At 35.5% G+C, this 72089-nt stretch overlaps 2 protein-coding genes across 7 annotated transcripts; one reads left to right on the top strand and one right to left on the bottom strand.

The window, feature by feature from the left end:
* The first annotated feature begins 44129 nt into the window (after positions 1 to 44129).
* Positions 44130 to 48026, top strand: LOC136201951 (adenine phosphoribosyltransferase 5). Its single transcript, XM_065992347.1, has 7 exons — positions 44130 to 44467; positions 44556 to 44666; positions 46330 to 46422; positions 46510 to 46659; positions 46756 to 46814; positions 47602 to 47673; positions 47748 to 48026. The coding sequence occupies exons 1-6, from the start codon at positions 44377 to 44379 to the stop codon at positions 47665 to 47667; spliced, it is 570 nt and encodes a 189-aa protein (XP_065848419.1). The 5' UTR covers positions 44130 to 44376; the 3' UTR covers positions 47668 to 47673; positions 47748 to 48026.
* Positions 48027 to 51639: 3613 nt separating this feature from the next.
* Positions 51640 to 59408, bottom strand: LOC136201949 (PX domain-containing protein EREL1). Of its 6 annotated transcripts, none has more exons than XM_065992340.1 (10): positions 58872 to 59408; positions 57879 to 57986; positions 57100 to 57198; positions 56913 to 56999; positions 56494 to 56602; positions 55562 to 56337; positions 53953 to 54117; positions 53559 to 53798; positions 52599 to 52814; positions 51640 to 52136 (listed from the first exon to the last, which is right to left on the bottom strand). In XM_065992340.1, the coding sequence occupies exons 1-10, from the start codon at positions 58962 to 58964 to the stop codon at positions 51921 to 51923; spliced, it is 2109 nt and encodes a 702-aa protein (XP_065848412.1). In that variant the 5' UTR covers positions 58965 to 59408; the 3' UTR covers positions 51640 to 51920. The 6 variants fall into 6 exon arrangements, with proteins under 6 accessions (XP_065848412.1, XP_065848413.1, XP_065848416.1 ...); XM_065992341.1 differs by having other exon boundaries at positions 57836 to 57986; positions 58872 to 58912; XM_065992344.1 differs by lacking the exon at positions 58872 to 59408 and having other exon boundaries at positions 56494 to 56597; positions 57826 to 57953.
* Between the last annotated feature and the right edge of the window lie 12681 nt (positions 59409 to 72089).

Raw genomic sequence — 72089 nt, 5'->3', positions numbered from 1 at the left:
TCACTATGTTTGACACTTTATTATGTACAAGCGTTCGCATTCTAAGATTATTACCAAGCACCCTTTTCGTCTTGTAAACACCAGCAACGTCATCCTCTAGTACAAATTCAACAATATAGCCATTACCATCATGAAGCTGCACTTGAAAATACTGAAAATACTTTTTAGTATACAAATGAGCCATTTGGTTCTCCATTGGCATCCCAAACTGCAAAACAGGTGTCTCATTCAAATCTTTATGATCTTTAACTAATTCTTCATGCCTTTGATGAGCAAGTGCCCTATTAAAACGTGTGACAAAATCCATTAAGCTGTTTTCTTTACTACAATAACGCTTAAAGAATGCATGTTCAGTTTCAACCCTCTGGCTACTTGACATTCCTGCTGAAAAATACTTATTGACATATGCAGGAATCCACTTTCCACGCAACTGGTACATTTTAATCAACCATTCATTATCTTTTTTATCACTTCTGTCCAATTCCACGTACCATCTCCTATCAAATTCTTCTTCACACTCTGAATCCCATATGCAAGACTTAAAGGACTCGTAGTTGTTTTTCATAAAAGAAACATTAGTTTTCTCAAGAATTTTTTTTAGAATATGCCATATACAATACCTGTGAAATGTGCGTGGCAAAACTTTAGCAATTGCCTTTGTCATTGCTTGATCTTGGTCGGTGATAATGACATGCGGAGGACCATTAGGCATTGCTGCAAGCCAAGTGTTCAACAACCATACAAATGAATCAAAAGTCTCATCACTCAAAAATGCACATCCAAAACTCGTTGTTTGCCCATGATGGTTCACGCCTACAAAAGGAGAAAAAATCATCTTGTAACGATTAGTGTTGTATGTCGTATCAAATACAACCACATCGCCGAAGTTTGAATATGATCTTTTTGCAATTGAATCAACCCAAAAACATCTGACAAGCCTTTGTTCTTCATCAGTGTCAAATTCAAAAAAGAAATCAGGATCCTTTTCTTTTTCAGCTTTGAAGTGCTCATACAAAATGTCTACATCATGACCCTTAACTTTTTCTCTCTCATCTCGGGCCGCATTTCTTAAATCCCTTTCAATGCAACCGACAATTTCATGCCCACCAGCTTGTGTTTCAAATAATCCGAATTGCTGGTACAATGGAATGTCCACCTTCTTGAGCTCTTGTATAAGATTCTTTTTTGCTATTGACATTTTACGATGTGATGATAATATGTGAACTCTACTTGGTGTCGTAGGCGGATGATTGTGTTCCTCTATGAAAGTCTTGACAACATAACAACTTCCATCATGGCTTACGGTCAATTTTGCATTGCAACCTGTTCGAATATTCCTGCGGTCTCTCTCTTCAACTTCATTTTTATTTCTCCATGTCTCATCAGTCTCGCCTTGTTTGAAACATACATATCTTTTCCAAGTTACAATTTCATTCTTCTTGTTTTCCTTACTTTTTCTGACGCTAAATCCAGCCTTACGTGCATAGTCATTATAGAACCTATACACTGCATCTAATGAGTCGAATTTTTGATCAACTTTTGGTTTCATATTATCTTCAACATCAGGGATGTATATCTTTATAGTCTCTTTTTGGTGAAACATCAATTTTTCCGATATGATTTCCATTGAATAAAATAGTTATTAAAAAAGGCGATAGTTTCCCTGCAATAGTTTCTATTGAATAAAAGGAGTATTAGGAAAATAATGAAAATTTAGAAATAAACACTATGCTCAAACGGAAAATGAAAAATAAGTCAAAGCAATTATGAATGGTAAGATGTATATAGAACAATTTTTGTTTTTTCTGTGCTGTTCATAATTATGGAAGGATTATACAAGAACACTTTATATCAAACCAGATTTTCTAATTCTAATAAATCCATTAATTTGCACCACCATTGAAAAGAAAGACTCTAAATTAGGAAAAAAGAGTTACTAATCATAGAGGCACCCTCAAAATTAGCATTTTAAGATTTTAAATTAAAATTAAGACTTTAATTCTATTGTTGGGAATTCCCTTCACATAAAGTTATTATCACAAGGAGTAGGAGACTATTTTCCTTTTTTAATTATTTTTTTTTTTTGGTAAAGATTGAAAGCTACATTGTGACCTTTTTTAATTATTTTTTTTTTTGGTAAAGATTGAAAGCTACATTGCAATTCACAAAGAAAGTAGAGTAAGTGAATTAATCTAGTAATAGAGTTGCAGCCTTATTAATTATATATATAGATAAAGGTCAGAGCTGGGTAATTATGTTTTTTATGCAATTGAACTTCTTTCTTCAAGAGACAAAAATAATTCAAACAGATTGTACCTTGAATTTGGAAGCTGCTGCAGTTTCACCAATTTATGTCTGTGTCCTACCGACCAAGCAGAACTTATTTGTTCATAGATCAATAGGCGTTTAATTACGAAAGAAGAAAAACGTTAATTTCCCAGCAAAGTCGAAGAAGAAGATTCCTCTATATCCTACTGATCAAGCGGTAGTTTGTTTTTATAGGTTAACAGGCTTTTAATTATAAAAGAAGAAAAACATGAATGTTGAGGCGAAGTCGAAGAAGAAGAAACTTCCATATCCTACTGATTAAAGGAATCCAATTCAACAAAGAAGAAAGAATTGAAGATCATCCATATCCTACTTCTTCTTACAAAAGCATAAAGTCTTCCACATCCTACTGATTAAAGGAATCGATTTCAACAAAGAAGGAATTGAAGACTTGTGCAGCAGGAATCGAAGACTTCTCTCGTTCCTTCTCCAACGTTCACTTTTTTTTTTCTTTTGTCAGTCTCCTATCAAAAACAGGTCGCTTACTTTTAGGGGTTATACATTAAAAAAATAATAAAATATATGTTATCTAATATTAAATTAAGTAATGTTATGGCCATAGGATTATAGTAGGATGAAATCAAACGGTGAAGGTCCAAACATGAGTAGGTCATCAAGGGTGCAATTGAACGGGACTGATAATAAATCACCTAGAAATAGATTTGTATCCTTTGTTCATTATTTTCTTATAACCAACAACCCCAAAATATAAAGAATGAGATGATTTTTTTTTTTATTGTCTGCAAAGATAAACTTTATTATTAATGTTATAAATTGTATAGTTAAGAGCTTAGTATTTTGCAGTTAAAAAAAAAGCTTAATATTTTTTTTTAATGGAAATGCTCAAATTTCATTAAGTAATAAGATTGCTAGTACATGATGACAACAGTAAGAAGTAAAACCTCACATACATATAGACTAAATCTAATACATGATCCACATGGGCAAGAAAAATACTATGAAAAGTAAGAAAGACCATTAAAGGTACATCTAAAGTAGAAAATAGTTGAAACATGTATTTATTGTAACCCCAGATACGCAGCAGAGCAACTGTAGTCCAACTTTCATCCTTTGAACCATTCTGAAATTTCGGATCTAAGTCTCTTCTTTTGCAACCACGTAGATCCAGTGATATACGGATAAGATCTATCTTTTCTGCACTTTCTTTAACAGAAAAAGTTACAAAAACAAAGATCTTAACTAACAGCTGCATTTCAAACAGATCCAGAGATAGGATCAAATATGGATCCAGCCAAAAACTGATGTGTGTAATACCATGCATAAGTTCACTTTGTTAGTTCATAGTCAGTTTAATACCAAGGTTAAAATTGTCAGAAGTGACAATGACACTGAATTCACTAACCATGCATAACCTTTCCACCATAAGGTTACACAAATCCTTCTTCAAAGCAAGTTCGTAAGTTGGTTAGATTCTTATATGCATTGAAACAAGCTAGTAAACACTGAGATACATACTCTTCTTTTTGTTCCTCTTTTATTAACGATAACTCCAACAGTCGTAATTTATAACAGTTTGTTTGAATCTTGTATTCTTTATTCCTATATTCTTTTCTATAATTTCTAATAAATTTGCGGCTTCTATGTTTAGGCGTTACCTCCGAATACCAACCTGATTAGGATGTCCAGCAGCGTACTTTCTTAGTTGTCAACTTTCAATTTTAAAAAAATAGTTAGGCATGTTTCATTATACATCAAAATAGACATTATGTAAGATATATATTTGCACTTTTTAAATGTATTAAGATAAATTTAGATTTTATCTCTCGTAAATAAATTAAAGGCATTACACTCATTTGGCTCTCAAATTAAAGTTTTAAAATCAATTAGGATCCTAAACTAATAAAATCATCAATTACGACTTTAAACTAACAAAATCATCAATTAGGTCTCTGAACTAAGCAAAAATCATCAAATTGAGTCATCATCTTATCCTAAAATCAGAAATTGTGACTATTTGATATAGACTGTAATAATCTGTGTATTGGTTCAAAATGGGTTTGAGGAAGACGGTCTGAAATTGTTCAACCGAATGATTTTCAATGAACCCTCAATTGATGATTTTTGCTTAGTTTAGAGACCTGATTGATGATTTTAATAGTTTAAGATCCTAATTGACTTTAAAACTTAGTTTGGGGAGCGAAATTAGTATTATGCCTAAATTAAAATATGAAAAAATAAATAAATACTCATTTTCCATGCAAAAGAAAAGAAGAGAGGATCATAGGAAGCCAACACGTAGGTGGAGATAGATAGAGAGGATTGACTTTAGGTGTAAAACAGAGAAAAAGAAAGGAACGGTTGAGATGGAAAGGGGAGAGTAAAAAAGCAATCAGGACCGTTGATTAAAATCGTACAGACATAATGAGATAGGAGAGAAGATTGGGTTAATTATAAAATGATCACGTTATTATGTTTTTTTTTGTAATAGTACACCCGCGTGCATGTGAATAGTGCTCCTTCCTAGCATATATTTTTGTGGGTCCTTGGCAAAATCTCACTTTTTTTGGCTTAATATATTAGTATCTCTTTTGTATTTTCTAATAATTCCATTAATTCACTAAATTTTATAGATATATTTTTGGGTAAATAAATATAAAAAATTTATATTTTTATCATAATTAGTTCTTTGATTTTATCATTTATTTTTTGGATTTAAAGCACTATTTAATCCTAATTTATTCATAATTTATTATTTAGTTACATTTATCGTCCAATTTATTCTAGTTAGTAAAATTACATCTAATTTTGATGGAGAGATTTAGAATCTATATTCTTCTGACACGTGGTGATATTTTAATATATAAATTTGACACGTCATATATTTTAAAGTATCTTATATGAAAATAATTAATTAAATTAAACAAAAGAAAAAAGAAATCCTAAAACTCAAAATATTGAAATGACGATTCTCTTAAATGTTCATTTAAATTGGTTGAAATTTAACAATATGTCCCTACGACCAAATGACAACAAATAGTGATTTGAACTTTAATTTTTTTATATAAAAGTATAAAAATATCCTGGTTAGAAAAGATAAATCATAAAATAAAATTAAAAAAATAGATGTTTTATTTTAGGAAAAATTACAAAACTGGGTCAAATTGTAGGCTTATTTACATATTTATCCCATTTACTCAACCTACTACATATCTAGACTGTTTTTGTGTGACTTTTTCATAATGCCCCTAACTTTTCCTCTTCCCCCTTACGCGAACGGTCACGCCCCCCTTCTCCTTGGTTACGCGAAACGGTTGGCAACACCTCCATTAATGATTCTGAGACTTTTGATCTTTCTATCTTCCTTTAAATTGTACGAAATCTGCACCATTTCTCCAAATCACAATGTATTTCTCTTCTTCCTCTCTTCATCTTTTGATTCTTCATCTTCCTAATCCTAGAAAACGAAATCATGGTTCTTCATCTTCCTGTTCCTGCTCGTTACTTGATTTCTTTTTTCTTGTTACCATCAAAGAAATGGTTATTCTACGTTATTTCCATCGTTTTTTCCAATTTATCATATTGTTATTGTCGATTTTAAGGGTGAAATGTGCGAAAAATGTAAGTATCTACTGTTTTCTCTGTGTTTTTTCCATGAAATCACTTCGCGTAGTCGATGATTTCGCGAAGATCTGCGATGAGAAAGAGCCTGAAACGTGACGATCTACGTCGCGAATCGATTATTTCGTGAAGTCTGCAAGTAGAAAAGTTCATAATTTCACTCGCAGACTTCGCAAAAGCATCGATATGCGACGTAGATCGTCACGTTTCAGACCTCACAGACTTCGTGAAAACATCGATTCACTAAGTAAAATCATCCTCTTCCCTGCACATTTACATTCGCATGCTTCGCTAATCCTCATTTCGCGAAGCCAAATCGTCATTTTTCCTGCCTAACACGATTAATTTTTCTTGAAGGTGGTTGAATACATAGCATCCCTTTCTGGAAGGCGGCGTATTAGGGTGCAGAGGAGATGATTTTCCTTCCTGTATAGGGATTAACTTCCCTCAAGATTGGCACATTCACTTTAAAGTGATTCGTTAGGAGAGATTGTGCCAATCTTGGTGTGCACCATAGGACACGTCCATCCCAAAAAGTCTGGACTTCCTGTAGAGGGAGAAATTTCTGTCCATATTAGTCAGGTTCACTTTGAAGTGATTTATTAAGAATTTATTGTGGCAATCTTGTTGTAAATTTTGATAATATTATGATTTTAATGTTGTTATTGTGGCAATCTTGTTGTAAATTTTGATAATGTTATGATTTTAATGTTAGAATCCGTTGTTGTTTGACATTTTTTGTTATATACCACTTAGCGAATTTTGTTAAAAACACATCCAGACTTCGCATATGTTAATTAAAATCATCAACTAAACCAAACATTAGCTTCGCGGGCTTCGCATATGCTGGAATCTGTGAAGTCAGACGAAAGGGAGATAGTCGCGCCGTAAATATTAAGGGTATTATGGGAAAGTCATACAAAAACAGTTTAGATATGTAGTAGGTTGAGTAAATGGGTTAAATATATAAATGGAACTCCTATTTGATCCAGTTTTGTTAATTTCCCTTTATTTTAAAAGATAAAGAAAAATAATTTTGATATTTTAATTTTTATTTAGTTTAATTGAACTAGTCATTCAAATATAAAGATTAAAAATACAGTAAAACCTCTATAAATTAATACTCGATAAATTAATAAACTCTTTAAAATAATAATTTCTTCTGGTCCCGACTTGGGCCAGTTCAAAAAATGATCAATTTTAATAAATTAATAAGATAATAATTTTCTGGAACAACCCTTTATAAATACATTGTATTATTACCTCTATAAATTAATAATTTCTCAAATATATATGCGAAATATATATAGATATACATAGTTGGGATAATTTAGCAAAATATGAATCTATAGTATTTTGTTTTTTCTTGAAATTTAAATCTAGTTGAATTTCATCTCTAACTATTCTCAATGCATTTAAAAGAGTGGATGATGCTATAATTGCTTCATTTCTTATGACTGGTTTCAAAGATACCGAATCATCCTCAGCTTCATCCTCAATTGAATTTTGCACAACACTCAACACAATTTTTTCTAAACTTTGGACTTGTGAGCGTTCATTGTTTTCACTTGGATAATCCAATATTTGATTGACATTCATTTGATTGTGGTAACTGATGAACCACAACAGAAAATGAGCAATACAAAGAAAGAAGAAGAAGGCACATCAACAGCTCATCAATCTGTGCATAAATAGAAATGTCACTTTACCTCTTTACCCATTTCATATAACTAATTTCACTTTAGATTTACAGCTGTATAGTTTGTTATATTACCCCTGACTTTGTATATATAAGGAGGGTTATGCACAGTGATGTATTAAGGAATTATGATATGAAAAAGTATTTTACATCACACAATTTGTGATGGTATCAGAGAAAATTTCAAGTTCCGCATCAGATCTGAAAGATCTTCCTCTTTTCTATTTTTCTTTTTCTGCATAATCTCCTTCACCAAAATTCTCAGAAATCCTTCATTCTTCGAATGGCTAATCTTCCAATCGCACCTTCCAGCCCCTACTTCCTCCCTGCAAATGAAAACCCAGCCTTAGTCCTTGTAACCACTGTGTTAACAGGAGCAAATTATTATCAATGGGCTAGATCCATGAGGATCGCATTGATTTCCAAAAACAAATATGGTTTTGTAGATGGCTCGATTGTTGTACCAAATCGAACCAATCCTACTCAATTTCAAACTTGGGATAGGTGTAATACCATGGTTCTGTCCTGGATTATACACTCAATCTCCACTCAGATCGGCCAGAGCATAATGTGGATTGATACTGCAAGTGCGGTTTGGGAGGATCTCAAAGATCGATTTGCTCAAGGGGATAACATCCGCATAGCAGAACTTCAAAGAGAGATTCAATTCTTTCAGCAAGGTAATCTTCCAATTTCTGATTATTATACACAGATGAAAATTCTATGGGATGAACTTCTAAACTACAGACCGTTGCCTAAGTGTACTTGTGATCTTGTATGTTCATGTGGAGCCATAGCAAAGTTTAGAAGCTATCAGGACTCAGATCAGGTTATCACCTTTCTGAGAGGCCTGAATAGCAATTTTACAACCTTGTGTTCTCAGATTTTGCTTATGGAACCTATACCAACCATGAATCGTGTATTTAACCTAGCCACTCAACATGAGAGGCAAACCAATTCAGCAAACCAACCAAACACCAACTCAAACTCTAATTCAATCGAGCCTACTGCGTTTGTTGCTTTCAACCACCAAAAGAACAATTCCAATCCTCCAAACAGGAAATATAACCATAATCCTCCAAATCACAGCAACTCTCAAAATTATAAAAAATCAGGATACAAAAAAGGAGTTATGTGCACTTATTGTGACAAAGAAGGCCACACAGAGGATATATGCTACAGGAAACATGGTTTCCCGCCTGGATACGGGAGTAGAAACACACAGCAAAGGTATCCTAGAGCAAATCAAGTTATGACTCAACAATCAACACATGAAGCAGATCTGGAAACTTTCTCAAATGAAGATGATACGTCTCCATTCACCCTTACTCGAGCTCATTACAATCAGATCCTGAGCCTGATTCCACAGAAGAATGAAGGGGAGACTTCCAAAGGAAAGCATGTGGCTACAGCAAATAGTCATCAGAAGGATATGAAGAAATCCCTGAGGATTGGATCTGCTAAGATGATAGGGGGACTATATCATCTAGAACCACATCTTACTCAACATGTTAACAACACAGCATCCGTCAGCAGTAGCATCACTGTATGGCATATGCGCCTTGGACATCCATCCAGTTTGAGGAGCAATGTTCTACACAATATCCATTCAAAAATTCCAAGTAGCAATAGGCATGCAGCTTGTGATATATGTCATTTTTCTAAACAGAAAAAGAAGAGTTATACACTCAGTCAAAATAGGGCAGATAGATGTTTTGATATAGTTCACATGGATATCTGGGGACCTATTTTGAATTCCTTTAATGGAAAGCATTATTTCTTGACCATTGTTGATGATCATAGTCGGTTTGTTTGGATTTATTTAATGAAATGCAAATCTGAAACAAGGGATGCAGTACAAGCATTTTGTGCATATGTATCTAATCAATTCCAGGTACACATCAAAGTAATTCGAACAGACAATGGGGCAGAATTCAACATGCCACAGTTCTATGCCAAGGAGGGAATCATTCATCAAACAAGTTGTGTAGAGACTCCTCAACAAAATGGTGTCGTAGAGAGAAAACACCAAGACATTCTCAACATCACTAGAGCATTGATATATCAAAGTAAGATTCTAAAATCTTTCTGGCCAGAAGTAGTGTCGCATGCTGTTTACCTCATCAATAGACTACCAACTAATGCCACAAACAATTCCATTCCCTACTCCATACTCCATAAACACAACCCTAACTGGGACGACCTTAAGGTTTTTGGGTGTCTATGCTATTCATCCACTTTGGACAGAGATAAAACCAAGCTAACCCCTAGAGCAAGTAAGTGTGTTTTTCTGGGCTACAAACCAGGGGTGAAGGGCTATAAAGTGATGGACCTCAAAACAAATAAGATAAACATCTCCAGAAATGTGTATTTCTATGAAGCTGTTTTTCCTTACCAAGAGAACAACAGCTCACCCAATCCAAACACAAACAATCACATACCAAATCAAATGCCAAACTGTCCTAACCAGCCCATAGAGGATGAAACCATCATTACAGAACATCATGATGACCAGGAACTGGAAAATACAGCCCATGACAGTGAAGAAGAAGAATTACCCATACAAGAACCAGAACAGGGCCAGTAGAGGAGATCAACCAGGATCAGGCATATACCTAGTTATCTTCAAGACTATCATCATCAGCTTGCAGGATCAACTGTGACCATTGAAAAGCCTAAAGGTTCATCACCTCATCTCCTTTCCAAGCAATTGAGTTATGACAACCTTTCTTCAACCAAAAGAGCCTTCTCCATAAACCTATCCACACACAGAGAACCCAACACCTATGAAGAAGCAATTAAATTTGCTCCTTCTAGAGAAGCAATACAGGCTGAATTGAAAGCATTGCATACAAATGAAACATGGAAGATAATGACTCTACCTCAGGGTAAGAGAGAAATAGGCTGCAAATGGATCTTCAAGGTAAAATTAAGATCAGACGGCACCGTGGAACGATATAAGGCAAGGTTGGTGGCCCAAGGATTCACACAACGGGCCGGTATCGATTTCACAGAGACGTTTGCACCTGTAGCAAAAATAACGACAATTAGATTGTTCATTGCTTTAGCTAGCATGAGTGGGTGGATACTTGACCAACTTGATATCAACAATGCTTACCTACATGGTGAGATCAATGAAGAAGTGTACATGGCTATACCGAAGGGTTGCAACATCCCCACAATACCGGGCAAAGCAGTATGCAGACTCAAGAAATCCTTATATGGCCTCAAGCAAGCAGGAAGACAATGGAACTTGAGACTCACTGCTGCACTAAAAGACTTTGGTCTCAACCAGACATCCTCCGATCCCTCTCTTTTTATCAAAATTGAAGGTAACATTTTCCTTGCTGTCTTGGTTTATGTTGATGACATGCTGGTCACCAGCAATTGTAGAGAAGCAGTTACAACCATAAAGTCTTACCTCCACAACATATTCAAAATCAAAGATCTGGGCAGGCTTCAATTTTTTCTAGGATTTGAAGTGGCAAGAAGCCCAAAAGGGATCCACCTCTGCCAGCGGAAGTATTGTCTTGAGCTTTTACAAGACCAGGGATTCCTTGAAGCCAAACCAGCCAAAACACCAATCACACCAAATTTTCAGCCATCTAAAACTCCAACCTTTTTATCCAACATCCCTGCCTATAGACAACTAATAGGAAAATTGTTGTACCTAACTCACACTCGCCCAGAAATCTGCTACATAGTACAACAATTATCACAACACCTCAACACTCCTACCACTGACGATCTTACTAGAGCGCATCGTGTCTTGAGATACCTAAAGGGATCTCCAGGCCAAGGTCTTTTCTTTCCATCAGACAACACCATTGAGATTAAAGGCTTCACCGATGCAGATTGGGCCTCCTGTACCGAAACCAGAAGATCACTTACAGGCTTTTGCATTTTCCTCGGCAAGTCCCTAATCTCGTGGAAATCCAAGAAGCAATCCACCGTTTCCCGTAGCTCTTCTGAAGCAGAATACAGAGCCATGGCGGCTACTGTTTGTGAGATCCAATGGCTCCTTTACCTGTTGCGAGATTTTCATCTCAAACCTCAAAACACCGCTGTCTTATTCTGTGACAACCAAGCAGCGCTACACATTGCCCATAACCCTGTCTTCCATGAACGAACAAAGCACATCGACATTGACTGTCACCTTGTCCGAGAAAAAGTTCAGGCAAAATTGGTTCATCTTCTTCCCATTCGATCCGTAAATCACCTCGCTGATCTCTTCACTAAAGCCCAGAATCGACCCACTTTTGAGATTTTCAAGTCCAAACTTGGTCTGCTAGATCTCTACACCCCAAGTTTGAGGGGGGATGATGAACCACAACAGAAAATGAGCAATACAAAGAAAGAAGAAGAAGGCACATCAACAGCTCATCAATCTGTGCATAAATAGAAATGTCACTTTACCTCTTTACCCATTTCATATAACTAATTTCACTTTAGATTTACAGCTGTATAGTTTGTTATATTACCCCTGACTTTGTATATATAAGGAGGGCTATGCACAGTGATGTATTAAGGAATTATGATATGAAAAAGTATTTTACATCACACAATTTGTGAGTAACTAAGCTGACCAATCATTCCATCAAGTTCATGAATGTCCTCTTCAGTGATTGCTTCCTCTAAATATGTTGTGACAGATTCATCCCTTGTACGAATTTTTCAATGTTTGAAACAGTTAGTAATTTAAAATTTATTTAAAAAAAATTAAAATCACTCTATAAATTAATAATTATTAATTTATCGATTAATTAATATCTCTATAAATTAATAAAATTTCATGGTTCCAACATTATTAATTTATAGAGGTTTTACTGTATAAAGACTTCATAATTATTTATTCTATATTTTATTATTTATTCCAATTTGTTTAAAATGAGACGATTTATTATTTTTAATAGGCTTAATACATCATTTGCTTTCTGAACTTGTTTACAAAGTTTGATTGGGCGTCTGAACTTTCAAAGTGTCTCGATAGTCCTTTCAACTTGCATCAAACGTTTCGTTAGCCACATGTACTTGAGTAAAATATAATCAATTAATCACTCTATTATAAAAAAAAAAGTAAGATGCACACGATTTAAAATGTTATTACATAATTCACATAATAGATTAAAAATTAAATTTTTACTTGCGCAACTATAAAACACGTTTTCTCTAATATTAAAACTGTGATGAGGGCATCCGTCCTTCGGAGGTGAACCCGGAACCTAAAGACGAGACCCGGAGAGAATTAACCGAGGAAGACGAAATCAAGCACGAGAAGCCGAGTACGCGGGGTGCACGTAAGGGGGCGCGGAGCGTGAAGAATCCACTATCGGGGAAACAGCCCAGCAGATCGTATACACAGGGCATACCCTCTGAGGCGCGGAGCGTGGAACAGGATTTCGAGGAGAGTTCCGTCCAGGAGGTAAACAACGCGGGGCGTACTGCCAGGGACGCCACGCGTATGAATGCCCAATGAGAGCCACTAAGCCCAGAGACTCAACCACGCGGGACGTAAACAGGCTCACGCGGGGCATACCTGGGTTGAGGAATACTTCCTCCCCAAGTTCTTCTTGTTAGGAACAATATCTGCCACCTTCTATTTACTGTTTTTCCACTCAACTATTTACCACTTTGCCATTTAACTTAATTACCCTATTATATATCTTTATGTAATTCCTACCTTACCCCTATGGTTCCTTAGTTGTTGGTAACACTAGGGGGGTCCTTTTAGTCTTTGTCTTTTATTTGGAAGAAGTATATATTCTCCTTATTTTGTAATGTTTCCCAATTTTGATGAATATTGAATTTGAAGCCTCCATTGGAGCAAGGATATCATCCTTTTGGGTTTATTCAACCTTCTAGTTTAGCTAGAGAAGTTTGTAATCTTTGTTGGTTTACGATTAAAACCTTCACCCGATTTCAATCTATATCAGTTGGTATCAGAGCCGAGTCGTTTTCCTTCCTGGAGACTTCTTCTCGGAAATGGTTCAACCATGTATCACAAACGAAGCCACCGGATCCATGGACCAACGAGTAGATGCGCTAGATGTCAAGGTGGAGCATCTAACGGAATCTCTAAGGGCGTTGGATGAGAAATATGCCACGAGTACCCGAGATATCCTTCTCGCCATTGAAGGGCTAAAGCTTGAGGGTCAAAACAATCAAGCTCTCCTCACCGCAGAACCTCACCGGCGACATGAGGAGCAAATCCGCCACCAACAAGAACGACCACCAACACCACCCCCTAGAAAAAATCATGCACCACACCCAATGGGCCCTCAGGTTTAAGAGGTAAGACGAACTAACCCCGTGAACATTCGGAATGTTGATAGTGATAGCGATGGAGATCTATTTGATGATTTTGACATGCCTAGGATTGCTAGAAATATGGGGATTAGAATGGATAATGATGTTTTGAATGATAGGCATGGGAATGATATGCATGTGAGTGATGTTGTTGGTCCAGTGCATGTGCGTGCCGGGAATATGGATGGTGTGCATAATCATGTTGTATGTGGTTATGAGAGGGAGCATTTCGGTTTGAATGATCCGTATGGGGGTCGGGGTAATGAAAGAGGCGGGTATAGAGGTGAGCTGAATGTAAGAATAACGAATGGAGGAAACTTTGAGAGGGACGATGCCTTCAAGTTGAAAGTGGACTTACCTTCGTTTGGAGGAGAACTCGACATTGAGGGGTTCCTTGATTGGTTGCTTGAGGTTGAGAGGTTCTTCGACTATGCGGGCATACCGGAAGATAGGAGAGTTCGGTTAGTGGCCTATAGGATGAAAGGGTGAGCCTCAGTATGGTGGGACAATGTGAAGGAAAAGAGGAGAAAGGGAGGAAGGGAACCGATTAGGTCTTGGCGGAGGATGAAATCGATGATGAGAGAACAGTTTTTACCACCCGAGTACGAGCAGTATATCTACAGCTCCTACCGGAATTGCTCACAAGGGGCTAGGAGCGTGCACGAGTATACTTCGGAGTTCCTAAGGCTTTCGGCAAGGGCTAACTTGTCAGAAACTGAAAGCCAAAAGACTTCAAGGTATCTAGAGGGGCTACGGTATAACATTCAAGACAGAATTGGGACATAAATGGTAATCCGGATTCAAGACGCAAGGAATCTAGCTTTGAAGGCCGAGTCTCAATTGAATGTTAGAGCACGTGACGGGTACCGGAGGCCGAGGATTGAGGAAGCATGTGAGGAGGGAGAAGAGTCCAAAGGGGTGGACAAGGAAAAAGGTGGCGCTAGTTCAAGTGGCACTAAAGTCTTGAGTGGGGGAAAATCACCTAGCGGAGATGTGAGACCCTTTAGAACAACCGCCCCTCCTAAGGGCAACAGCCCGTACACCAAACCAGCTCCGTTTAAATGCTTCCGATGCAACGAATCGGGCCACCGCTCGAATGAATGTCCAAAGAGGAGGAGCGCTAATATGGTTGAGAGGTACGAGGATGATGAGTATGGAGGAAACGATGCGGTGTATTGTGAGCCCGTGGATAGCGGATCATCCGGAGATGACCGGGGAGTCCATGTAGTGAAGAGAGTTCTTATGACGGTAGAACAAGAACATGACCCGAGGCACCAATTGTTTAGGACTAGAGGTCTAATCCACGGATTGAAATGTGAGTTGATAGTTGATGGCGGAATTCAAGAGAACATCCTTAGCAAAGCCGCTTTGAGCAAATTCGGCTTAGTGCCACTCGAGTGGGTTGGATTAAAGAGGGGAGAAGCTTAATGTCACTCACCGGTGCAAGGTTACAATCTCTATTGGGGCCTACCACGATGAGGTTATGTGTGATGTGGTTGAGATGGATGTGTATCATTTGCTCCTTGGGAGACCTTGGCAATTCGATCGTGATGCCTCACATGCGGGAAGGGACAACACGTACACCATATTCAAAGATGGGGCTAAGTACATTCTCACACCGTTGACGGGTCCTATCAAGGGAGAAAAGAGAGCCGCCTTAATTGTGTGCCCTAGCGGAGAACCAACTCCGCTAGAAGATGCAAGCGTTGGGCAGCCTGTCGGATTGCTAGTAACGGGTAACCCGAGACAAGGGAAGAGTATTGCTAATGGGGTGAGCGAAACATCAACCTTGGGAATGAGTCATCCTTGTTATATCATTGAGTTGGGGTCCAACTCTTTTAAAGAATGAGAGTATGATGAGGGCATCCGTCCTCCGGAGGTGAACCCGGAACCTAAAGACGAGACCCGGAGAGAATTAACCGAGGAAGACGAAATCAAGCACGAGAAGCCGAGTACGCGGGGCGCACGTAAAGGGGCGCGGAGCGTGAAGAATCCACTATCGGGGAAACGGCCCAGCAGATCGTATACGCGGGGCGTACCCTCTAAAGCGCGGAGCGTGGAACAGGATTTCGAGGAGAGTTCCGTCCAGGAGGTAAAGAACGCGGGGCGTATTGCCGGAGACGCCACGCGTATGAATGCCCAACGAGAGCCACTAAGCCCATAGACTCAACCACGCGGGGCGTAAACAGGGTCACGCGAGGCGTATCTGGGTTGAGGAATACTTCCTCCTCAAGTTCTTCTTGTTAGGAACAATATCTGCTATTTACTGTTTTGCCACTCAACTATTTACCACTTTGTCATTTAACTTAATTACCCTATTATCTATCTTTATGTAATTCCTACCTTACCCCTATGGTTCCTTAGTTGTTGGTAACCCTAGGGGGGACCTTTTAGTCTTTGTCTTTTATTTGGAAGGAGTATATATTCTCCTTATGTTTCTCAATTTTGATGAATATTGAATTTGAAGCCTCCATTGGAGCAAGGATATCATCCTTTTGGGTTTATTCAACCTTCTAGTTTAGCTAGAGAAGTTTGTAATCTTTGTTGGTTTACGATTAAAACCTTCACCCGATTTCAATCTATATCAAACTGTATACATCGATCTTCCTCATTTTACTCCTTTTAAGATATATGTAACACATTTTCCGCATTTAATTTTTTTTTTACAACTGAGCGATTAATTGATTAAATTCTATCTAAATTCAGAAAGGTTAACTGTACCATTTATGCAAGTTGAAATAATTATCATAACACTTTAAAAATTTAAGAATCAATCAAAGTTTTTTTTTAACAAATTTAGGCTACAATTTGTCATATGAAACTTGTTAATAAATTCATGAAAAGAAATTAATGAGATATCTCTGAAATTTGAGGAATGGATCTCATTATTTAATCAAATGAATAGAGAACATGATGTTATAAGCCGTTTTTTTTTTTGTTTTAATTTACTTTAATTATATTTCGATTTAATCTGAAAATTCCAAGTCTAGTGGATGATGTGATGTGGATAATCAGAAAATGACATATTAGCATGTGTATTAAAGTGTCAAGTTTTGATTGGTGACACAGTAAAATTTCTCAATTTTAATCATACTATCAATCATGTTATTCTCAATTATATGTACATGTTTACTTCAATTATTATTATTCACTATTTTTGTTTATGTTTCTTCTTACTCAAATTAGTTTCTCACTTGTTTTTTCCATACTAATTAAACACCTTTATATATATATATAACAACATATATTATATTAAGACAATGATTGATTTCTAATAAATTTTTAGAAAGTATATTAAAACTATTTATTTTTTAAAATGAATTCTCAATTTTCCGTTAATATACAGTAGAAACAAACTGTGGTTTTTAGAAACAAACTGTGGTTTCATCTTACTAATCTAGATGAAGGCTACACTGGAAGAGCAATCACAGTAAGTTCATGAACTAAGAACACACCCTGAAACCAATGAGGGGGACCGAGGGCTTGTGAGAGAGAGAGGTGTGGAACTTCCTTTTGTAGTCTTAGTAGTATTTGTTGCGTTCTTTGTGTGTTAGGTTTAGCTTTCCCGAGCTATCTATTTATAATTAGGTTAAACTCTACTCCTTAACCCATAAGGTTACAGGCTGGATTAATGGATTGGTATTGGGTCAAGGCATGTTTAGTCCATTAATTCCTACAGATGTTTGAACACCTTTACAGTAAACCCAAAATCAACTAACTTAGTGGATAGCTCCATGTGTCATTGCCTTCTAGCTTGATTTAAGTCATATAAGAACTTCACTTAGCTTTGCTTCTCATATCATGGTGGCAAAAAATACAGGTGCTCATCCCCAGTGTCATGTAAATAGACACTATTCACATCAATTTGGTGAACATTCCAGCAATAGATAATACCAATTGACATAAAAAAAAGACTGACTTTGACAGTCTCATTAATTAGACTAAATAACTCGTGAAAGTTCATGTCTTAAATTTGATTAAAACCCTTTTGCTAATAACCTTGCTTGAAATCTGTCTATTTGACCATATGGTTTATATTTGATTCGAAAAGACTCACTTGGATGCAATTGGTTTTTTCCCTTTTGGTAAAGTAGTAAGCATCCAAGTATTGTTCTTCTCTAATGCCTTCAATTCACATTATTGTGCTTTCACTCATGTTGGCTCAACCGCAGCTTCCTAATAATTTTTTGGCTCTTTTTATTGCAAGAGATTAGCAACAAATGCCTTATGTTTCGATGAAAAATATGTAACTTGGAATGTACTATCATTTACATTAGTAATATTAGTTACAGTACAATTACTAATAAAATCTTTCATCTAAGATGGAGGATTACTCATCCTACTCGACTCGGATAAAGAAAAAAGTGTTAGTTGGGGAAACGTCTATTGAGGTATCTTCTAAATAAGAGAATTGTACATCAACAAAAGTTAACAAGCTGGAAACTGGATTTTGTTGATCATTCTAGAAAATACTTGTATTAGTTGGATATGTTGTTATGTTAGAATAATTATAAGGCATTTTGTCTTACAAAAAACTATACATCTCGTGAAGTAACAACTTTTTTATTTATTTATCTAAATCACAGACTTCGTACCCCTCCATAAGAGGTGTGAACCCCAGAAAGATCCTTTTTTTAGCTCTTAACAATTTTATATATTTTATCTATAAATTAATAAAGTGTTTTATTAGTCCATTGAACTTACTTAAAGTGATCAGGAATGTTTGTAAGTACAAAAGAGGGAATCGAAATAACTTATCGGAATTAAAAGCTGTGTCGTGGGCAGAACCACTGCGTTGAAAACGATTACGGCAGACTCTGGTGCAATCTGGAAGTCCGATCGTTAACCAAGGTTTACACAGCGAGTGTCGCACTAGTGCACTCTAGGGCGAAGCTTTGGAACAGCAAAATAATAATTGCCCAGAGAAGAAATCGTAATTGAGATGAAAATTGTAATCGGAAAGTTTTCTGTGTATGAACTCTGTAGAGTTCGTCTTTTATTTTCTGTAAAACGAACGTTGTAGTGGACAACGTTTTAGGAGAGAAAAACGTAATGGTTGAGTAAAATCAGGGATAGTGGAGATATGATTTTAACTTGTTGAGAAATAGTCAAAAAGGTTTAAAATATTTAAGGGCCAAATAAAAATCGGGCCCAGTCCAGTCGGGCGTCGCGCGAACGAACGAGCGAGCGAGCGCGTGTGGTTTATTTTGTAAAACCTACTAAACACAATTTAATAACTCTTTTGGCCCAACCCAATATAAACTCTTCAACTATCTCAAAAGTTTCCCATGTGAGATACTTAAAGTCACAAAAGACAAACAAAGGCTAAAGAGCCATTTTACCAAAATCTCCAACAATCCCCCACAAATGGCTTTATAGCAAAACAGTTTTAAGAAAAATCTTTTCTGGGCAATAAGTTACAGATTTTAAAAACTTAAGCATCAATATCTTTCGATTGAATTGATACATAGTGATGTGAGCCAACATGTTATAGTTTTAGAAGTGAATTGCTCTTGAACTTCTACAACTCTAACTGAGACCCTCACAACACGTAAAGAAAACCTTTAAACGAAATTTTGCTATTCCGCGATAATAACAATAGCGCTTTTAATGGCCATGCGCACACCTTGGATCTCATGAGTGCTCTAGAAAGACAGCCCAATGTCTTTCATAGAAGGCGGCCCACCTTCACACACATGTAGGTGATCTCTATAAGAGACCATTAAGAGTTTCTCATAACTCAACCTCAAAAGGAGCATCCATCAAGTTCATATAAATGAACCACCACACCACGAGCTATGGATTATACACACACTATCACTAGTCATAGGAATGGGTAAAATATAGTGTATAAAAAGATAGTATGGTTTCGTTTGACCACGTATGGTATCCACCATATTTTCTTTAATCAGTGGGCTTTAGGCCCATTCCCCTCGACGTTTCTAGAACCATTCTTCTAGGTAACTCTTTGGTGAACGGATCAGCTAGATTCTTCTCTGATCTCACAAAATCTAAGGCAATTACTCCATGTTTCAAGAGTTGTCTTAATGCACTATGTCTAATGCGAATGTGTCTTTTCTTTCCGTTGTAGACACTATTTTTTGCAGTATCCATGGCTGCTTGTGAATCACAATGAAGTGAGATAGGTGCATTAGATCTCCCCCACAATGGGACATCTGCCAATAAACTTCTCAACCAATCTGCTTCTTGACTAGCTAGTTCTAGTGCTATAAATTCTGATTCCATGGTTGAGCGTGCAATACAGGTTTGTTTACATGATCTCCAAGAGACGGCACCACCACCCAAAACGAAGACATAACCATTAGTGGAACACACCAAATCATTTTTGGATGACCAGTTTGCATCACTATATCCTTCTAAAACAGCAGGAAATTTATTAAAATGCAAATTAAAGTCCATGGTACCTCTCAAGTATTTAAGTAAACGACGAAGTGCATTCCAATGTTCATCATTTGGATTGTGAGTATATCTACTCAATCTATTTACAGCATATGCAATGTCAGGTCTAGTATGAGTCATTAAGAACATAACACTCCCAATAATCTTAGCATATTCTTCTTGTGAGACACTATGTCCTTTATTTTTAGTAAGACATATGCTAGGATCATAGGGTGTTCTAGCTAGCACTACATCAAAGCTATCAAACTTTTTCAATAACTTCTCAACATAATGTGATTGTCCTAAAGAAAAGCCATTTTCATTTTTTGTAATTTTGACACCAAGAATTACATCAGTTTTTCCCATGTCTTTCATGTTAAATTGTGATGATAAGAAGGCTTTGGTGTTATTTACTGCTTCTAAATTAGTGCCTAAGATAAGCATATCATCCACATAAAGACATACAATCACATAATTTGATCCAAATGATTTAGAATAAACGCATGTATCTAATCCATTAACTACGTACCCATCAGAAAGTAAAGTGGAGTTAAACTTTTCATACCATTGTTTGGGTGCCTGTTTCAGGCTGTACAATGACTTCCTCAGTTTGCATACCTTATCTTCCTGACCGGGTACAACATTTCCCTCAGGCTGTTGCACATAGATTTCTTCTTCTAAATCCCCATTTAGAAAAGCTGTTTTTACATCCATCTGATGTACCACCAAATTATGTATTGCTGCAATTGCAATTAAGATTCTAATAGTAGAAATTTTAGTAACAGGAGAGTAAGTATCAAAATAATCAATTCCTTTCTTTTGACTATAGCCCACATCAACTAATCTAGCTTTGAACTTTTCAATGGATCCATCAGGTCTTCTTTTCCTTTTGAAGATCCATTTAAGTTTTTATAGTTTTTGACCCTTTAGGCAAGGAGACTAGATCCCAAGTGTGATTGACCATAATAGAGTCTAATTCATTTTTTATAGCCTCTTTCCAAAAATTAGCATCTACAGAGGTCATGGCCTCGTTATATGTCTTAGGATCTTCTTCTATTAGATAGGCAGACATAAAAGCATCATCTATTCTATCTGAATTTTCTAGCAGAAAAGAGGAAACAAAGTCGGGTCCAAAACTATTAGCTATTTTCCTTCTTTTACTTCTTCTAGGTTCATGTTCACATTCATCATGTTTTTCCAAGGAACTAGAAGCAAGAGAATCACTAACAGATATAGTATTAGAGGGACCAACATCATCACTCACAATATTTTTCTTTAAAGGAAAAATATTTTCGAAGAATTCTACATCTCTAGATTCACATATGCTATAGTCATTTAGTGCCATCAATCTAAAGGCAGCACTATTAGAAGCATATCCAATAAAAACGCAATCAAAGGTTTTTGACCCTATGTTGGGTTTTCTAAAAGATGGAAAAGCAACTTTGGCAAGACAACCCCAAACCCTCAAGAAATTTAAATTAGGCGAATACCCCTTCCAAAGCTCATAGGGAGTTTTGTCTAATTTTTTTATGAGGAACTCTATTTAAAATGTAGCATGCAGACAAAACAGCTTCCCCCCACATATTATCAGGCATACCAGAACTAATCAACATGGCATTCATCATTTGTTTAAGCGTTCTATTTTTCCTTTCCGCTATACCGTTTTGTTGTGGTGTATATGGCGCACTAGTTTCATGTATAATGCCATTTTCCTCACAAAACGTTTTAAGAAAATTAGTTCCGTATTCTCCACCTCTATCAGATCTAAGCCTTTTTATTTTTCTATCTAGTTGATTTTCTACTTCCATTTTATATTTTAGAAACATACTTTCAGCCTCATCTTTTGATCTTAAAAGATATACTTTGGTGTATCTCGAAAAGTCATCAACAAAGGTCATATACCATATTTTACCACCCCTACTAATGGAATTCTTAAAGTCAGCTAGATCAGAATGAATTAATTCAAGCAATTCAGTACTTCTCTTATTAACATATGGAAAAGGCTTTTTAGCAAATTTAGCTTCTACACAAATAGAACATTTTCTTTCATGCTCAGAATTGACAATATCAATAACATGCATATTTTTCAACCTTTTAATAGAAGCATAGTTCACGTCCTAATCTACCATGCCAAACATCCAAAGACTCACATAAATAAGCAGAACCAGAAGAACTTGCATTAATTCCAACAGAGTTAACATCAACAGTGTTCATAATAAAAAGCCCATCACCTAGATACCCTTTCCCTACAAAGGTCCCATTCTTAGTAAGAATCACCTTATCAGCCTCAAAAGTAATTTTTAAACCAGCCTTATTTAATAAACTACCAGAAATAAGATTCCTACGAAGTGAAGGCACATACAGAACATTATTCAATGATAAACTTTTTCCAGAAGTTAATTTGAGTAAGACTGTTCCTTTACCAACAACACTAGCAGTTGCGGTGTTACCCATGTAGACGCACTCTCCATCAGCAGCATCCTCAAAATGATGAAACAGCTCCCTGTTTGAACATAAGTGTCTGGTAGCTCCAGTATCCAGCACCCAATCAGTTTTGTTTTCCACCAAGTTCGACTCTACCACCACAGCAGCAATGATTTCATCGTTCTCCACCAAATTGGATTGTCCGGTAGGCTTTGTGTGAGCATTTTGATTTGAATTCTGTTGGTTCTTCCTTTGGAAACATTGAAATGCTCTGTGCCCGGGTTTTCCACACATAAAGCATTCAACCTTTCGCTTTTGAACCTTTCCATGCTTGAAAGACTTATTCTGTTTGAAACCTTTTTGGGACTTGTTTGCATGCCCTTTTGATCTGTCTTTTGGAATCACAGCAGATTCAACCACATTAGCATTAATAGAAACAGAAATAGAGGAAAGTTGCTTATCTTTCATTCTGTTTGCTTCTTCAGTTCGCATATGACTAACAAGCTCCTGCAGGCTGAAATCTTTCTTTTTGTGCTTCAGGTGGTTTCTGAAGTCACTCCAGGAAGGAGGGAACTTCTCCAGCAGAACATTAGCTTGAAGCATATCGCACATATTCATCCCTTCACTGAGAACTTCAGCAACAAGGTTCTCATATTCGTGAATTTGATCAATAATTGGTTTCTGATCAACCATCTGATAATGTAACCACCTACCAACAACATATTTTCTTTTTCCAGCATCATCAGACCCATATTTATCTTTTAGAGAAACCCAGATTTCTTTCGCAGACTTTTTGTTGACAAATATATCGAACAGTGGGTTCGACATATGATTAAGGAGATGTCCTCTGACAGTTTTGTTATCTTTTTCATATTTAGCAGACTGATTATCGTATTGTTGAACGATAAGCGACATAGCAGGACCGTTTGGGTCGACAGGGGGATCAGACAGGACGATATAATCAAGGTCCAATTGTTCAAAAAATATAAGCATTTTCTGAGACCATCTTTTGTAGTTCAGATCGTCTAAGGGCTCTAATTTGGAGAGATCGTGAATGTTTTTTGAGATTAGAGCAGACATGATGACGGACAGAAATAATCGTTTTCAAATTGTAAGTACAAAAGAGGGAATCGAAATAACTTATCGGAATTAAAAGTTGTGTCGTGGGCAGAACCACTACGTTGAAAACGATTACGGCAGACTCTTGTGCAATCTGGAAGTCCGATCGTTAACCAAGGTTTACACAGCGAGCGTCGCACTAGTGCACTCTAGGGCGAAGCTTTGGAACAGCAAAATAATAATTGCCCAGAGAAGAAATCGTAATTGAGATGAAAATTGTAATCGGAAAGTTTTCTGTGTATATGAACTCTGTAGAGTTCGTCTTTTATTTTCTGTAAAACGAACGTTGTAGTGGACAACGTTTTAGGAGAGAAAAACGTAATGGTTGAGTAAAACCAGGGATAGTGGAGATAGGATTTTAACTTGTTGAGAAATAGTAAAAAAGGTTTAAAATATTTAAGGGCCAAATAAAAATCGGGCCCAGTCCAGTCGGGACGGGCGTGCGTCGCGCGAACGAACGAGCGCGCGCGTGTGGTTTATTTTGTAAAACCTACTAAACACAATTTAATAACTCTTTTGGCCCAACCCAATATAAACTCTTCAACTATCTCAAAAGTTTCCCACGTGGGATACTTAAAGTCACAAAAGACATACAAAGGCTAAAGAGCCATTTTACCAAAATCTCCAACAATGTTCACATGCACCTTAATGAGCAAGTGAATTTGCTTATTCACCGTTACATATAAGCTTATTAAATCCAAGTTTCAGGATTCTTTGAATCTCCACCTTAGGATTCTAATAAATCTAGATCTAATAATGAATGAGCAAATTCTACATGCTTATTAAGGTGCATGTGATCAAAACTCTAAAGTGATATATCATATATCGGCAACTTAAATTTGAAATTGGTCTATTGATTATATGAATTCGCTTTCGCTGATATATTGACCCTTATAGTTTATATTACTATTTATCTAAACCTTTTTAATTATATTACGTGAATTTAGAGGATTAATTATACCAATTTAACTATGGGAGTTAAAAAAAATTTGTAATGTAACCCTAAATTTTATGTTTATGCAAAAAAAAGTTAGCTCATTTTTATATTTCAATGATAGAAAATATATTTCAAACCTTGGAAATTAGTAAAATTAAGCTAAAAATTCTATATTTGAGAATAAAATTAAAAAAAAATCGTATATGATTTGAAGAAAGAGAGAAATTGACCCTTATCCAACAATAAAAAAAATTATTATTTAATTGCTCTCTGAAAAAGAATTTTCCAAATAAAAATAAATAAAAAAGGAAAAGGGGATATGCATGTGGAACTTACGCTCATCGTTGAAAGTGAAATATCCTTTGTCATCTTTCACACGCTGACATCATTCAAAAAGGGACCACAAAGTTTTAAATAATTTTAAAATTTGGTCAATGGTCGATCTTACGTGGCACTTTCTTCCATGTAAGATGAATTAAAATGTTGGATAAGCTCAAATTTAGGAGGAAAATTCAGATTTAATTCTAACATTTTGGGGATTAGTTTTATTTATATTTAATAAAAAATTTGTAAAGATTGATTTGATAATTATTTGATGGTTATATGGGGTGTTCTAAATAAGTTTATCGATAAATTAAAATAATTTTATATATTTTTAATTATATTAGTAATGTAATAAATAGATTTTGACAAACAAACTGTGATTAATTTATACGTGTCAGATTTATTTGTTAGCATTTTAATACAATTTTTTAACTATATATATTTTTTCATAACTATTGTAACTATATTAGTAACACGCTAAATATCTTAAGTATAACTAATGTTTGAAAAATCTGATGGGACATTTAAATAATAAGCAAACCAACATTTTCACATTTTCACTAATGTAGCAGTAGAATTGACCTTGTTTAGAAATATTAGCGTTTAATTTGTATAATTTTGAATGTTAAGGTCAAATCTACATTTCTCCAAAATGTTAGGATTAAATTTAGCTTTATCCCTAAAATTTTAGAGATATATTAACCTCTCAACCACTTAATACAGATGTCACTTAGGGCATGTTTGGTTCAGCTGTTAGCTAATAGCTGTTGTGGTTGGTGTTAGCTGTTTGCAGTTGCAGTTGCAGTAAGCTGTTAGCTGTTTGTTATTAGCTGTTTAATTACTAGTATTTGGTAAAATTATATTGAGCTGTTGCTGTTCGAATTTAAAATGTCTAAAATGGACAAGTTTTAAATTAATCAACGATGAAATTATAAAAGGAAAAATGTGAAAAAATGCAAATAACGTTTACAACTAGAAATAATTTTACTTTTAATGTTTAAAATGGTGCAATTTTACTCATAACGCTGGCAGTTACAAGTAATTTTACCTCTAACATTGGCAAGTTGGGTCGATTTCAGATATTATTAGAAAACATAGATATTTTATTTCTTATTATACACCAATTGCACATTCCAGTAGTTCTAAAAAAGATATTTCATTCTTTTTTGTGATTTAATAATAAAATTGAAAATTAATATTTATAAATTCGATGAAATATCGGAATTTTTTTGTCCAACTTGTACAAAAGACAATATTGGGGTATTTTTGCACCTTATCCTATTATAAAATAAAAAATGTGTTACACAAATTAAAACAAATAATCTATATAAAAAATAAAAAAATTTATTGAATGCAACAAAATCTTATTTTCCGGTAATTATGTTGTAGAAATATAAATAATCTTAAAGAATAAACATATTTTGTGGAAATAAGAAGGATAATTCTGTCAATAACAACTAACTGCAAACAGCTGTTTATGAAAAGCTCCAAATAGGAGCTTTTCGTGAAATGCTCCAAAACGTTGTAGTTTCTAGAAAAAATGCTAAACGCTGCGGTTATAAAAACCTAACCAAACGCTATATTTCCTGCGGTTTGGAGTGAAACGCTAAACGCTCTTCCGAAAAGCTGAAACAAACACCCTCTTAATGTGTACATCGACATTGTTGGACCCACTCAATAAACTTTATTTCATTAAACTATCCCATTGAATGCATACTCAATAGCATTAGACCCAATGTTAATTTAATAATATACAGTAAAACCTCTATATAGGAATACTCTATATAAGAATAACCTCTATTTTGTTATAAAAAAACTCGGTCCCAACTTGGTAACAACCTCTATTGAACTCTATTTAGTAATAACCTCCCAATTGTTATACAAATAGTCCGGTCCCAAATGTATTCCTATATAGAAATAATAAAAATAATAAAATAATAAAAGGCTAAAATGTGCTTGCAATACCATAAAAGTTATCGCTTATGGCTTTTTGACTCTCAACCAGCGAGTTAATGTTCAATCAGTTGGTGATGAGCTTTTTCCATTAACCTCTCACAACGGAGAGGTTAATGGATGAAGTTAACGAGTTTTTCATTAGTCCTCCATTAGAGATGTTATGTGAATGGCCACATTTTGAATAGATTATTACAACGGAAAATTATTTCAAGCACTCGATCCTTATAAAAAACCATCGTAAGGGAAATGATACGTGTCGTTTTCTTTATAGGAAGTCATACAAGAATCGTGTGCTTATAATAAAATCCTATTCCAGGATTGGCACGTAATAGGATAGGAAAAATAAGAAAAAAAAATCCAAGGATCAAGGTAAGAACTACAAATGCTTCAATAATAAAGGTAAATAACAGGAAACTGGACATTTCATGACGAAATGATTCGAATTCCAATTAAATGAAATTACGCAACAAATTGCAAATATACTACCTAGGTACATTCAATAAACTGAAAAGTGTGTAATATGTATGTATCAATACTATTCTTCTAACAAAATCCAATCATATGTGGATTGTTGATTTAAGTGTCATGGACCATGTGACCGAAGATTAATATTCATTCGTTGAACTCGGCGAATCCTAGGTGGAACAATATGGATATATGTGGAAAACAATTTAAGAGTTAAAGGATAAGGGATCATAATCTGTAGATCAATTCTACGTGGTGATCGAACTCTCTTTTTTTGCATGATGTTTTATATGCTCTCGAGATTCGAAGGAATCTGGTTTATGTTACAACAATGTTAAATTTAGGATTCAATTTTTATTTTAAGGATAACCATTTAAGGTTGTGTTTTCGAAGATACATTATATGGTTCTTATATATTATATTTTGAACAGATTAAGTGTTTTAGACATTGGCTTAAGCAATTTCAGTAACAGTTTTTTTGCTACACATTTTTCTTCTCATATGTGTGATAAAGAAAACGATGTTTTGTTATGGCATGCTATATTATACACCAAGATCGAATGATTCAGTTAGCCAAAAGAGGATGTTTTCTAAAACTAATAAGGTTCATCACTAACGAGAATCCTCAATTATTGATATATAAAATTAATTCAACTTTCTAATATTAGGTTTTTAATTAACACGTTTATGAAATTAAAGGTAAAGTTGGTTTAGGTGAGAAGTCTGTTTGGTTCGACTGTTCATATACGTGATTTGTTATTGTTTATTATTTGTTGTTGTTGTTGTTTATCTAGTAGAAATTAGCTATTTTCCTTCCGAAATAGCTAAAAGCAATTGTTTCTCCATTCTAATAATAATTTTCTATTATTTGGATTGAAAAAGCAAACAAACAAAATTACGAAAAATATAGTGAAATACATTTTTATATTGGGATAATGGTCAAATTTTATCCTAACATTTTTGTTAGAAGAAATATAAGTATTTCATTCATAGAAGAAATAGTAAATCGTGACATAAGTAATCAAAAAAATTACAATTCAGAAATATATAAAAAAGTTTGAATATGCATATTCAATATCATAAATCGTCATAAAATAATATTAGACAATACTTGAAATTGTTTTTGACACAACAATGAGAAACACACTCCATCCAGAATTGACTTAATAGTCTTTTTTTTCTCCATAAATGATTTCATGATCTTTCAATGAGTTAGATTTACGTGATTATAAACAAAACTCTTCTATTTTTCTAAGAAGGAAAACATAATAACACACGTACAAAATGGTACAAATTTAATAATAACGTTTCTAAGAAAAATCAATTTTACTCATATCTATTGGAGAATTTGAACGAAATGGTTTGTCAGTTATTTCATTGTGTTTGCACCATAAATAATTTTTGGCTTTTAATTATTTTTAATATATTAATTGGCCTAACTTACGTTTAAATAGATTTTCCAATAAGGAACACCGGGGGAAAACTATTTTCTAGGATGAATCTCAAGGGGAACCTAAGGTAAATCAAAGGAACATCAGAAGGCCAATTAATATTTTAACGTGTGTTTTTGTGAGCCAATTAGAATGCAGGAAAGTTAGAAAGCGTCAATTTCATCGTGGAAGTCAAAGTGGAGCGGTTACTCAATGTGGTGGAGAACGTGGATTAGTGGAAAGAAGCAGGAAGTTACCTCCAACATCTATAAAAGGAAGGAATCACGATAAACAAAGCAACCAATCAACCAACTCAACACATACAACCCAAAACTCTAGCCAATTATCTCTAGACTTCAGCAGTTTTACAATTCCTAGTTGTTCCCTTAGATTTAATTTTCAGATCTAAAGTCCATTCAAGCTTCCAGTACAATCTTTATTTTATTTGTTGTTCAATCATTTTCTGTAAGGTCGGTATCGTTTTGATAATCGAATCTTTTAGGAATTTTTCGGTCTCTTTATTCCATACAATCGTTTTGATAATTAGAAGTTAGAAAGCGCACTCAATCACACTCCACAGTTTGATAATACTATAATTATCTGGCACGCCCGCATTTTTCCCACGAAAGAGCCAAACACATTGTAATATCGAACCTTTCAAATAAGTTTATCGATAAACTAAAATAATTTTGTATATTTTTTGTTGGTTATTTGTAATTATATTAATAATACTTTAAACATTTTAGACACATTGAGAAAAAATTTGTAATTAAATTGTATGTGACAGATTTAACATTAGCATTTTAATGGATTTTTTTTTATATATAATTATGTTAGCATTACATTAAATATCTTAGAAATAATTGATATTTGGAAGATGCAAGTGATAGTTAAGTAACCGTCAAACGAGGATTTTCAATTTTTTTAACACATTAGTAAAATTTGATCTTACTCGAAAATGTCAAAGTTAAATTTATATCAATGGATATTTAAAATCAAATCTATACATCTAAAAGGAACTCGAGTATAGTCTTTATCCCATTTATATTTTGTCCTTGATTTTTTTTTTTACCAAAATAGCCTTGAAAAAATCCTGAAGTGCCAATTTAGTCTAACGTATAAAATAATACTATTTTATTCTAAATGTTTATAAAAATAGTGCAATTACAGACATGGGTAATAAAACTTGAGACCGAAATGCACACTTTCTGTTAAACCAAATTTTATTACTTAATTTTAGTTCATTTCAGTAGCAATCGGTTCAGTTAAGTTCATCATTCAGTTTTAGAATTCAGTAATTTATCATTATTTATTATAATTATGTTTGTGATTTGTTACTGATAAAATAACGCACGTGTAAAATGTAAATGATAAGATTCGACCTAGAAAACAGTTTGATGAATTATTTTTTAAATGTTGAGATTAAATTAATACTCCCAAAAACTTGAAGGTTTTTTTGCTAACTTATCCCAAGAACGATAACATACGCTGCAACAAACCAACATTGGGACCTCCTCCAAATCTGAAAAATCTAGAAGTAAGTTGATTCTCTGCCCAAACCATAGCCGTCAATCTTTTTACAATGACCAAAATATCCTTATCTCGTTCTCCTACAAAAGGATTTTAGTAGGTCTATTTTGTATTTTATTGTTTTCTACGATTATTACTATTTTGGTGAACAGACATAGTTTTTCTTTTTAATAAAACATTTCTTAATTATTAGAATCGGAAAATATAACAACGTTGAGATAAGATGGTTGATATGCCCACATACCATGAACAAACTGAGAATTGACCACCTTATCTAAGAGATGAGCGGCCGAATTCGCTAAACATTTTATATAAGAGACTGAGCTATTGCCTAACTTTTTTAAGATACTAACACAAAATAAAATGACCTCAAAACCAAGTTGTTTACAAATTTCTAAAATGTGTGAACGAACGTAGTTAATTAAGTTATAAGGTACAAAACTACTCCTAACATTTACAGTTAGGAACAATTTTATCTTTAGTGTCTAAAATGGTGCAATTTTACCCCTAATATTGGCAGCCAAGAGCAATTTTACTTTTCAGACATTATTATAAAACACAGATATTTTGTTCTTTATTCTGCACCAATTGCATATCAATTTTTTTTTTAAAAATATATTTTGTGTGATTTAATAATATAATTGGAGATTAATATTTATAAATTCGGTGAAATTTTTTGAATTTTTTTATCCAAATCGTATAATAGATAATATATTTTTTAATGTTTTTTAAATTTTTTTCACGTCTAGTCATATGTTTATGATCTATTATTAATGAGTGGTAAAATAACTCACACGTGAAGTGTAGATAACAAGATTCACGACCGAAAAGACAGTTTGATAAATTAATTTTCAAATTGACAATGTTAGGGATCAAATTGCTCATAGTTGCCAATGTTAGGGAGTAAAATTGAACCATTTTAGATGTTAGGTGTAAAATTGATCCTGACTGTAAACGTTAAGGGTAAGATTGATCCTGATTGTAAACGTTAGGGGTATTTTTGCATCTTATCTCATTAATTAATAAGTAAAATGCATATATTTAAGCTATTGATGGATTTCATTTTTTATTGATTAACCCCTTAATTTTTTAAAAGGTAAAGTCTAAAAAACCCCGTACTTTCACGTTTGTCAAAATGGTATTTGTAAAAAAAAATTATCTGAACGGGGACTGAAGTTTTCATTTTGCTAAAAACGATGATCGTTTAGTTTGACACTATAAATATGACCGTTAACGACCTCGAAATGAAAAATTCCAAGACTTAAAGTTATATAGTACCATATTTACTATGGAACCAAACTTTTTATTTTCAAAATCATTATTTTCATCTCTCTAAACATTCATTTTCTCTTTTCTCACCAAATAACACCTATTAACTATAACTATATTTACGTAACCCTGAATTTTGTAATATTCACTCCACGCGTACGTCATACTATTGGTCATTAATAACAAATTAAAGATGTATATATAAGTGAAAGCAAAAATTAAAAAATAATGAGATGATTTATGAGATGATTTTTTAAAATAGTTTTTCTTTTCACGTACGTATATATATATTTGATCTGTTACTGATGAGTGATAATATGATGTATGGAGTGGAAAAAAATAAGATTCATGATTGTATAAATCATTCCTGTAATGGCGTTCTTAATACGGAAATGCGAGGCCTTTAAACTCTGGCCATAAGGCCACTCAACATCATCAACATCCTCTGATGCATCAGACATTCATCAAAACCATATCCCAGACACCCACACCAGTAGTAAAAATTAGGTATCTTTTCATATTTAAAAGAAATCCAAATAATTGTACCTTTTCTAGTTATGATCTTAACACCACAGATCAAAGATTTGGTCACATTTAACCGTTCTCGAGCTTGAACATAACGACACCAAACACCAACACCTTCACCATCCAATTCCAGAACCACACCCATGCAAGAAGCAACATATTTAATCGAAGCAACATCTCGACGATTCAAAGGGAGATTGAAAATTCTAACCCAGAAATCACAATCATCCATAGAAATTTCTATGGATTGCTCATCACCATCTAATTCTCGTAGAATAACCAATTGCACTCAAAGTTGCATGGACCATTCGTGATAACTTTCATATTGACTTGGGTTCCGTGGATGATTTATCCTTTCTCCTAATGGAGCCAAATCCAAAAGTAAGGGAAAGAGCAATGTTGAAAGTGGGGAAGTTGAGCCAATGTCTGAAGGTGACAAGTACGAGTCTTTCAACGAGCAACCTAAAGGGCTTCCACCTTTGGGAAAAATACCACGTGACATAGCATGAGATTCAGGATATGGCGCACCTAGTCTTACACATGGTGAATTGAGCTCTAAGGAAGAGGACGAAGGTTACCTTATGACGCCTCATGATAGAACCGAGACTCATAGCACATGCATTATGTAAAGGAATCAAGTCGCCCACTTGGTAAAATCTGAACTTATTGTTTTGTGCTTTGTTGAAATATATGTGTTGGGATCTATGTCGTGTTTGTTGAAGGAGAACCTATCATATGAGGAGTCTATGAGAGGTGATCTTGTAGTGAAGAACGTGGGCTTCATATAGTATTTAGCGAGTGAATGACTTTCTGGGGGATATAGAGAAGATGAGAGATATTCAAGAGTTGTGGGATAGTGGTCAAGTTAGTGAAAGGGCAAGTCTTGAAGTCCCGAGATTGTTAACCCAAGGCGAAGAGGGAGCTAATATAAGTGTTTTTAGACTCACTACGAAGTGGGTTGAGAAATGTCACCGGGATATCCAATCTGATGTCGTTTATGATCGAGTAGAGGTTGAGCCTAACATCCGGGTTGATGATGCGAGGTATAGAAAAGTCCGGGAATATTCAATTCAATGTCTTGTTTGGGTTTTGAAGAGTGCTCAATGGATCGCTCCAAATTGGGTTGATATGTTTCATCGGGACATTCCATTTGAGGTAGACTATGACTGATAGAAGGGTGTGTTGAATCTTCAAGTTAGTGATGTGGAAACTAAGAGGGTCCGGGGGTGGTCCATTCGACATGCTAAGGGAAGTTGGACAAGAATGCAAACTACCATTAGGATGTGGTTTTACAAACTTCGTTGAGATATACCATTTGATGCTGGTAGAGATTGGGAGATGAATGTCATGGGGGATGAGAACCGGGGTAAGACACAAATTAAAATGTGGGGGAAAGTTTGTGTGGAGAAAGCGAATTCAGAAATATGTGGAATGGACTTCTTGAATTCATTTCGAACAACACTTTGGTTCCATTTGAGAGCTTGGAGTCCACTCAAGACTAACAAGCTTAGCCCATAAAACTTGAGGTCAAGTTCTTTTAAAGAGAGAGTGAATGATGTGGTGCCTAATACCATGTAGATATTGTCCGCTCTGGCCCAAATCCAACACTTTGGGCCTCACGTCTTTAAAACGCGTCTGCATATATTGGGTTTTTATCTTACTAATAAACCCCAATCACTCCCTCTCCATTTCTGATGTGGGATTCAGTTAATTCCTACCCTCATCGCCATCCCTTAGGGTCGCTCCTTGCTCAGACCTTTTACCCCGACCCCACGCACTCGGGACCGGGTCGTTACAGGCCCACCAGCTTATGCCTCGTTCGTCCCTGAACCACACATCATACGTGGAGAGTCGGCTCTGATACCAATTGTAACACTCTGCCCAATACCATGTAGATATTATCCGCTCTGGCCCAAATCCAACACCTTAGGCCTCACGACTTTAAAACGCGTCTGCATGTATTGGATTTTCATCTTGCTAATAAGCCTCAATCGCTCCCTCTCCATTTCCGATGTGGGATTCAGTTCATTCCTGCCCCCATCGCCATCCTTTAGGGCCGCTCCTTGCTCAGGCCTTTTACCCCGACGCCTCCCACTCCAGACCGGGTCGTTACAGGGCATCTCCTTCAAGGGTTTCAGTCTCGGCTAGGGGAGTCGAAGGAGGAACAAAGCACGGGCGAGCATGCGAAGAAAATGGGAAACTCTACCTCACACGACATGTTAGCCCTCCCACACGCCGTGTTGAGGAGGTTCTGGTTGAAGCGGAGTTGCGACGGAGCTTAGAAGGAACTGGGCAGAAACTGACCCACACGTTGTGTGGAGCGACCCACACGCTGTGTGGGCTCACTCACATGCCGTGTGGGTTGAAATCTTGCACAATTGAGCCTTGAGACAATGCTGTCAATTTTCTATCCCGCTCTGAAAATTATTGTTTTGTCACTCATGTATTTATTGTCTTGCCATTTAGGGTTAATAACCTAAATGTCATTTGTGCACTTCATTCCCTTCCTACCCCTACCACTCTCTATTATGCGTAACCCTAGTTCGGGCTTTTGGTCTTTTACATTTTGTTTTGGAGAGCTATATAAGCCTCCTTCTTTGTAAGGATATTCAATTTTCTTTAAATAAAAAACCATTATCTTCTTTATGAAGCTTTTGTTAAGGTTTTAACCTTCAACAATGAGGAATTTATGATTTTCTACAGATTTAGTCGTAAAACTCTGGATTAAGTTCTTCTAGTTTAGCTAGAGAAGAACCCTCTTTGTTGATTTATGATTAAAATCAACTCGTGCGAAACTGATCCGTACCAAAGGATTGAAGAATAAGTAGTGGTTGTAAGTTGTAATGTTAACGTATCGTAGGATGTGGCTATACATGTCTGATTATAAGGCCGACCGAATCCTTTATCTTCTAGGAATCCCTTTAGTATTTGGAGTCTTTCTTCTACTAGGAATATGGCTCTAGGAGAAGTTATCCACGATGTGGAGTCATTAACCTAGCTGCATTCGGGTTTTCCTTAGAGGAAAAACGTTCCATGGAAGGTTCTTGGGAGATCTAAAAGTTCAAATTGGAACATACGGTGGCAAATCTGAAAATTTATAATTATCAACATTTCGTGATGTCAATATTATGAAAATTTTGAGACATAGTTTTCAATGGTAGAAAAAAAAATAGTAACAATTAAAATCAAAAGACATTCTTATACAGTCACTTTTAGTTGTCTAAATATTTCGTTTGATATTTTTACAAATAACTCATTCCACTTCAATTGTTAGTTTCACTAGAGAATTATATTAACTGAGTCGCAATATGATTTTCTATTAAAAATGTTCAACTGTTGATTGATTGATAAGATGAAGCTATCATATGTACGTAGCTTAATATTGTAAAGAAGAAGAATTCAAATTGCACCGTTATAATATGCATAGATCCACATATCAAAACATAATTAAAAGATCATCCGTTTGACATGAAGAGCCGGAAGTTTCTAATAATTTCATCCCCTAATTTAGGCTTGCACTATTTTTTACATAAAAACCAAAGTGTTAAAATGTCAGCTCATATATAATATATATATATAACTTTTTCTTAATAATAATAAAAATAATTTTAAAAAATAAAAAATAAAAAAAATAAAGGGAGGCGTGATTAGAGAGATAAAAAAGGGAAGATTATATAATAATAATAGGAGAGAAGGAACAATAGAATCTTCCCTTTTTAAGATTGAGAAAATCGGAGGTTTTAGAAACCCAAACCCACAACTTGCTCAGAAAACTCACTTCTTCTCTCCCTTTTTCCTTTTTCTACTCTCTCCATCTCGCGCGTGACTCTATCTTTTCTTTTTTTTCTTTTTTAAATTTAAATTCATCCCTATGTTTTGTTAGTTATCACATCCATTTTGATTCCCGAACTAAAACTTCAAAATCAATTTCATCAAAAAAAAAAAAAAACTTCAAAATCAATTAGATCATTAAACTATCAAAATTATCAATTAAATCTCTGAACTAAACAAAAATCAACAATTGAATCTTCATCTTATCCTAAAATAAAAAATTGTGATGATTTTGATATAGAATGTAATAATCTCTGTGTTGGTTCAAAATAAGTTTGAAGAAGATGGTTTAAAACTATTCAACCGGATGATTTTCGTTGAGACGTCAATGGATGATTTTTGTTTAGAATGAGGGTTCAATTGATAATTTTTACTTAGTTCAAGGACCTGATTGATGATTTTAATAGTTTCAAGTTCTAATTGACTTTGAATGTTTAGTTTAGGGAACCAAATGAGTATTTTCGAAATTGTAAATTTATTTTTAATTTTATAAAATGGCAAGATTTTATTCTAGTATTTTCGAAAAAAAAGATAAGATCAAATTTTTCAATAGAAATTTTAAAGGATATATTTGACCGTTAATTGACTATTACATCGCGAGTTCCAAATAAATTTGTAGATAAATTGAATCAATTTTATTTATTTTTTTATACGCTTTTAGCAACGGTAATAATAACATAATAAATATTTTTAATAACATAATAAATATTTTTATAGCGCGTTTAGTTCACATGTTATTGCTTGCAGTTTCTGCCAATTTTTATTGTTGTTGCTGATAGGGAGTAGTTATTATTAGTTTTTTTCTGGGCTTAATGTATATATTCTTAAACTTGGCAAGTTTTGCTTATTGACACCATGAACTTTTAAAATAATTTATCACATATATATAGTTGGCTCATTTTTACCTATCACATTCATTTACCAAACACTTTTTTTTTTATCTCATGTTTAGAATTACAAAATAAAAAGTAATTCAAAAAATGAAAACAAACAGATACTGATATTAAAGTATATGACCCTTGACTAATTGTCTTGTCTTGTTGTTCCTTCCGTATAATAACCTGTAAAACGGAATCAAGGTCAGAGAGGGACAAAAGTTTGGCGAATCCGCTCTGTACTTAAGTCGGTCAAGTACTTAGGAAGGATTGAAGGGAATGGACTAGTTGATACATCATGGTTAACATATCGTAGGATGTGGTTATATATATATATATATATATATATATATAGGGTTCGGACCGAATTCTCCATTCGTTCACTAGAAGTCCTTTAGATATTAGGATTCCTTCTCCTGTTAGGAGTTTAGTCCTAGAAGAAGTTCCTTGTAATGTAGAACTCTAGCTGTATGAGGATTTCCCTGATAGGGAAACGTTTCCGTAGAAGTTTCTTAATGATCTGAATGTCCTATTTATCACACCTACTATTTAATTTGAGAGCTGTGATTATTCCATATGTATGATTCATTGCACGATATCAGATACTTAGATCGTTTATTATAATTAATTTATATATGATAAAATTAGATTTTAACATTTTTAATTAATTTTTTAAATGCAATTCATCTTTGAAAGATTACGGTCATGTTGGCAAATAACTGGTAGTTAATTACTTTTTTTATTAGTTTATTGTATAAACTTGTTTACTCAAACTTAGCTGAATGCTCAAAGTTGTTTGTGTGAAAATAGCAAATAAGAATATGATAAAGCTTTCATTTAAGATTAAAAAATAGTAATTAGGGATAAAAATATCTTTTAAAAAAGATTGAACAATAAACTAATTAAAAAACCACTTAAAACGAGTTTTTTTAAAATTAGTTTTTTGGACTTAATAAACTCTGTTAAATATATTTTTACCAAGCAACACTAGTGAATTTCACTTTTAAAATAACTCAAAGCTATAACTTTACCAAAAAGCTTTTACAAATCAATATATTTATTTATTTATTTTTGTTAAATAAAGATAGAATGTATCTTACTTGAAAACATTACCACATAACACAACCTTATCATTATTTTATTTTTCTCCATTGACTTTATAAATCCAATCAAATTTGCATGATTTCATTTATCTTTTTCTTTATATCCAAACATAGGGAAAATTTTATCCTCCTTTTTCAATTTGTGCATTTTGTGGCATTAATTGTGCATGTGCAACATAATTAGACTAATCATTTACTTTTGAATTACTTTTTTTTTTCTATTTACCATTCAATGATTGAATTTGTTATTCTTTATATCCATATGGTAAAAAACATTCAAAATTCAAAAAACAAAATTGCTATAAATTAGAAAAATAATAATAAATAATTTACTTATGGTGATTTTTTTTGAAGAAACTTATGATGATGTTATGTAATAAAAATTAGGAGTTGTTGGTCCCGTGTAATTAGTTCCAAGGGGGGGGTTAGGAACTAATGTAACTTTTTTCGTTTAATTATGCTGACTTAAAATAATTCTTTAAATTACTTTACTCAGTTTTGGTCAGCAAGGCCGAGCAAGATGTAAGACAGCTTTAGTTAGAGGCTGACTAAAACTGTTTCACTTGTGAGTTGGGAATTAACACTTAAGGCCAGCTTCCAACTCAGCACTCTGATTACTCAGTGTCAGCTTATACAATATATATCATGAGTAATTTAAGCAAGCAACACACACACATATATATATATATATATATATATATATATATATATATATATTGAGAGAAGAAGTTAGAGATTACTCAGCAGACTTATCCTGGTTCGGCCTCACCGCCTACGTCCAGTCCTAAGAATCCTTCCGGGCTTTTTCAATCCAATACTGAGCTCTTTAAAGGTAGAGCACAAACCGTTTACAAGCAATTGAGTATGCAAGAGTACCTTCCTCTATTCGTCTACTCAACTCCTACTGAGCGCTATAACCAAACACTCAGATTTTCTCTACCGCTGAGTACTAAAACCGAGTACTCAGCACCACTCTCTCAATCTTTACAATTGATACAAATTTGTTCTTTCTAGATGAAGAACACTTTAGATGAATACAAATTCAAACTAGACTTTTACACAGAAATAGGATTTGGGTGTAAGTATTTGCTTTTTCTTGTTTGTATATGCTTGTATGTATGCTTTCTCTCTTTTGTATTTCGGCAAAAGATCCAAGAGATGAACTTGTCCTTTTATAGTGAATTCTGAGTCTTCAATCATTTGAATTCGGATGTATCCGTTGGATTCAAACGGTCTTCTTGCGTCATTCACTGGTCAACATACAGTTTTTGCAGGCCAATCCCGTCGTCTAAATTTAGCAGGCGTCAGGCTTGCCAGGTTCGTCTTCTAGCGTCAGTTTCGTCTTTTAGCCAGAGGCCAGTTGACCCATGCGTCTCGAAACAGTCTCTTTGCGTAATTCCAAAGCTTCTGAATTGGCGCAGACTCATGTCGGATCTTGTCATTTTGTAAACGGATCATTCGCGCTGTCCTGACGAACACTCAGCTTGACTTTATAGACGTTGCCTTCGATCTTTTATCTTTGGCGAGACTGAGTCATGTTCTACTCAGCTTCTTCGGTCAGCTTCGTCTTCAAGCGTTTTGTTCCGAAGACGTCTTTTCTTCTATTATGCTGAGTCGTGTTCTACTCAGCTTCTGTGGCTCATGCTGACTTCGTCCTGTCTTACTTTTTATTTTCTTTTCTCATTTATGATCATACTCAACATCAAACAAACATATTAGTACAATTAAATCAAAGCACTTAAATTTAATTGTCTTAATTATGGATTAACTTAAATAATTTTGTCAAATCAAAATCATGTGGAAAGGTGTTTCAACAGGAGTATGGTAGAAAAATTTAGGAAAAAAGTTAAAAAAAACGTTGTTTGCAATATTTACAAAGACAATATAATTTGAAAGTTTGTACATAAATATCTATGGTATGTTATAACACGTTATTTTAAATTATACGTTTTGAGGTAAAGGCTATACTTACTTTTTTTTTTTACAAAGTAAGCCTTACTTTGTGTGTTTTCACCATTGAATTAATTTTATACTCCATCATTCAATGGGGAAACACACCAAGTAATGGTACTTTATCAAAAATAAAGTAACCATAGAAGGCACCTACGTTTTGATGATAGTTAATGATATTTTTGTCTTCAAGTAAAATTAATTTTATATATCGATAAAACACAATTCTCAAAATTACAGTATTTTAGTTTGTGCATATTACTCAATTGGGCTTGAAACATGTGGATATGGCTTATCCAGGAGCAGAAATACTATATTCCGAACTGAGCTTTGCCTCCTGTCTCTATCTGGAATGCAACTCAATAAGTATTGGACACTTATGAGAAGCATAAAAAAGACTCTCGAAATGTGACTAACGTATGCTAGCAATGATGGAACCTGAATTGCAAAAGCAGTTCATGGTACAACATGCATTTTAGACAACGAGCAGTCTCAAGGAGATGTTCCATGAGCTGGCACATCAAGAATTGTTCTTGACGACCAAGGCCCTAAATTCGTATAGGATGGCTTTAGGTACTTTGGTAAGTGATCATGTTCTCAAGATGAAGGGTTATATTGATACCCTTGAGAAATTAGAGTCTCCTATATTGAGGGATTTGGCTGTGGATACTATTCTTGGGTCCTTACCAGAGTCTTATTTTTATCATGAACTACAACATGTCAGTGGTGGAAAAGAATGTGGTTGAATTGCATAGGATGCTCAAAACAGCTAAATAATGCATCAGAAAGACAAACCCAGTGTTGTTGGTGCAACGACCCTTAAGACCCCAGACCAAGGGAAAGAAGAACGCTCATCTCAAGAAGGGTAAGAAGTCCTTGAAGCTAGAAGGAAAAGTTAATCGAAAAACCAATTTCCGAAACCGAAACCGCACAGAAAAATAGGTTAATCGAAATCGATAAACTAGATTACGGTTTTTCATTTATAAAACTGATGGTTAACCGAAACCGAATAATAAACCGATTATGTATTAATACATTTAAAACTAGTATAAATATACGTATAACTTTAATTATCAATATATAAATATAAATATTTATATTTAATTTTTAAGTTAAAAGTATTAAAATAATATAAAATTTATCTGTTTAGGTAATTTTTTTAATTGAATTTGAATTTCAATATTTTTAATTAATATTTAAATAATTTATATTTATTTGAAACTGAAAAATTATAGATTTAAAGTGATTTTTCTATAAAAAGCCGGTTAACTGACCGAAATATAGATTAACTGACCTAAGTAATAGGCTAATTGAAATATGGTTAATCGAATTAAATGGATTGGCTATTGATTTTTGTTAAGGGACCGGTTAACCGACCACGTGCAACCTTATAATAAATGGTGTAATGGGTCGAAGAAAAAATAAGATTTGATGTATGGAAAATAGAAAATGGAGATGACATAATGGATTGGAAATGGTCTAAATTATTTATCAAATAAAATATTGGTTTAATCATATGTACACCTTTAAACTATATAAGTTTTATCTATTGGCACGCTGAACTTTTAAAATAACCTATCACACATCCATAGTTGGCTTTAAAAACCTATCACACATTTATAGTTGGCTCATTCGGACCTGTTGCATACAAAATCGTTATCTGTCATCTTTTACAGATGAGGTGACATGTGCGTGCTATAGAAAAAAGAAAAATGTGTGAGTTCGTTCTGTATGCCATCTCATCTGTCCAAGATGACATATCAACGATTTTGTGTGTAGGAGGTCCTAATGAACCAACTATAAATATGTAATAGGTTTTTAAAATCAACTATAAGTGCGTAATAGATTTTTAAAATCAACTATATGTATGTGATATGTTATTTTAACAGTTTATGATACTAAGAGCATCTCCAACAACCTTTTAAGTTGGTTCTTAAGTTAAAATTTAAAGAAGAATGAAAAATCAGCTTCAACGGTCTCTTAGGACATCTCCAAAGACACTCTAAATATAGAATGCCCTTGAAAAATCCAGCTCCAATGGAGTTGTATAACCTTGCTGCAAAGATGCAACAAGGTTTTGTGGTACTGCATATATACAGTACCACCTTGCCTTGCTGGATCTTTGAAGCAAGGCAAGATACTATATAATTTTTTTTTCTTAAATCTGATTATTTGTTTACTAATTAATATTTTATTTTGTTTTATGTTTTTTATTTTATATTATATTTGTTTTAAATTTATATTATAGTTTTTTTTATATATTATTTGTTTAAAAAATCTAATTTTTTTTTTAAATCTGATTATTCGTGTTATTAACTTAATTTACGAAAAATTAGTTAAAAATCTGATTATTCGTGTTATTGACTTTAATAATTATCATTTAATTATTTAGTTTAAAATAAAAATATTAAATTATAAAACATGATAAAAATTAATAAATGGGTATATTTTGATTAATAATATAAAGAATATAAATGTTACGTGAAAAATGAATATATAATAATAAAATATTTAAAGAGTAGGTAAAATAGAATAGATGGTTAGAGAAGTTTTACTGTACAAACTCTATATTTAAAGATAGAGTAGAGAAAAATGAAGATAGAGTAGGGTAAATAAAGTGAATGGTTGGAGATGGTCTTAGTGGCTCCTCAAATCACAAAGAGCATCTCTATCCCCTCTATTAATAGAGAGCATCTCTTCACCTTTTAGTACATCTTAATTCATTTTTTATTAATAATTTATTATTGAAGAGTCGCTCTCATCACATTATTGGTAAATATAAAAACAATTAATAATTTTAATGATAAAATAATAAATAAGGAGTGAATATAAGGAGTATTGTTGGAGATTATATGTCTTAGTCACTCTTAAATTGCTAAGAGTCAATTATTTATATTATTTTTTAGAGAGTACACGTTTGGATGCTCCTTTTCGTGCTCCTGTTTACCTTTTCAGTTCGAAACGGAGAGTTTTAGGTGTTTGGTTAGTGAAATTCATGTTTGCCTTTTACATTTGAAAAACAGCATTAGGTGTTTGGTTAATGACCACCTGTTTGCTTTTTACACCTGAAAAGCAGCATTTTACAAAAGTAGAGAATCTCTGCTTTTGGAAAAGCAGCATTTTCCAACAACAAACAGCAAATCGTAACAGCAAACAACAACTAGCAACAGCAAGCCGTAACATCAAACAACAAACAGCAATAAAAAACAATAGGTAAAACAAACGGACCATAAGAGTCTCTTGAAGATACTCTAATAGACAAAACATGTCAAATTTAAGGTATAAATATGCATTATGTTAATACACAGGTCAACATTATCCAAAGGCTTAATACATCATTTGCTCCCTGAACTTGTCCAAAATAGTTGATTGGCCCCTGAACTTTCAAAGTGTTTCGATAGCCCCTTGAACTTGTATAAAATGTTCAGTTAGCCCTCTGAACTTGCATAAAATGTAATCAATTAATCATTCAATTGTAAAAAGTAAGTCAAATGCGGAAAATATGTTACACATGCCTTAGAATGTTATTGCATGCTTCACAAAATAGATTAAAACATGTTAAAAAAGAATTTTTTACTTATTCAACTATAAAATATTTTCTTCTCTAATATTATAATCGCATACTCCGAACTCGGTCGTTTTACTTTTTAAAGATGCGTGCAACATATCTTCCATATTAACTTATTTTTTTTACAACCGAGTGATTAATTGATTACATTTTATGCAAGTTCAGAGGGCTAACTGAATATTTTATGTAAGTTCAAGGGACTATTGAGATACTTTAAAAGTTTAGAGGGCCAATCAACCATTTTGGACAAATTCAGAACGGAAACGATGTATTAAGCCTTATCCAAATCTCTTTTTACTTTTTCCACGTACTATTACGGAGTTAATTAAGCAACTTTAACCAAGTTCACCCTCACGAGACATTCAAGAAACGAAAGTCTCTTCCGGGAGATTGAAACACAAACGCCAGAAAATCGCGTGAGGAAAGAAACAAGAATTCCTGTTAAATACGAACAACAGTGCATTGGATTGGCCGAACAAACATAAATAGACAAAATCCTCTTATTTAATGCTCTTATCGTCTTCTTTAGATTACACACTCAACAGACCCAAAAAAAAAAAAAAAAAAGAAATCACATCTTTCTCTCTTTCTCTCTCTAAATCTTCCAATTTTCCAGGCATAGATACTCTCACTACTTCCCCCCTCAAAAACCCCCCAAAAAAACCACCCCTTCTCCTTCAATTTCCTCCCCAATTTCAAAATTCCCCCATTTCCCCCATTTCGCCATTGTTGAACTCTCCTCTCCTCTCTTCCAGAGCAATGTTTGCAGCAGAAAATGGGCTCAAGGGTGATCCTAGGTTACAAGAGATCTCTAAAGCTATTCGAGTCGTTCCTCACTTTCCTAAGCCAGGTTTGGTTTGATTTGATTTTTCTAATTTTGTTTTTTTTTCTGTGGGGAATTTCGTCGAATAGGTTGTGTTTGTGTTGGAATTTGGCAGGGATAATGTTTCAGGATATAACGACTCTTTTGTTGGATCATAAGGCGTTTAAGCATACTGTTGATATTTTTGTTGATCGGTACAGAGATATGGGCATTTCGGTTGTTGCTGGTATGTTTTGCTTTCACTGTGTTTTTTTTAAGCTATTTCAGTTCTGAACAATCATTTCGGGTTGTTAACCATATAATGTAAGTAGTGTGTAACAGATTATGTTGAGCGGGCGGGTTGTCTCTGTAAATCTTGATGTCATGTTTGGAAATTTACTGCCCTAGTTTTTGAATTCCTTGCATTTTAACCCTGTCCAGGGATGGATCCGGCTGCCGGAGCTATCATGGTCAGTTTTGGCTTTTCAGACTGCGGTGGTTCGGCACCTCTGTCTCCAATAAATTTATACATTCACTCCAAAATTATTTTTGGCCTCTAGTCAATCTCTAAATAAAAAATTCTAATTTTTTCGGCTTTCTTAAATCTAAATTTCTAAATTTGTTGATTTGTAAGATCTTCCTTAAATCCAAATTTCTAATTTTTTTTGGTCTGTTAGGTTCTAAATCCGATTTTTTTTTATTAGAAACAATTTTTTTTACATGTTAAAAATCTTAAACATAATTTCGCTTAATTTTTAGAAGTTTTACATTGCTACTTAAAAATTGATTCTTTGACCACTCAGATTATAATACGTGTACATATGAAAAGAATTTGTCGATTTAGCAAATTTATTTTTACATAGCACTTGTAAAATCGGTCCCAACCGAACAATCCTATATTCGCAACTGACCTATCTGTCAGTTTTTGTCTTCTGAACAATCTTTCCCTCCGGAGATTTTGCTGTTCTTTTTTTTTATTATTTTTACTGGTAGTTTTATTATCCCTTGCTGTTTATCAATGGCAGAATTTTATTTTTTGGGATTTTTTTTTATTAGCTTTTGACCATTTATTTAGCTATTTTATGTTCTGCATATTTCGGTAGCAAGCTGAGGGATTTTTTCCTTAAATAATGCTTTCCAAGTGTAAGGCTTACTTAAAAAAATTCCCATTGTAATGCTAATTTTAACCGTGTTAGAGGGGGTGTAAAATCGCGGTATTTAAAATGCGGCTTTCAAATGCAAAGAACCCAATAATTGAATTATATAGGATTCGTGGTCAAATATTAGCATCTTGCACCACCCAGGGATGGATCTAGAGGGGGGCTTGAGCATCCACTGGTAAACGCTAAAAACTCTATGAGAATTGTGAATGGATTTTTAATTTTTTACCTAAAAACATCAAAAATATCACTTTAGCATCTATAAATCACATGAGAAAGTGAACCCTGGATCCTTCATTGGCACCACCGCTGCTAGATGTCGGAACAACTCTTGTAACTTCATTTTCAGTTGTAGTAGCATCTCACATTGAACACGGTGATTGAAGAGTTCTTTGCTTGATTGACAGGAGTTTTTAACATCCGTTTTGTACACACTCTGAAAATTCAGACAAAAACATTAGGCCTGGGTTTTTTTTACAACAGACCTTCCTTAAGGAATTTTCCTCGAAAAATGCACTATTCCGAGGAAAAATCCCAAAAAAAATATTTATCATTATTCTTGTCCTGTATTTGTTCAAGGCATTCTGATTCGGGATGTTCCTCCAATTTTCCTCAAAAAGTGCATTATTCCGAGGAAAAATCCCAATCTGAGAAAGCCGAATTCCATACTTCGAAGCACAATTTACTGTTTGTTTGAGCAAATTAGTTAGTCTTATGGTGTTTTGTGCATTTGGTGCCATGTCTTGGTAGGAGTTGAAGCAAGAGGTTTCATGTTTGGTCCATCGATTGCCTTAGCCATCGGTGCAAAGTTCGTTCCTTTAAGAAAACCGAGAAAGCTGCCAGGTATTTCGATCTAATATCCGCAATAAAATACTACTTTTTCTTCGCCTTGGATACCCGCGTGTTCAAAGTGCTTGATATGATATCTAGGCAAAGTCTTCTCCGAAACATACGTGCTGGAATACGGAACAGATTGCTTGGAGATGCACATTGGTGCCGTTGAACCAGGGGAACGTGCAATTATAATCGATGATTTGATCGCTACAGGCGGAACACTCTCAGCAGCAATAAAACTCTTAGGTAACCCTTAGTCATTTCATTATGTTCTTTGTGTTTATAATGCTATTTGTCTTGTTTTTTCTCGTACCTGATGCGTCTTGTACGCTTGTTTCTTAGAACGTATGGAAGCTGAAGTTATTGAATGCGGGTGTGTGATCGGGTTACCTGAGGTCAAGGTAAGCAGAAACACATTGTACCTCTTTTTATGCAATAATCTTAATGGAAACACGATATAACGAAAAGGGACGAATCATTTGTCCTTTTCGGTCTCTCAAAACTATCGAATTAATAAGCATTAGATTGAACAGTGCCATTCGAGTCTTAACAGGGTTGTAAGATTTCAATGTGTTAATCTCATATGCATCATAATAAGTTAAACGGGATAGATCTTTTATCCTTTTTCGGTCTCTCAGAACTATCTACTCAATAAGCATTAGCTCGAACAGTGCCATTCGAGTCTTAATAGGGTTGTTGTAAGATTACAAACTAGACCATGTTGATCTCATATGCATCATAACAAGTTACTCTCTCCGTTCCATAATATTTGTCTTTCTAGAGAATATTTTTTTGTTTCATAATGTTTGACATTTTGATTCAATCCATGTACATTAATTGATGTTTTACCAAATATACCCCTATTTAAGTTGCCTTTTTATTTTAGGAATAGATAAAAATTAATTAGTGGATGCAATTAATAAAAGGGTATCAAAGTCTTTTAGTTAAAATTACTTACACTTCTTAATTCTTGTGCCTTAACCTTAAAAAGACAAATATTATGGAACAGAGGGAGTAAACTGTTGGTAATTCTAGCGATGAAAGAAAAAGGACGGTCCTTTTTCAGTCTCTCAGAACTCAATAACCATTAGCTCGACCAGTGCCATTCGAGTCTCATATGCATCAGAATAAGTTAAACTCGTGTATTTTCGCCTGCAAAATTAGTGACTTTAGTTTACCGCCTTTCAGGGACAATGCAGGCTCAACGGAAAACCACTTTACATACTCGTGGAGCCACGCATAGAGGATTGTTAAAAGACGGTAAATATAAGTTCCGGTGCTGTAAATTTTGAATAAAAGTAATTTTTGGACTGAAATGGTAAAATTGAATGCAGATGGGGTGTGGAAGTGTGAATATGCTTGGGCTGACTTGCTGATAGAGATGAAGCTTGAGCTAAATAGTTTAATGATATGTTGATATCTTCTTTCTTTCTTTCTTTGATTTGTTTTGGAAAATTAGATTTATGTAGAAAGGTTATCTTTCACTCAAGGTTGTTGCCTTATTCATGAAAAAATAACTTCTTCCCCACCTTTTTTTTTTTACCTCCGTTTCCTAGTTTATCCGTAAAAAAACGAGTTACTGTGTAGTAATCAGGTAACTTCTTCGTTCTCCACTTATTTTGGCTTCATGTTAGAAGTGTTAAAATGGATACCGAGTCATCATAAGTGATTTACACATTCCACTTAATTGTTTATGATATAAATGCAACAAAAACGATAATAATGTAAACGGGTCGTGTGAAATGAAGAACATCTCTCTTAATCATGTTATTATATAAGGAATTAATAGCTCTTAAACCAGGTTCGGGTCTACCATAATCAACCATTTGGGTCAAGTTTAAAGCTTCTACATTTTCATTTTTTTTTGGAAATATCAAAATGGAATGTCGTTATTATGTGATCTTTATACTCTACATTATTTTATATGATTAAAAACAAAAATAACATTGAATAAGTTGTATCAAATGAATCATCTATATAAATCATGTTATATTAAAATTTTGAAACTACTCTTCCCAAAACAACAGAAAGAGCCTTTTGTTGTTTGACCCAATAAGAGTTTGGTTATTTTTTAAGATTTCACATCAAGAATAGACCTGTCCATGGGCCCGGGTACCCGCCCGCCCGCCCCAGGCCCGTGTCCCTTGGACCGGGCTTGGACAATAAAAATTGTTTATCGGCCCAGCCCGGCCCAGGTCCGCCAAAGCCCGCCTATTTTTTGGGCGGGTTTGGAATTAATAAAAATAACACAGGCCGGCCCAGCCCGGCCTGCTTATTAATATTAATTAATAAATATATATTTATATATTAAATATTTATTTTTAAGTATAATATTTATTTTTTTATAATTAACAATTATATATATATATATATTTAGGTGGGCTTATATGGGTTGGGCTCGGGATTTGATTTTTAAGCCTGAGCTCAGCCCGGCCCGAGCCCAGCCCGGTCCGAGCCCATCTAAATTAATTGTGGGCTGGGCTGGGCTTGGGCTGAGCATTTTTACTTAAAAACCCGACTGGCCCGGCCCGAGCCCGGCCCATGGACAGGTCAAGAACAATGTAATATTAATTAGACTATTTATAATACTTTTATTCTATTATGTACTTATTCTCAAATATGGCTGAATTAGCTCAAAACTAGGGATGTCCATTAACAATTTAGATTGAAAAAACCATCTTAAGATGTGTTTAGTTGCTCATTTTTATGTTTCTATTTGCTTTTTTTTTATGTTTCTATTTGCTTTTTTTTTTTTTTTTTATGTTCCTATTTGCGTTTTACACGTGAAAAGTTGCTCTTTAGCAAAACAACTTTTCTAATAGCAAACAATAAACAACAGCAATAGTAGGTAGAACAAACATACCCTTAGTTATACTAATTAAACCTTTGATCTTTATCGATTATAATTATGTAAATTAAACCGTCGGTTATAGGGATGGCAACGGGTAGGGTACCCGCGGGTAGTGCCAATCCCAAACCCTTACCCTTTTATTTTTTAATTACCCGTACCCTTCCCATTACCCTAACGGGTATATGCTTTGCATCCCATACCCTTCCCATTTAATTCACGGGTACCCGCGGGTACCCTTACCCGTTAAGAATCAATAAATAAAATTAAAAATATTACAAATTTAGCAAAGTATAAATTTAATAAATCATCGATTTAAAAATTGAACAAATTGAACCTTAATCAATAAAAATAAAATAGTTTAATGGTATCACTTAATGGTTGAAGAACGAAAGTTTAGTATTCAAATCTCGCATCTTACATCTAAAACATAATAATATTTTTTAATATATAAAAAATTTATGACGGGTAACGGGTACCGGGTACCCTGGGGGGTCTTCCCATACCCGTCCCATTACCCTAACGGGTAATGATTTTGATCCCATACCCGTCCCATACCCTTTTATACAAAGTACGGGTAGTCCCATTAGGATCGGGTAGTACCGGATACCCGCGGGTAGAGTACCCGTTGCCATCCCTAGTCGGTTACTGTAAAAGTTACCTAATTGTAAACTCGATTAAAAAAATATTTTTTATTTGTATTTAAAATTAAATTTTAAAAAAAGTAAACTTTTAATTTATTTGACGTATTTATAGATATTTATGAAATGATTCCTTCTAACCGGATTTGATGTTGTTGAATGCTTAAAATATCAAATTGAAAGACTTAGAAGCTTAATTAAATAAAGGGTTAAGGTGCAAAAATACCCCTAACGTTTTGAGCCAGGAGCAATTTTACCTCTAACGTCTAAAATGGTGCAATTTTACCCCTAACGTTACAAGCCACAGGCAATTTTACCCCTAACGTTAATAAATTGAGTCAATTTGAGAAATAATTCATCAAACTGTCTCTCGATCATGAATTTTGTTATCTACACTTCATACGTGCGCCATTTTATCAGTAACAAATCACAAACATTCGTTGGGATGTGAAAAAAAATAAAAAAATATACTGTCTTTTTGTACGGATTAGACAAAAAAAAATTCCAAAAAATCCACCGAATTTATAAATATTAATCTCAAATTCTATTATTTACTCAAAAAAATAATCTCAAATTCTATTATTAAATTATAAAAAACATGAAATCCTTTTTTTTAGAACGAATTATTATGCAATTGGTGCAGAATAATGAACAAAAATATCTATGTTTTATAATAGTGTCTGAAATTGACCCAATTTATCAACGTTAGAGGTAAAATTGCTCTTTACTTCCAACGTTAGGGCTAAAATTGCACCATTTTAGACGTTAAGGGTAAAATTGCTCCTGACAAAAAACGTTAGGATATTTTTGCACCTTAACCGTTAAATAAATAATCTGAAAAACCAAGAGCCTAAAGATGCCTATTAGGACCTTGGAAAAGTCCAACTTTTGATTTTGTATGTACTTCATGGTATGTTCATTTGGCCATTTTAATTTACCAGAAAATTTCAATCGAACTGGATGTTGGATACCAACTCAGCCCTAAAACTTGACAAATATTTGATAAATTAACCCAAACGAAATAAACTATTGAAATTTGACTTATGAATAGTTTTCAAATTTACAAATATTTGGTAAAAAGCACCCATGGTCATTGAAATTTGGTAAATTTGGTTATTTTCACGACATGGTTGTCACTAAAGTTCTGCTCTGGCCACAATAAAGTCACATTGGCTGTTTTAGTGTCCACATGGTGCCATATGATGACGTGGACAATGGTCAAAGGACATAAATGTCAGCTGGCTGCCATGCATGATTTTTATTTTGCCAAGTGGCGGACATTCTTGATGGAATTAGGGAGGGAAGTTTTTATTTTAAAAAAAATTAATTCATTACCACGTGGCAAACGTGTCCGCCATATGGCAAAAAACTCCGTGTGGCAACCAGCTGCCATTGAGCTCCTTTGACCATCGTCAAAGTTCATCCCGGCCGCCACAAGGACACTAAAACAGTCATTGTGACTTTACCATGCAAAAACTAAGTTTAATAGCCATGTCGTGAAGATGACCAAATTTCAGTCAATATGGATGCTTTTTACCCAGCATTCACTAATCATATGGCAGGAGAAAGATTTCCCAAAATTTACATGAAAAAGGCTACAAATCGGATTTGGTCTAAATCTAAATGAACTAAGGGTCAAAAAATGACAAACGAGATCAATTTAGCCCAAATCCAATTTTAGGTATCAACTCGGCTCTAAACAATCGCATTCGCTAAAATCCCATTGCAAAATTTGCATGAAAAAGGCTACAAAGCCACCAAGGTTCAACATTTATAATAACACTTTGTATATTCATATTCATATTCAACTATTTCTACTCTACTCTATCTTTAGAATACAACACCAAAAAAAAGTCAGTTTTGGTTTGTGATGATTTTGTGTATATGTGGAACCACAAAAATTACAACTGCTGGTTTGGTGAGACCTACCTTTAAATGCAGGGTTGAACCATAACCAGTCATGATGATGATGATGATTCTGTTATTTTTCTTAGAAAAAAGATACAAATATTTTTCTACTACTCATTTTCTTTTGTTGCCATCTCATCATTATTCCTAGTTTTGTTGCCTGTACGTAGAGCAGAACGAATAACAGAATTTACCCGTGTCCTTAGTTTAGCATTATCGTTGAATATGTTTCCTAGCAACTTCCTTAGTTCTTCGTCTGTTGTCCTCGTATCATCATCATCAGAAGCAGCAACATGGTCGTCGTCGTCTTCAAATAAAACTCGAGCCTAATTGAAAACCGGAATGTGCTTTTGTGAGGTATAGGTAAGACAGAAACTGAACCTATTGTTAGGTTATCGCATTCAATATCCAGTTTTGAAAAGGGTAAAATAAATCCATGGCCCCTATAAATTATGGTCAGATATACAATTTACCCTCATCGACTTCTTTGTAACGGATTTTGTTGATTTGGACTTTAATTTCACAATATTGTAAAATTCAAGGATTTTTATGTTAAGAAGTGAAGCTTAGGGGGCCATAATGCTAGTAACACTATAGTTCAAGGGCCATGAACATAATTTACCCATTTTGAAAATGTAAAACTTCAATATTCCTAATGTAATTAGAAGATATCAAATGAACCACATCTAGTTTTCCTTCTAACGGTGTGTGGTGAGATTTAAAAAATGCAAACATTCAATAGGATTCATTATATTAATGATAAGCAGAGATAAATCATGAAAAAATACCTCCGCAAGAAGACACCCGATCTGATCATCAGATGTTGACAACAAATCCAATGCGTCTACTAGAGAGAAATCCATGATAAATTTATCATCATCCTCAACAGACAAATTAAGGGTGCACTCTCTAAGACGGTTGCATAGGGTATTGCAATCATGTAGCAGTTTCTTCCGAGCATTTTTCTCACGCGCATTCATTTGCCGTTCCTCCTGAAGAAGTTTCTGAAGAAAAGAAAGATATCACAGAATTATCAAATATTCAACAGTTCAATACTTAGTCAAATCTGTACAAAACAAGACAAAGGAAGTTCCAAAAACTTGAATGAATAAATAACAAAAGATTTCAGCAACTGACGCTGTTAGTACTAGCTATAAACAAAGAATAAAATAGCATGTTTTTTCTATTAAATTCCCTTAGCTACGCAAGGTTCATGCGAAGTAAACTAGCATTATTTTAAAATGGGATAAGGTACAAATTTATTTAACCAATGGTTATTAGGACAGAACATATTTAGACTACACATATAAAACAGTGCAATGTTAGCACTAATGTTATATAGATGGAGCAATTTCAGACTACATTATCCAATATAAGTCAATTTCCCATTAACCATGTCTGCGCAACCTAAAGTATAAATTTAGCCCTATGGTTATTAGGGGAGATCAGATTTAGACTTCACGTATAAAACCGTGCAATATTAGCACTAACTTTGGTTACATGTGGATGCTAGTGGGGCTCAGGGAGCGGAGACACGCAACCAAATTAACATGAAATTGAGTTCTATTAGATCTTTCGTCAATGGAGTCTGAAATTACTCTATCTACAAAACCTTAGTGCTAACATTACATGGATTTATACATGGAGTTTAAATATGTTCTCCCAATAATCATAGGGCTACTTTTGTACTTTATCCCTTTTGAAAACCTCTTGACATTTAATATGTGAAAAGCACCACCATAAAATACCTCAATTTCAGATTTCTCTTTCAGAGATTGACCAAGTTTCTCCTTCAGTTCTGCATCAGAACGTTTGAGAGATTTGAACTCTTTAGCAAGAAATTTAATATCTGCTTTCGACTTTGCTTCTAGCTCCTCGTACTGCTTTGATAAATGCTCAAGCTGTTTTCTTGCATCATCAAGCTCTTGCTGCGTATATCTTTCCAGATCATTGGATTCCCTTTTTAATCCTGTACCTGAATTTTCAACCTGTGGCAGTCACATGTATAATAATTCAAATCCTTGCGATAGAGAGAGCTGGCTTTTCTGGCAAAGAAATCTAAAGTGCACAATTTGAAATATTACTCGCGATAAACATAACAAAATGATATCTAAGGCAGAATTGTGGTCGACGCCTCCTAACCTCTTTAGACTTCAACTTCAACTCCATTTCTAATGATTTCCTCCTTAGATCCTCCATATCCCACTGCATTTGTGTTAGCCTTTCCCTTTCAATCAAAACAGCTTGCTGCAAGTTTTCTTTATTTTTCTGTTTACTGATATCAAGTTCTGCTTCCAAATCCTTAACCTGCGGTATAATTGGTTAATGGCAAGCGTTCTTTCATAAGATCTACAAATAAATATTGATGTAGCAGGATAATAAGACAATATATAGGACATGGCAACCTTTCAATTTATGATGTCGAAAAGGGGATTAGAGACCTTTTCGACCCCTGACCTATCCGTGGACCAATCAATTTTTCAATTTCTCACATTTGGCTCCTGACCTATTGCAGTGTGATCCAATGTCACCCATTTTAGAAGGAGCAACCACATGGTGTCTGAATTGGTTGAAATCAGGATATTTTAACCAACTGAGCTTCTAGCATCGGCCACAGATAATAAGACAATATATAGGACATGGCAAACTTTCAATTTATGATGTCTAAAAAAGGGGATTAGAGACCTTTTCGACACCTGACCTATCCGTGGACCTATCAATTTTTCAATTTTTCACATTTGGCACCTGACCTATAGCAATGTGATCCAACGTCACCCAATTTAGAAGGAGCAACCACATGGTGTCTAAATTGGTTGAAATCATGATATTTTAACCAACTGAGCTTCTAGCATTGGCCGTCTAACCTTGGATTAAAGACCTATTTGGCCCCTAACCTATCCACTAAATACCCCTTTACCCCAATGCCAAAAGCTCAATTGGCCGAAAATATCACAATTTGAACCAATTTAGACGGTGTCTGTTTTTTCCGTCTGAATTGGGCGACACTGGATCACATTGCAATAGGTCAGGGGCCTGTCACAATTATAGATAGGGATTATCTAGGTATTATTAGGTGGTTAATTGTTTTTACATTAAGTGGTATTTAGCCTTAATAGATGTTATTTAGGAATGTTTACAGCTGTGGCTGTTATTAGGCCTATTTAGAGTGAATTGCTATATTTCCTATTCTTATTTAGGATAGGTTATATTTCCTATTATTATTTAAGGTAGGTTAGAATTAATATGGTGATTTAAGGTAAGTTAGAATAATTAGGGCCATGAATTTAGGAAGACTAGTATACTTTCCTTTTCCCATTTTTCCTATTTAAGAGAATTGTACTGTACCAATTCATTATGCAAATTGATTAATGAAATCTTTATTTCTTTCTTCTAAACTCTCTCTCTTTTCTCTGTTTATCTCAATCTCTCTCTAACCTTCTCTCTTCTTTCTCTCTTCTTCTCTTCTCCTAAGATCTTTTCTGCCCTAATCTTAGTGTCAGAAATCCTAATCCTGACAGGGCCTAGTGTGAAAATTGATAGGTCAGGGGGTAAAAGGGCATTTCGTGGATAGGTCAAGGCCAAAAAGGTCTTTAATCCGTCTAAAAGGACATTATGGTCATGTGTACATATAAAAGCCACAAAACTGTGATGTATAATGTAAGCAAAAGGCTGCATATCACTCTATAAAAGCACACAATCAATTAATAGAAGTAACTCAAAGGATGAATCTGGATAGCAGGTTCAATTTTACCTTTGTTGTAAGGTAATCTTTCACCGCCATTTCTTGATTTAGTCTTGCAATAAGGTCCTCCATATCTGTTTTCGCTGAGCCTAATCTCCGTTGCATGGTCAGTAGAACTCTGCTAATTCTTTGACGTTGATCTGATGGAAGAACTATGTGTGAATCTCCTGCCACACTTGAAATCTCAGCACCTCCAGGAAGGTCAAGAGACCCATCACCAGATGAATTTGGCATGCCAAAATTTGATACTTCACTGCCTCTAAGAGAACTTCCATCACTTCCAACACTTTCACTAGACAACTTGCGAGTATGACCAAAAACCTTCCCAGGCTCTGGCTCAGAGAAAAGTTCCAGTCCGTTGCTAGAAAGGGATGAGGCTTTAGAAACGTTTCCATTGTATGTATCCTTCCCAATGAAATTATTGCCATGTCTGGCATATGATTTGTGCCTTGGGAAACCTTCAAGCTGCTCTAAAATAGTCTGTCCCATAATCAGTCCCTCATCAATGTTGGACATGCCATACTTCACAAGCTTTTCTATTGGATTTGTCAAATCTTCATCCAGTGTTAGGTCCTCCACTCCAATTTCAAAATGAGTGTCCCTTCCTAACCTTGGTGATCCAAGCTCAGAAGTTTCGTAAGCAGTGTCACTACCATATTCTGAGGTAACTGATGAACCAGCAACAGCGAGAGAAGAAGTTGAATGTGGAGGTATCTGAAGAGAAGAAGGTGTGCCATCAAGGGCAGGTCTTGCCTCATTTGACTGCTGATTTTCATCCTGGAATGCTGAAAAATATATCAAGTGCCACAAAGAAATTATATTAGTCATCTTTAATTCAGAAAAAAAAAAATTGAAATCAGGTATACGTTCAGTTTCATTTGAGTATAAACAAGAGGCAAAGATATTTCAAGATGAACTAGATGCAATGCAATAACACGTACAAGACCTCGCAGAAGCTTCTAGTTCAAGAAAAGATGCCACTATCATGCTTCTTGATATATCGATATCTGATAACAGCTTTGCCATCCACTCCTCCAAAGAGCACCTTCTCTGCGACAACTCTTTTATATCAGTCACTCTTATATGAATAGAAACAAAGATGTCGATTTGAATTTCCAGATATATAAATCAAATTACGCAGATGCATGCATGCTTGTCTAATCTCCCAAAATTAGCATTAAAACTGAAGCTCACCAAAGACCAGATTTAAACCTGTGTTACCTTTGAAATTAGCACGTGCAAAATGAGCTAGAACTAAAACGTAAAATAGTAGAATTATTTTTCTTACAACCCTACGCAGAAGCCACCTGCAAGTCTATAAGAGGAAAACACAAAGACAGCTGAAAAGTAAATTCCATACCTCTTCTAAAAGTGTCCTGCTTTTTATACGCAGTAGTCCTTTTGGTGGAGCAGATGGAAGATTTTTCTTTGGAAATGATTTTTTAAGCTGCAGAGGTAGCAATAGAGCACATAAGAAAAGCAAGACACCTTCAACATCCTTAAGATGTTAACTTCTTAAAACAACAGACAGCAAAACTAGTTCTCACATCGGTAAATAACTTCAGAAAGTGATTAAATCTTCGCAACACGACTCTGGTAGTTGTAACCCCTTCTGGTGATTGTAGACCAACCTGAACCCTGTAAAACTGTTCCTTAAGAAAATTAATGTTGAACATGTTTGACACCAGTAGATTCATAAATAACTTTGAGCACTCAAGGGTATAGACAGACAAAATAATAAGGTTCAATTTTAACCCTGAAATGTTCCTTTCAAGATGAAAACAAGCAACTTAATGTGACACTGAATAGAAAAGGAAGCAGAAGGGAACTTGAAGTCAGATTCTATTGTTAGAATGTGATCAGGGTGTAGAGCATTTTATTGGAAGGAAAGATAACCCCATTTCATAACCTAATTGAGGAGAACGATAATGACAATAATAATAATAGTAGTAGTAAATGCATAAATTAATTACTAACGCAACCACAGACAACTACGAAATCAAGCATACTTTGACTAAGTGTGATTCCTGTGCCACTGGGATGAGAAGTGAAAAAAATAAATAACATGATAAGTTTGGCATATTTTGGAAATTCGTCTGATAAGTTCTATAACTGAAATGGACCACAGTTATAGAACGCCCATCTGTTTGTGCAAACTTATAGACACTTTTTCCCTTTTACAATGGAATTATTGTTAGCACACAGTCCTTTATATCTTGCATACAAATCCAATATTTTGATCAAACTCAAATTTGTAGAGATGGTATAATTACAACATCTAACCCTCGGCACAGATAAACACTGGACAGTCATTCAATTTGAGTACCACAACAGGATCTGAGTCTCTTTTTGGGAGAACAACCCAGGAAGGTATGATGACACAATAACTCCATCCTGATCTTGGGTCATGCGGCCAAGCAGTGTCCCGCCCATTCTGCACAGGAAAATTTCATTCTTTTATGCACTGAAATATGCTTTTAACAGTAGATATATGATAGTGACAACAAGGTTTTGGCAAAGTTATGCAGAAATTTTACAAAAAATGATTTGAAGTACAGAGTTTAAATATCTAAAACTGCAGATGAGATCAAAATCATCATCAATCAACACAACCTTGAGACCTTTTAACGTCATTCTGACAATTCTAGTTAGGATTGAGCATTAAACCTAATTTGGTTACACTGAAACAAAGTTATTCCCATTAAAATTTCAAAATCTCAGCACTAACATCAGAAGAAGGAAACTACAGGAAAATAGTGAGTAAACTTAAACACTAGATGACTGGGAGACTGAATTGTCGGCACTACTATTGATGATGCAAAGGCCAAGTATATGTTTTCAATTGCATTTACTATGTTCTTTTCCTTTTTTCCATTTTCTCTGGAGTACATGTATATTCGGAAAGAAACATGAGATTTCAAATGACGAATAAATCTAAAAGGCAGATGTAAATTCATTAATGTATTCCAATAATTGGTGTGGTCTTGTAGCATAATCTAGAAATAACCTTTTAGGATTTATTTCCATATAAGAAACATTGCACGATTATAGCAAATTACTTTATCAGATCAGTATTCATAAGCCATTTTCGGTTATTCGTTCTAATTCTTGAAATGCCAAAAACTTTATAAGCCAAAATCAACCAGTAAATACGAATCAAATCACTATAAATGAGACTGATGGCAACGCAAGTAGCATTTATTTGGTCAATCCTATAGTTGTGAAGAGCTATAATTCTAAATGGAAGTTACAAAATCGAAAGCTGAGATAATTAAGTAGCGCGGTAAGAATTTCAAGATTGAATTGGATCGAAATTTACCCATTTCCGAGGTGGAGGACTCCAATCCATTCCCAAAGGCAGCGGCGAAGACCCATCGTGTCTGTGCTTGGGTGGACTCCGTCTCTGCATCATTCTCTATGTCCCGTGCCTTCAGTTACTCTCTTTAATTCTTCTAGAAATTGAGAGTGATCATAGGATCACTCTCTACGACTTGGCAATTATTTATCTCTCTATATATCTTTGCTTTCAATTCTCACCATAGAAATCGAATATCAAGCATCCGATGAAAAATTCAGTCCCAAGAACTGAAACCGCAACTGAGAACTAGGGTTTGACGATCGGATCGGAGCAAACCGACAAATGAACCGTTAAAAATCAATTGTATCGGCGTCGCATTGAGAAAAACGGAGGAGGAGGAGGTAAACGATGGTGGATTGAGCTTCGAATGCAATTGCAAATGCCTCAGCTGTTTCGATTCGATTCGATTCTGCGGTTGCTTGGAGAAGAAAAGGGAAAGAGATCAGCTTCTTCACCTTTTTTTCTTAATTATTTTTTGAAATTAATTTGATTGGGGTGAATAAAACAGAAAGGCTGTTCTTGGTTTCACCTAATTGTCTTCTCTGAGCTTCCCGGCGAGCAATCTTATGTTTTGGGCCCGATTCTTGGGCCTTGGCCCTTCCAGAAGCCCACATATATGATTTAATTCTTAACGGTAGGACTGCACAAAACTAATTGAAAAACCCAAGAATCTATTCTGGAACTGAACCGAACTGAAAAATAGATTAACTAAAATCGATGGACTAGATTACGATTTTTCATTTAAAAAACCGATGGTTAAACAAAAATGAAAAATAAACCGATTATCTATTAATATATATATAAAATTAGTATAAATATATGTAGAACTGTAATTATCACTATATAAATAATTTTTAAAAATATTAAAATAATATAAAATTTATTTGTTTAGGTGATTTTGTTAATTGAATTTGAATTATGATATTTTTATTTAATATTTAAATAATTATATATTTATTTTAAAGTGAATAATTATAGATTTAAAGTGGTTTTTTTCCTATGAAAAGTCCGTTATGGTTAACTGATCGAAGTAATAGGCTAACCAAATTAAATAGACTGGTTAATGTTTTAGTTAATGGAACGATTAGCCGACCATGTGCACTGCTACTTAACATGGATAAGGAAATGTTCCTAACTCCTAAAAAAACACTTTTACCTCTAAAATGTGCATTTTACCTTTAATATTGAAAATTGGGTCAATTTTAGAAATCATTAACGAATTTTATCTTCATTGGACATATGCGTTATATTATTGCTTACAATAATAGATCATAGACATATATATGCACGTGAAAAGAAATTAAAAATATAATCTATTCTATGTATTGTATATTTTGAACATAAAAATAATATCAAAATATTTCATCGAGTTTAAAGATATTTCATCTCCAAATCTATTATGAAATTATAAAAACACATTTAAAAAAAAGTAACTGATAGAGAACACCAAAACCAAGTATCCGTAATTTTTTCAATGATGGTTGAAATCGATCAAATTTATTAACGTTTGGTTTAAATTGCATCATTTTGAACGTTAGGGGTATAGTGTTTTTGGTTGGCAATGTTAGAGGTATTTTTGTATTATACCCCTTCTTAATATTACATAAGTAAAAACAAAAAAAATGGTTAATTTTAAGAAGAAAAAAACTTGTGGTTTCATATTTTCACCAAAATTGTAAAAAACGCTAAGTACTAATCAGACGGACAATGCTCTTAGAGAATAATCGGATTTGTTTTTGTATTTTTTTAAAATTTTAATAAATTAAAATATGAATTATACTATGTAAAACTAATAATAATAGAAAATAATAAAGATAGAAATATATATTTTAATATTTGTTACATTAATGTCATTAAAAAAATAAACATATACGCACAAAATAATATTTTTTTTGTAATCGGAAGAGGGTGCAACCCAAACAAAACAAGGAAAGGAAAACTAATTAATAACCCATCCTATGTGAGTACCGGCCAAGCCGATCCTCACAAAAAATAGCCTGGAGGCCTATAGGAGGCACATCACACTCGTGATGACCCAACGAAATTCACCATTTAGTCAGCAGCCTGATTACCTTCACGTAATGTATGAATCAGCCTCAACTCCCAATCTCGCCTCTTGTATTCCTGACATCTCGTCAACAGCCAAGCTAATCGGTGGTGCCTACCAGTCTCCCAATGTATCATTGCAAGAACAGTCTGTGAATTAAACTCCACTTGGATTTGCTTGGGCAATAAATCTAAGCAACTTTAACTCTTCAACATTTTTCTTTTAAGGTCATTTAGGTGTTGTTTGGTTAGGAGGGAGAAAGCTCCGAAAATGGTGATTTTGAAAAATAAAAAACATGGTTCCATGGTAAATGTGGTTCTAAACAACTTTAATTTTTGAACGTTTTCATTTTGAGATCGTCAACGGTCATTTTGAGCCATTAATTGAAGTTTAGTGACCATAATGTTATAAAGTTTAAAGTTGAGTTTACAGGTTACGTTTTGAAATTTAATGGCCATATCGTGAAAATGAGTAACGTTCAGTGGTCATGGGTATAATTTACCCATGATTTTTACAACTATATATTTAATATATTAGATATTTCGCGCGGGTCAGCCTCTGCCCTATTTAATTTGTTATAAATAGGAGGAACTTGAAAGATCTCTAAAGATACGTTATTTTTCTTTTTTCATGTAAAAATTAGAAGACACGACTCTCTATTTTTCGATTTTCAGGTTTCATTCTTAACTGTTTCTATGTAACTCGAAATAACATGCTTAAAATTCTATAAAAGATAGTTATATCGCGAAACATTTTACATAGTTTATCCATTCATGTTTAATATGATTATGTAATTCGATTCATATTTATAATATATATTGAACATGCTTAATTGTATTATTAATCATATCATATAATTCATCAAATAATATAAATTAATTAAGTTTATATATTGCTCTTTTGGGTTTTTTATTATTTCATTTTGGTGCTTTCTTGGGAAAAAGGTTGTAGGTTATTGTGGAGTTTGACTCACAATGCATGGAAAATGTATTATTGAACAATATACCAAGCAATGTATATCCTCATCTCTCTTAAAATTTTAGTAGGATGCATATAAATCCGGTTTTTTTATGAAAATTGGGACAATGAGAGGCAAGGCCGAAGACATCCCCACTAGGTCGGCACCCCCTCAACCTTGACCCGCAAAACCCAAAAGAATAAATAAATGAAAAAATTGTGTTCCATACAGAGGGAGGAATTAACGAAACTTGAATCTAAAGTGAGCTAAATTACATAAATCATCGAAAACGAAAGCGATGCAAAAATTAGGACATGAGTTCCACCATCGCGTGGTGTTCTCCGAGACGCAAGAACGGGCAAGCGCATCCGCGGTTCTGTTCCCCTCTCGAAAGACGTGTGACAATTACCTGTATGTCTGAACATTGAGCCAAACAACGTCTCCATTGTTGTCGTAGTCGCCAAGGGACGCTAGCAGAACGGGCTCGAAGCATATTAACAGCATACAGGGAGTATGATTCGACCCATAGGGAAGTCCATCCTTTCTCCCATGCAACATCGATAGCAAACATAATCGCTTGTAACTCAGCGGCTTGAGCAGTTGCCGAATGGATAGGAATTGCGAAGCATCCCCTAACGAAACTTGATGGAGTCCTGAATATACCAGCCGCACCAGGAGTCCGACTTTTCCCAGATGCATGTGTCCGCGGCCTCGTATGATCTCGGAACAGCTTTAATTAATTGTTGCAGATAATCAGACGCAAAGTCCAGATTGAACCATGTATCCCATTCAAATGTTCCTCAATATTTCTGTAATTCTTCCGTTTATTTTTTAGAATTTCAATAATAAAATTTGGATTACAGTTATTTCTCTACGGTTCTGAATTTTTAAAAAATATTGGTATTCCATTCAATTCATGATTTATTTTAGTTGTGATTTTTTTTATGGGGTTTTAATTTTGTTTATACTGTATTTTTTCTTTAATAAAATTATATACTTTTATATAAAAAAATGAAAACTATATATATATATATTAGGTGAGGACACTTCCTTATGGTGAGAACACTCAAAACTACGTCGTTTTAAGTATAAAATTTAACAAAAAACACTGCTACTGGTGAAGTGGTTCGAACCTTGGCCTCCTCATTTACACTCCACACTGCTTACCACTGAGACAATTGTTTTTTTTATGTATTATGTCGCGCGCTGCTTAATATATCATTTCCCTTGTAGCTTCTATTGTTTAATATTTGACGCATGCACTTATTAATATCGATTAAATATGTATAATAATGAATTATTAATAGAAAAAAGAAATGTGCATATGTTGGCCCAAAATAAATAAAATTTATTATATATATATATATATAATGCTTGTTGTTAAATTTAGGATATAGTTTATATTTTTTCTAGGGAATAATAATAATAATAAATAAAAATCAGAAAAACAATTCGTAAGCTCACCTCAAATACGCGGGGCGTGTATTTTCACACGCGGGGCGTATTCCACACACCCGAAGACGTTCCGCTTCAGAGACTGCTTTACGCGGGGCGTGTCTTCCTATACTCCACGCGTAAAGCGCATCAACAAGGCGTTCCAAGTACAGGAGCACAAACACGCGGGGCGTCCTTCTATACGCAGCGCGTACTTTCCTACGCGGGACGTAACACCAGAGGCGCCACGCGCAGATACCATCAACGAAACGCACAAGCTTCAGGACCTCCAATACGCGGGGCGTAACCAACGATACGCAGGGCGTATTGCCTCTTCCGGCAACAGTTGGAAGCAGTCAATGGAAGTTGATGGTAGTTAGTAGAAGTTGAGGTAGTGGGGTGATGTGGCATGAAGGTAGTTGTGTTAGTTGGTGAATAATTAACAAAATGCCACTGAATAATTACCAAAATACCACTCCAAAATACTATAAATAGACCCCCTCCCCTTCATTAAAAGACACACTCAACACACATACAAACCCCTCTCTAAAGGTTACTCTCAATGCTCTCTTTTTAGTTTTTAGTTCTTCAAGTTCTTCAAAGTTCTTCCTTTCGTTCTTCGTTTTTCTTAGTTTTAATCCCTTATTTAGCTTCCTTTAGCTTCAATTCAAGTTTCCAGAGCCTTTTTTCAAGTTTCTCAAATCAAATTAGTGTTTCAAAGTCGTTACTCTGCTCAAGTTTTCAATTAGAATTTCCTTTCTAAAATAATTTTCCAGATTCGTCCATCCTTTTTCAAAGCCCAATTCTGTCAATTTAACGTTATTTTTTGCCTTCGATCCTTTCGACAAAGTTGTTCCTAAAATCCTGAATTTCGATCTAGCCTTTTGATTCACTCAATTCCGTGTCCAGAAACTTCGTTTACAAGCTGATCTTTGTACCCCCAAATTCTTTTAGCTATTCTGCCCAGAATTTCCCAGATTCGACTAGTTGTTTTCAAAGCCAGATTCCGTCCATTTAGAATCCGTTTTAGCCTTCGATCCCTTATAGAAAGTTGTTCCTAACCTCCCGAAGTTCAATTTACACTATTTACTTGTCCAATTCCGTATTCTTAAGTACTCCAACCAAGCTCCCCAAAGTTAAGGTTTAAATCTGCCCCATTCGCCCACCAACGTTTAGTCATTGCACAAAGCACATACCGTACGGGCCCGACCGGTTGCAGCTCTCCGAGGACCTCGCACCTACACCAAAATTCAACTTCAATCCGAGATAGCTATTGTGGCTCCGAGTTTGTTGTTGAATTTCAATTTATTTTATCGCATTTCAATTCTTTGTATTGATTTGTTTGTTCCAATTCAATTGATTACCTATATGTTTAATATAGAGATTTCTCAATTGTAATTTAATTCATTTCCAATTTCATGTTTCAAACATTTATTCATCAATAAAATACCAATTTTCACCAAATCTTGTGTCAATTTCGCATCTTTCAATTTCTTTATTTTTCACGTCTTCAATTTATTCGCATTAGCTTAAATAAAACAATTTATCTAGCAAAGTTTCTATAACGGCGCTAGAGACCCAAGAGGGACTTTTTCAATCCTTGCGTCCCTCGCCAATCGTTTCGTTTAGAATTCAAGTTTTGGCGCGCAAATCCATAAACTTAACCCACTTTAATAATTGAGAAATAATTTCTCTGGCACGCCCGCACCCTAACCACACGTGACAAGGTTGAAATTAACATATTCGCAAAATATCGCTAACAATTTTTGGCACGCCCAGTGGGACCTTTTTTCTTAGGCTTTGCCAAAAATTTCAATACCCATCACACACAATTTTTCCACACTCATTATCTCACTTCCACTTTACCAAAATTTATTAGCTAACGCTAACAATTTTTGGCACGCCCAGTTGGACCTTTTTTCTTAGGCTTTGCCAAAAATTTCAATACCCATCACACACAATTTTTCCACACTCATTATCCCACTTCCACTTTACCAAAATTTATTAGCTAACGCTAACAATTTTTGGCACGCCCAGTGGGACATTTTATTTTTTGTTTTGGCTTAGCCAAAAATTTGTAAGACTTGTTTTTTCATACCACGTATATATTCTTCACGCTCATTTTTTAACCCACTTGTTTTTCATGCCTTGCTTTTGTTCCGTTAATAAGCATTTATTTATTTCCTTGTTCTTTCTTTTTTCAGCACTAGATTACTAACATAATTTCATAATTTTCACCCATAAATACTCACGAAGAATGCCTCCTAGGAAGAACACGGGGAAAGATCCCATCCCATCGGACTCCGAGGAAAGTCAAAATCAGAACCGGGATCAGAGCAACGAACCCGGCATGCCTGAAGGTTGTGCGGCTGAGACCATGAACAATAGCGGAGGTGCAAACGAACAAGGCCCACCCATATTCAACATGGCACCATTTTTAGCAAAACTAGAGAAGAAGATCGACCAATTTCTACATGGATTTTCACAATCCATGAGAGAAAGTTATGAGGATGTGTGCAAAGCAATGCAAGCCAACAACGAGGCGGTGAACAATTCCAACAAGGGATCGGCTCTCGAGGAAAGGATCGTTGATTTAACCGGAGAAATCAGCAAAATCCCGGAAAAGTGCGCCGAGCTGTTCACACAAAGGTCGACATCTCAAGGACCGGTAGACGGTGGGAAGAAAGCACCGACATCAGGAACTGGGGAAAGGTATACCCCGCCACCAGCTCGAGAAGAGAATCTCAGGTTCAATGAGCGCGGTGACAGGATCAGCTCAGAACCTATTCAAATCCCGCCACCTCAACAACAGTTTAGATCTCATACAGGACCTAGTAACCATGCCGAACATTACGAGGAAGGCTATGCTCGTAATGTGGGGGGCAATGTGAGACAAGCCAACTTTCACCCACAACGGACGACGCATACACGCATGGAGCCCACCAACAACTTGGGAGAGGCCCAACGCATAAGAAACATCGTCCAAGAGATCTATGGGCCAGCCGTGAGGGAAGTATACCGACCCGAGTTCCAGAAACCATATCCACGGCACTATGACCAGCTATACCCTTTACCCCACAATTTTAGAGTACCCGATTTCGCTTTATTTTCAGGAGAAGAAGGGAAATCCACTGTGGAGCACGTGGCACGCTTCACCTTTCAGTGCAGCGGTTTGAGCATGGACACGAACTTCGACATGTTACGCTTGCGGCTATTCCCAGGTTCACTAACGGGACCAGCTTTCTTTTGGTACACCACCTTACCATCCGGATCCATTCATGGATGGGAACAAATGGAAAGACTGTTCCACAACCAGTTCTATCGAACGGAGCCCGAGATCTGTGTTGCGGAGCTGTCCCGAATGACGCAACGACATGGAGAACCGATTGAAAATTTTATCAACCGATTCAAAAAGATACGACATCGTTGTCGAATCAACATCCCCGAGGTCGAGTTCGTGAAGATTGCCCAACGTGGGTTGGAATTCGAAAACCGGAAGAAATTTCAGGGGATAGATTTCCGCGACTACTACGAGTTGGTGGCCAAGGTTTCAGAGTACGAGGAGTTGATGAGGGAAGATCATCGACGCAAGAAGAACTCTGTAGGAAGCTACCAAGGGGATGTACAAACGCATGAGGTAGCCATTGCCGACTTAACGAACACAGGATCTCGAACATGTCCCGTGTTGGTAAAGAATCCCAAAGCACCCGAGGTAGTTAAAAGGATCCCAACCACTCAATATACGTTTGACGTCTCGAAGACGGAAGAGATCTTCGACTACCTGCTAAAGGAGCAGTTCATCACATTGCCTCCTAGACATGTGATCCCATCCAAAGAAGAAATACACGGACGAAACTACTGTAAGTATCACGACAACTGGAGCCACAACACTCAAGCATGTTTTGGTTTTAGAAACGCCGTGCAGGATAGGATTAACCGCGGGATACTCCAATTCCCGGAAAAGAAGGAAAGCATGCTGATCGACGAGGACCCATTCCCAGTAGCCAATATGACCAATGCCACTTCACTAGTGTGGGGGGGGGGGGCAAAGGAAAGCAACAGGGTGACGTAAGAACCCGACAGGTATGGGTACCAAAAGCGACGCCACCAAAGTTGGAGGAAAGCTCAAGGCAATCACAGAATACAAAGATAAGAGACGTGCAACAACAACGGCCACATTTCGTGACACCCTCGAGCACGTCACCCCTCAATCAATGGCAATTGAATAGCCACAAGAAATTCCCAAGGCCTCTCTCCAGGAATGCAAAGAGAAGATTAAGGAAAAGAGAGACAGAAAAGAGAAATAGTCAAAAGGAGTCATCCAGCGTCAACTCCAACGATGCGGAAAGAGGAGGAAAAAACCAAGAGAAAAACCTCCAAATCCGGGTTGGAGATTTCATCATACGGGTAGATTGTGCAGCTACCTCTTTAATCTTACCTTCGGATTTTGGAAGCGAAGACACCAAGAAGGAATGCCCCAAATCCGAACACAAGGAGCAAGAAGACACAGTCCTGAAGACACCGGGTGAAGAGGGCATGAAGAGGGTTTACTTTAACAAGCCCAGTCCAAGGATGACTCACCATATCAAACCTCTATACGTCAAGGCTCATGTAGATGGCAAACCAATCTCCAGAGTGCTCATCGACAATGGATCAGCCGTTAACATCATGCCTATGAAGATGGTCCTAGCCTTAGGGAAATCAGAGGAAGATATAATCTCATCAGAGGTGTCAGTTTCAGCCTTCACGGGAGAAATTGCAAAGACATACGGTGTCCTACCATTGGAACTCACCATTGGCTCTCACACCACCATGACCGCTTTCTTCGTGGTAAATTCAACCGCAAGTTATCAGGCACTGTTAGGGAGAGATTGGATTCATTCCAACTCATGCATCCCCTCGTCATTACACCAATTCCTTCTATTTTGGAAAGGAGACGAGGTGGAAGTTGTTCGGGCAAACGAGAAGCCATTCGAAGCTTACTCCGATGTGGTCGAAGCCAGACTCTACGAGGAATCTGTTGGCCCAATCCGAGTTGGGTCCAATCACAAAGAGCAATCATGCGGCAAAGAGATCAAGAATATCCTAAGGCCAACGGTAATCGTGCCCCATCGAAGGCCATTCCGTGACGAACCAATAATAAAAGAAATTCCATGACTAGCACAACATCGAGAAAAGAAGCGGTAGCTTCAGCCGCTATATCAAAACTGAATGCGCAACAACTGGCGGAGAAACTGTATCGAGAAAACGACATGAGGGTCTCAGAAATCGAAACACCCAAAGGAATAACAGAACTAGATCCTCAAAGAGAAGAAATCCAATTACAAGATCTGAAAAGGGCAAACCCGAAGTTAGAAGATGAAGGTTCCATGGCGGTCGACCCTCTAGACGAAGTAAACCTAGGGACAGAAGAGGAACCTCGGGTTACATTCGTCAGTAGCTTACTACGCCCGACGTTGAAAGAAGCTATTATCACTTTGCTTCAGGAGTTCAAAGACTGTTTCGCTTGGAATTATGATGAAATGCCCTGGTTGAGCAAGGACATAGTGGAACATAGATTGCCAATCAAACCGGAGTTCAAACCATTCAAGCAACCAACAAGGAGAATGAGCAAAGAGGTTGAAAGCAAGGTGAAGGAAGAGATAGAAAAGCTTTTCAAAGCTAAGTTCATCAGACCAGCAAAGTACGCGGTATGGCTATCTAACGTCGTACCTGTAGTAAAAAAGAACGGTAAATTACGCATATGCGTAGATTTCCGCGATCTAAATCTAGCTACGCCAAAAGACATCTATGTGATGCCTATAGCCGACATGTTAGTAGATGCTGTGTCTAAAAATGAATTAATATCTCTGTGTGATTGCTATGCGGGATATAACCAAATCCCCATTGCCGAAGAAGACATTGCCAAAATGGCATTTCGATGCCCAGGGTCAATCGGCACGTTCGAATGGGTCGTCATGCCGTTCGGTTTAAAGAACGCCGGCGCCACATACCAAAGAGCAATGAATGCCATCTTTCACGATCTACTCGGCACCTCTATGGAGGTATACGTGGACGACATCGTTATCAAGTCCAAGCGAGAAATGGAATATGTCGGCCATTTGAGGAAGAGCTTCGAGCGGATGCGTAAGTACAACCTAAAGCTCAACCCTCTGAAGTGCACCTTCGGGGTCAAAGCAGGGAACTTTATCGGATTCTTAGTCCACCAAAGAGGAATCGAGATTGACGACAATAAGGCAAAAGCAATCAAAGAAGCACAACCTCCGAAGAACAAGAAGGAGTTGCAGCGGTTCTTGGGCCAAGTAAACTACTTGAGACGATTCATATCAAACTTGGCTGGAAAATCCAGAGCCTTCTCAGATTTGTTAAGACTCAAAGACGAAGAAAGCTTCAAGTGGAACGACAAGCATCAAGCGGCGTTCGAAGAGATCAAAACTTACTTGAGCAACCCACCTGTGTTGATGCCACCAAGGGAGGATACTCCACTCAAGCTCTATATATCAGCAACCGACGAGTCAATTGGATGCTTGCTTGCCCAAGACAATGCAAACCGTCATGAACAAGCCATCTACTATCTAAGTCGAACATTGCTATCGGCAGAAACGAGGTACATCCCAGTTGAGAAGACGTGCTTAGCCCTCTATTTTGCTTGCACGAAGTTGAGGCATTACTTGCTCAAAGCGAGAGTTTATGTGATTGCTAGCACCGACTTGATCAAATACATGCTAAACCAGCCTATCCTCTCAGGAAGAATAGGAAAATGGTCACTAGCATTGGCCGAGTTCACTTTGGTGTATCTCCCGCAATCCTCGATAAAAGGGAAAGCAATTGCATATTTTGTGGCCGACCACCCAACCAACTTTCAATATCCCGAAGAAGCAGGACTGCCAATTTATCTGACGCACAAAGAACCGTGGCAGTTAAAGTTCGATGGTTCAAGCACAGACAGTTCCAACGGAGCAGGAGTGATCATCATAGCCCCATCCGGGACTAAAACAATATTAGCGGTAAACTTGGATTTTGAATGCACGAACAACCAGGCTGAGTATGAAGCTCTAATCATCAGCTTAGAAATCTTGATAGACCTAGGAGCGAAAGAGGTCAAGATTTTCGGTGATTCACAATTGGTTATCCGGCACCTAACAGGAGAATATAAATGCTCAAGTTTATCTTTGCTACCTTATTTCGCGTTTGCAATTCAACTTTTGGAAATGTTTGATGAGGTCAGTTTGGAGCATATTCCAAGAAATGACAACTGGGAAGCTGACGAGTTAGCCCAAATCGCTTCTGGAATGAAAATCTCTAAAGATACAGCATACAAAGTCGTTATCATCAGAAGACAGGGCCATCCTTCCGTGGCGGATAGAGGCGTCCAGTTTGAATCATTCGACATCGATATTAACTTAGCTCAAGATTGGAGGAAACCGTTCATCGATTACCTCAATGATCCTTCCAAAAAAGTAAAATATTCATTGAGCATTCAATCTCAAAATTACATGTTGATGGCAGGTGATTTGTACCGTAAGAGCTACGACGGAATGCTACTCAAATGTCTCGGCTTCCCAAAAGCAATGGAAGTCATGAAGCAAGTCCATGAAGGTATATGCGGAGCTCACCAATCCGGAAGGAGAATGCGGTGGCTTATCAATCGCCATGGATACTTCTGGCCAACGATCCTACGCGATTGCATCACATATGCGAAGGGTTGCAAGAATTGTCAACTGTATGGCCAAATCCAACAAGTCCCTTCAGAAGAATTACACTCAGTGGTGAAGCCGTGGCCTTTTAGAGGATGGGCTATTGATCTAATAGGGAAAATATTCCCAGCTTCATCAAAAGGTCATTGTTTCATCATAGTTGCCACATATTACTTTTCCAAATGGGTGGAAGTAGCACCAATGAAACAAGTCGGCCAAACACAAGTGATCCGATTCATCAAAGAGAACTTGATTCATAGATTCGGAATCCCAGAATCCATCACCACGGATCAAGGAACCATGTTCACAGGCGAAGATATGAACGAGTTCGTAGAAGAGTACAGGATTAAGTTGATTCATTCCACCCCATTTTATGCACAAGCGAATGGTCAAGCTGAGGCGTCCAACAAGATCCTGATCCAAATCTTGGAGAAGATGCTAGAAGGCAATCCTAGGGAGTGGCATAAAGTTCTCTCAGAAACGCTCTGGGCTATGCGAACGTCTAAGACACGAGCGACCGGAGTGAGTCCATTTTTCCTAACGTTTGGTCATGATGCAGTAATACCATTGGAAGTCATTGTGCCTTCATTACGAGTAATGCGTCAGAATGACTTGGAGCCGGACAATTATGTACAAGCCATGACCATGGAGCTAGAAGATCTGGACTACGAAAGGCAGAAAGCGCTCGATTGCATGATGATCCAAAAGAAGAAAGTGGAAGACGTGTACAACAAGAAAGTAAAAAAGAAAAGCTTCAGAGAAGGCGAGCTAGTGTGGAAGCTAATTCTACCAATCAGGACGAAGGATCGTGAGCTTGGGAAGTGGTCACCCAACTGGGAAGGACCATTTCAAATCCACAAGGTGCTTCCCGGGAACGCGTATTGGTTGAAGAGCCTGGGCGGAGAACCACACAAGAGATACATTAACGGCAAATACTTGAAGAAATATTTCCAAAGTATGTGGGACGTAATTAACACAGGAACCGATGGGAGCGTCACGCACAACACGTGATGTGTAATGTGCGAAGTAGTCAGCCAACAAGG

This window comes from Euphorbia lathyris, chromosome 8 (assembly GCF_963576675.1).
Source record: "Euphorbia lathyris chromosome 8, ddEupLath1.1, whole genome shotgun sequence".
NCBI lineage: Eukaryota > Viridiplantae > Streptophyta > Magnoliopsida > Malpighiales > Euphorbiaceae > Euphorbia > Euphorbia lathyris.
This window is presented reverse-complemented; position numbering and strand designations above follow the sequence as displayed.

Coding starts and splice junctions, on each gene's coding strand:
- LOC136201951 (XM_065992347.1), top strand. CDS start 44,377: ATGTTTGCAGCAGAAAATGGGCTCAAGGGTGATCCTAGGTTACAAGAG. Junction 44,468..44,555: donor TCCTCACTTTCCTAAGCCAG/GTTTGGTTTGAT, acceptor GGAATTTGGCAG/GGATAATGTTTCAGGATATA. Junction 46,815..47,601: donor TCGGGTTACCTGAGGTCAAG/GTAAGCAGAAAC, acceptor ACCGCCTTTCAG/GGACAATGCAGGCTCAACGG.
- LOC136201949 (XM_065992340.1), bottom strand. CDS start 58,964: ATGATGCAGAGACGGAGTCCACCCAAGCACAGACACGATGGGTCTTCG. Junction 57,000..57,099: donor TTCTGAAGTTATTTACCGAT/GTGAGAACTAGT, acceptor CTACCTCTGCAG/CTTAAAAAATCATTTCCAAA. Junction 56,338..56,493: donor AGAAGCTTCTGCGAGGTCTT/GTACGTGTTATT, acceptor TATATTTTTCAG/CATTCCAGGATGAAAATCAG.